We start from the raw sequence: 72089 nt of genomic DNA, 5'->3' as shown, positions 1-72089 counted from the left end.
ATATTAAGTTCCGTTTTTCTATTGTGTCAAATACTTATTTATTGCAATAAAATGCAAACTAATTATGTAAAAATCATACAATGTGAATTTCTGGATTATTTTTAGATTCTGTCTCTCACAGATGAAGTGTACCTATGATAAAAAATTACAGACCTCTCCATTCTTTGTAGGTGGGAAAATTTGCAAAATTGTCAGTGTATCAAATACAGTACTTATTTTCCCCACTGTAGCAAAATGACAAGCAAAAGCCCATGGTCAGGAAATAACCACTAGACATGGTCCAGCCAGCGGAGTTCATATGTTGATGCTGACATACCCATTGGACGTTGTCTAGATTCTCAAGGTTGTTGTTGCTCATGGTACCACAAGAGATAGGAGAGGCCGCATGTGTAGTGCCACATTGTGCGCTACCAATTGTAAATGGCTCATGGGGCGCAGGTCTGAACATGATATGCATCAATGATTAATTATAGGGCTGTTAGATCATATATATCATATAATGCATAGGCATATTTATAATGATTTTCACAGTAGTATATACATTATGTGTAATGCCCTGACAGTAACAGTATGATAAAGCTGGAATATAGTAATATGGTATATACAGATTATTTCTGAAACAAATAGGGCAAATTTGGCTAAGTGCTTGATGGAATTGTTCTGTAAGAAAAAAGTTATGAGCTAGACATAGGATAGGTGACAATCTGCTGATCAGTGGGGCTAAACCACAAGCATTTATTAATAAATCTTCATGTCAAGAGGTCTTATTATGTGCTTCAGACATTTTAGACTTTTTTTCACATGTCCGACAAAAGTGATATCACTTAATAGACTCCTGAACAGTGCGCAGGTCAGCAGAACCCAAGCACACAGTTCCCGCCTGTACCCAGCGTGGGGTACGGACTCAATACAAAGCATGGGGTATTAATATAATTACAGCCTTTGCACCACGAAAGCATCCATGCTACATTTAAATCATCCATACTGAAATAGAATGGAGACAAATCATCAAAGTATGTCCACCCAAAAAATGGCGGAAAACTATTTGAAAAGCAGCAAAACTTTTGGTGGTTTCATGTCAGTTTGAGGCAGCTTCAACAAAAAGAGCAGAGCATGGAAGGAGCTGGGGCAACATTACGCCCACGTGTCAAATTCTGCAAAAGCAACTCACGTCCGACGCCTACAGGAAGATGCGCCAAATTCATTAAGTAGTGTCACCTTTTAATGAATTCAACAAATCACACTCAAGCAAGCCCTTCAATAAGACTGAAGCGCACGTTAGTCAATGAATCAGCCCTTATGTTGACTGGTTAGGTGAACATCATTTTAACTCCTTTACCGCCCCAAGGCTGTTTGCACTTTCATGACCGAGCCAATTTTTACAATTCTGATCACTGTCACTTCATGTGGTAATAACTATGGAACGCTTCAATGGATCCCATTGGTTCTGAGAATGACTTTTCATGATGTAAGGAGGTTGACGACATCATGGGTAGCTGTGTGCCAGGTCCGGAACTAAAAGGGCTGCATCGTCTGTTCCCGGGGGGAAGCCTGAGTGAGGCGGACCTCCCTCTGTTGCCTGGGAGAACCTCTAGAGAGGAGGGGCTTCCTGCTGCCGAAGGGGGGGGGAAGAGGAGAAAAAGCGCGTGAAGAAAGACAGTCTGGCGCCAGGGCAGAGCAGCGCACAGTCAGGTGAGCGGTGTGCTCCGCTCCCCTTTCCGACACAGAGTACCTGTGCTGTGACAGGGCGGGCTGCAGTCGACTGCTGTGCTGAGGGAAGCAGTGTGCCCAGCAGTAGTACAGAGCAGAGCCGTGCGGAGCAGAACTGTGCAGAGTTGTGCACTCAGAGCGGAGCCAAGCCAGGTGTCGCAGCAGTCATAGAGAGGAGTGCTCTGGCCGGGAGTACCAGCGCCAAGCAGACCAGTGTCGCCCGCCGCCAACAACAGGGACCAGGGAGAGCGGGACGTGCGGTGTGTGTCCAGTGACAGCCAGAGAGTACCAGGTGCCGTACACGACATGAACATGAGTACCGCACACACGCTGCCCAAGAGAGTCCACATATAGGACTGACACTTGCACCCTGATGTGGACACAGAATAGTTGTCCTGACCCTTGTGACCGTACTACATCAGTTAAGACAGTTTAGGAGCCACGTTGGGCTCATACAGGTATGTGGCCCGCACCTTTAATAGCCACATCAGTATATGGACAAGGAGCAGTGGAAGGTACCAGAGACCGACCACTGTCACCAGAAGACGGAACCAGGAACTACAGTACCATCCAATAGGAGGCGCTGCGCCCGCCATTGCCAGCGCTATTGAGTTCACAGCAGGAGCTGCAGGGTTAGGACTTCCTGATCCGCTTGCTACCGAAGTGTCGTTATTTGTACCGTTGTACTTCACTTTGCCATTCATACTGTTCAACCCTTTACCTCCCTGCGTGGAGTATTCCCCTGGAAATTAACCTGTTAACCCTTGCTCGGTCTCCCGCATGTCACTGCATCCCACGTTCCTATGATTTCTACAGTGACATATTTTACTTCACATTAGTGGTAAAATATCTTCGATACAGCTTGCGTTTATTTGTGAAAAATGGAAATTTGGCAAAAATTTTGAAAATTTAGCAGTTTTCAAATTTTGTATTTTATGCTCTTAAATCAGTTATGTCACATAAAAAAGTTAATAAATAACATTTCCCACATGTCTACTTTACATCAGCACAATTTTTTAAACAGAATTTGTTAGGATGTTATAAGGGTTAAAAGTTGACCAGCAATGTCTTATTTTTTCAACAAAATTTCCCAAAAAACATTTTTTTTAGGGATCACATCACATTTGAAGTAAGTTTGAAGAGCCTATATGACAGAAAAGACCCAAAAGTGACACCATTCTAAAACAGCACCCCTCAAGCTGCTCAAAACCACATTCAAAAAGTTTATTAACCATTCAGGTGCTTCGCAGGAATTTTTAGAATGTAGAAGGAAAAAATGAACATTTAAAGGGAACATGTCACCAGGCATAACACTGTTAACCTGCAGATATGTAGTTGATATGCAGGTTAACAGCGTTATGATTCACACACCCGAATGCAGCGGGGAGAAAATGATCTTTATTCTCCCCGCCATCAATCAATTCCAGTCGTAGGGGAGTGTGCAGTGCCGATTCAGTCACAATCTGAGTATACAGAGCGCCTGCTGTAGCTACGCCGCCAGCCCTGACCGACAGCCGGCCGCAATGTAGAGCCAGTGTCTGTCAGTGCCAGGGGTACAGTTAATACGGCCACTCTATACACTCAGACGGTGACTGATCCAGCACCGCCTCCGCCCCTATGACTGAATACTGAATGCTCGCAGAGAGAATAAAGATAATTTTCTCCCAGCTGCATTCAGCTGAATGCAGTCACCGGACAGCATCATAACGCTGTTAACCTGCAGATTAACCCCATATCTGCAGATTAACAGCATTATTCCTGGTGACAGGTTCCCTTTAACTTTTTTCACAAAAATGTTAATTTCGACCCAATGTTTTTATTTTCACAAGGGTAACAGGAAAAAATGGACCTAAAAATTTTTTTGTGCAATTTCTCCTTAGCATGACGATATCCCATATGTGGGGGAAAACCACTTTTTGGTCGCATGGCAGGGCTCAGAATGGAAGGAGCGCCATTTGACTTTTTGAATCCAAAACTTGCTGGAATAATTAGCGGATGTCATGTCGCATTTGGAGAGCCCCTGATGTGCCTAAACAGTAGAAACCTCCCACAAGTGACACTTGACCCCTCAGGGAACTTATCTAGATGTATGGTGAGCACCTTGAACCCCCAGGTGCTCCACAGCAGTTTATAACATTGAGCTGTGAAAATTAAAAAAAATGTATTTTAGCCCCAGATTTAGCATTTTTACAAGGGTAAGAGGAGAAATTGCACCATAGAACATAGTGCAATTTCTCCTGAGTGTGCCAATGCCCCATATGTGGAGAAAAACTGTTTGGGCGCATGACTTTTTGAAAGCAAAGTTTTCTAGAATAATTAGCAGATGCCATGTCGCGTTTGGAGAGCCCCTGATGTGCCTAAGTGACACCATTTTGGAAACTAGACCCCTCAAGACATGTATCTAGATGTGTGGTAAGCACATTGAACCACCAAGGACTTCACAGTTTATAATGTTTATAATGTAAATGAAAATTGAATCTTTCCGACAAAAATGTTATTTTAGCCCAATTTTTTTTTCATTTTCACAAGGGTAACAGGAGAAATGGAACCAAAAATTTGTTGTGCAATTTCTCCTGAGTACGCAGATACCCCATATGTGGTTGAAAACTACTTTTGAGGCACAATGCAAAGCTCAGGAGGGAATAAGTGACATATTAGAGTTCAGATTTTGCGGGAGGGAGCCATGTCACATTGACAGAGCCCCTGAGGTGCCAGAATAGCAGAATCCCCCATAAGAGACACTATTTTACAAGTACTTTTCTCAATGAATTCATCTAGGGGTGCAGTGATCACATTAACAACACAGGTCGGTCACAGAATTTTATACCATTGGGCAGTGAAGAAAGAAATAAAAAAAAAAATTACCACCTAAATTTTATTTTAGCCCCAGATTTTAAAATTTTTACAGTGGGAAATGTGTAAAAATGGCACCAAAATTTGCCCCACAAATTCTGCTGTATTACTACTATTGGATTAATAATGGATAGGTATCTTATTGACATCTCTCCATTATTAACCAGGCTTAATGTCACCTTACAATAGCAAGGTGGCATTAACCCTTTATTACCCCATATCCCACTGCTACAGGGGAGTGGGAAGAGAGAGGCTAAGTGCCAGAATAGGTGCATCTTACAGATGTGCCTTTTCTGGGGTGGCTGGGGGCAGGTGTTTTTAGCCAGGGGGGGCAATAACCGTGGACCTTCTCCAGGCTATTAATATCTGCCCTCAGTCACTGGTTTTCCCACTCTGGCAGAGAAAATTGCGTGGGAGCCCACGCCAGTTTTTCCGCGATTTAACCCTTTATTTTAACAGCTAGAGCCCCCAAATTTTGCACACACACTACTAACATTAGTAGTGAGGAATATGCAAAAAAAAGGGATATGAAAAGGTTTACTGTATGTAAACCATGTCTCACATCCTGTCGGGTTTGGGAAGGAGATAGCAAAAGCCGGCAATTGAATTACCGGCTTTTCTGCTATCTAGCGCTGTATGAAATATAAATATATGTGTTAGGAGTCGAGTTTCCTCTGCCGCACTGGGGGAATCTCGATCCGTCTCTGCTGCGGTCTCCCATTCTTCTCCAGCCGCGGTGGAGTCTGCTCAGCAGGGACGTCGATCCCAGCGTCTCGCTCAGTCTGACTCTGTGCGAAGAGTTACTGCTGCTTTTCCTGCTTCTGCTATTGAAGCCAGTGCTGGGCAGTGGCGAGTGGATGTTTATGGATCTAAGTCCTGCTTTTCTCTGTCTGAGCATGCCCAGGGCAGGATCTCCCGTTGGAGATCGAGGGTCACATGCTCAGGTATTGCAGCACATCCCATTGGTCCTCGGCAGGTCCTGGAAGGGCAAAACTTCTGGAGCTGCTTCCTGTGCTGCTACTATATAAACTGCGCATGACCGCACGGCCATGCGCTAGTATTGTCTTGTAAATATGTGTGTGTGTTGTGAGTGAAAGTCGCTCTTTAAATAACCCTCCCTATTGAATGTCTGTTCGCGGAAGGTGTATGTTTGCTATCTAGCGCCCGACTTATCCAACAGCACGAAACACACATTACAGCTACCAGTTGCTGTGTCCGCCAGTACGGCGCCGTGCGCTTGCTCTGCGCTTTCCTGACCCAAGCCTGGGTGGTTAGTGGCATCCGTCAGTGCGGCACCGCACGCACTCTTGTGCCTTTATGTATTATTATTTATGTTCCTCTGACACACCCAGTTGTGGTGTTGTGCCAGCAAGTGTCTAATCGGACTTCAATCCTGTGTAGGGGTTGAGTCCGCTGACTTCTTGCTCGCGCTTTATGTGCGGTACTGCGGTCCTGTGACGCAACAGGATCGCTTCCTTCACGCAGGGTGAAGTTAACCCATGTGTGTATACTTAGTACCGCCATATAGTCCGTCTTACTAGCAGCAGGGTCTTTTACCTGCACGGTGGACCTCGGACTGCGAACGCACCTAGTTTCTTATTATCTATACTTGGTGCGTTCTGCCGGTCCTTAACAATATGTATATATATGTGTCTCACTGACATATTATATATATATATATATATATGTATATATATATATATATATATATATATATATAGACTGTATATATGTTTTCACGTATATTTGAGCCCATGGATCCATTTTATGTCCATTTTGCACAAGAAAATCTTGCTGTACGGATGCCATACGGATTACATACGGAGGATGACATGCATAAAATACGCTGCCACACCCTGCCTACGGATGACATACGGAACACTGTTTTGGGATAATTTCTGCGTATTACGCATGTAAATTACGGACAGTATTTCCCTACGCTGAGTGTGATGCCGGCCTAACTGTTTTACCATGGCCGATTAATGAGAAGATGAGTACGTACCGTAACTGAATTTTACTGTGGTGAATTGAAAGCTTTAAATGTGGGCCTTATTTACTAAAATGATCCTTCTTACCAATTACTACCATTTACAGAGCTGATTCCATTTTTCCAGAGCAGGTTTTATATCAGTTTTAAGACATGAGGACCGGTGCTTCCAGAATCCCATATATCCTTCTGAGAATAAACTGCTGATCATTTTGTGATGCTATATTAATACATTAAAATGTTATTCATTAATCCTAAAGAGTATGTGTCATTTTAGTTTCTCTTTCCTAAATCAATAGTACATATGAAAATAAGAAACTTTGTAATATATCTTATCAAAGAAAGATGCTTCTTTCATTTCTGGACTGATCTTTCACTCTCAATTCATAGGTAATATCGTATTCCGTGATAAAAGATTTTCACATACCTGAAACAGGAGGTGACAGTTGGTGCTTATAAGATTCTATTGAGTAGGGTCATATTTGGCATTCATGCTAACCTAGGCACTTTAAGTGGTCACGCCCCCTACTGATCAGTCAGACTAAGTGTATGTATACATCCGCTCTGTAACCAGTCTGAAAATTTGCTAAATATATGCTAAAAAGAAAGAACTCATATACTGCACTGTAAAGACAACTTGCTGTTCATATGTTCACTATTTTAAAGGGAATCTGTCACCTCCCGGGACATATATGACCTATTAATATGGGCATACAGGTGATAGCAATGTCACACTAGTCCTACCTGTATGCCTCATATTAGCGTTCTTGTTGTTGAGAAAAGTTATATTCTTTCTGTATGCTAATGATTTGTTCCAGGCTCTGGGGCGTGAGGTGCCTGTAAGAAAGCCCTTCCTCCTGTCCTCATTGTAATACTACCTCCCTCCCATCAGCATCAGTTATGGCCCTGGAATTCCGCATCTGCACCCTGCACTTCCTTTAGAAATTCATACTCCATCTTCCATTCTCTGAGCACTGCATTCAGGGATCTTCTGTGCTGGCGCCGGTGACTTCCGTTCCAGTGACCTCCGGCGTACATGCCAATAAGGTTCTCTCCCCACTTCCTCCTTGCACAGTCATCACTATCTACACTTGGTTCCTAGCGATGACTGGGCAAGGAGGAAGTGGGGAGAGCATCGGAGAATCCTCAGAGCAAGCAGTGCATGATGTGAGGATTCACAAGTCTGCAGTCATTTGGAGTGACTGCAGATTTGTAGTTTTAGATCCGACAACCCATTTACCTCTGCAGCTGATAAAGGGAACATGGTTATCAATCTATCCAAACAGGCTGTCAATAACCCGATGCATGAACAAAACATTTATTAGTTAGGTGAAATGAATTTTAAGCTTTCTGATAGGGAGTCTGTTACCCCAAAATGACAATTAGATTGCATAAAGATTTACACAAGGGATGTAGCCCCTACTAAAAGAATACCAGGCACATACAGTTTAGCATAACATTTGCTGAAAAAGCGATATTTATTTAATATGCACATGAAGACACTTCCGTGCACTCTTGGAGTGGCCTAAGCCTTGATGCACCGTTATCACCTAATTCTTGATAATTAATGGGAAGCCGTCACCAGGTTTTCCCCATATAAAGTACGGCCATCAGCTATATGCCCTCTGTTACAGTATTCTAGTATGCTGTGTATGTTCCCAATCCCCTATGCCAGGCACAAAAAAAGCTTTTATTATACCCATAGACTGGTCCAATGGACCTCTCCGGTCTTGATCAGGCATCTCCTCTCTTCTCACAATCATCATTTTATTTGTGGTTATAATAAAACCTATTTTTTGTGCCTTGCATAGGAGATTGGAGACATACAGACAGGGTACCAGAAAGCTATAACAGGGGCTTAAACAGTAGGTGCTGGCTGCACTTTATATGGGGAAAACCTGGTGATAGGTTCTCTTTAAGTCCAGTCCCTTATCTTGATAGTGATTCGTTGGTAAGAGCGAGAACAGTCCAACATTAGTTCACCTGTCTGCACACGCACACTGGAGGAGAAAAGCAGACACTCAGGTGTCTGTGCGGTGTGCACACTACGTGGCTATGGGTGCGGTCTGACGCCGGGATCCTGTCTGTCTGCAGCTGCCACTCTGTGCACCTGGAAGTAGTGAGCGGCTTCAGTGAGGAGGAAGACAAGATGCTGTGATGTGCTGTCTGCTCACTTCAACGCCATTCCTCCTCATTGAGTTCGAAGCCAAAAGCAGGCAGCAAGTAGGCATCAGAACGCGCCTGCAGTCACATTGTGTTCACACTGACACCCGGAGCGGTACTAAGCTCCTCTAGGGTCAGGGCACAAGTGCAGAAATGCAAAGTTATTCTAGACAGTCAATTATAACAATGGAATTACTTTAATATGCAAATAGGAGGGTGTAACGGTGCTCCAATGCGTAGGAAGCGCCCAGGGTGCACAGAAGCGCCCTCATTTGCATATAAAAAAAAAAAAATATTAAGTTAAAACTCTATATGCCTGGGCTATGTCCCCTATATAAATGTGTATGCAGAATAATTATTTATTTATATATCATCGTTCTCAGAAACACATCGTTCTATGTACACATGTGCTGCTGTGTACAATGCAATTCTATGTGCACAGGACGATCATGTTAACGATTCTTCTGTGCACATGAAAGCGACTGCTGATCGGCTTCATATAGCCCTTAAAGATAACAGTATCATTATAATGTTCTAGAATAAGAATAACCAACCACGCTGTGCCCTAAATAAGTCCTATGCTGTACCCCTGAATAAATAATTACCCTACACTGTGCTCCCTATGCAAAAAAATGCCCTCTCCACACAGAGCCCCCACCCATGTTCTCCACACCGAGCCCCCCACCCATGTTCTCCACACAGAGTCCCCTGCCCATGTTCTCCACACAAAGCCCCCGCCCAAGTTCTCTACCCAGAGCCCCCACCCATTTTCTCCACCCAGCGCCAACACCCATGTTCTCCACACAGAGCCACTGCCTATATTCTCCACAGAGCCCTGTGCCCATGTTCTCCACACAGAGCCCCCGCCCATCTTTTCCACAGAGCCCCCACCCATGTTCTCCACACAGAGCCCCACCCATGTTCTCCACACAGAGCCCCCACCCATGTTCTCCACACAGAGCCCCCACCCATGTTTTCCACACAGAGCCCCCACCAATGTTCTCCATACAGAGCCCCGCCCATGTTTTCCACACAGAGCCCCCACCCATGTTCTCCACACAGAGCCCCCACCCATGTTCTCCACACAGAGCCCCCGCCCATGCTTTTCACACAGAGCCCCCACCCATGTTCTCCACACAGAGCCCCCATCCATGTTCTCCACACAGAGCCCCCACCCATGTTTTCCACAGAGCCCCCACCCATGTTCTCCACACAGAGCCCCCACCCATGTTCTCCACACAGATCCCCCCGCCCATGTTTTCCACAGAGCCCCCACCCATGTTCTCTACACAGAGCCCTCACCCATGTTCTCCACACAGAGCCCCCCGCCCAGAAAAACTTTTTCTATGTACACAAAAGGAATTTTTCTCTCAAATATTCACAAATTCGTGTAAATCTGTGTTAGTGAGCACTTCTTCTTTGCCGATATAATCCATTCACCTCACAGTTGAGGCATATCAAGATGCTGATTAGACATATGATTATTGCACAGGTGCTTTAGGGTGGACACAATAAAAGGCAACTCTAAAATGTACAGTTTTACAGTGTTGGGGGATTCCAGTGGGGTCAGAAAACCAGTCAGTATCTGGTGTGACCACCATTTGCCTCATGCAGTACAACACATCTCCTTTGCATAGAGTTGATCAGGTTGTTGATTGTGATCTGTGGAATGGTGGTCCACTCCTCTTCAATGGATCTGCAAACTACTTGAACATGCTGTCGTATATGCCGAAGCAGAGCAACCCAAACATGCTCAACGGGTAACATGTCCGGTAAGTATGCTGGCCATGCAAGAACTGGGATGTTTTCAGCTTACAGAAATTGTGTACAGATCCTTGCAACATGGAGCCGTGCATTATCATGCTGCAACATGAAGTGATGGTCATGGATGAATGGTACAACAGCGTCCACCAGGATCTCGTCACAGTATCTCTGTGCATTCAAAATGGCATCAATAAAATGCACCTGTGTTCGTTGTCCTTAACATACGCCTGCCAATACCATAACCCCACTGCCAACATGGGCCTCTCGATTTACAATGACATCACAAAACCGCTCACCCACACTACGTCATACATGCAGTCTGCTCTGTACAGTGAAAACCGGGATTCATCCATGAAGAGAACACCTCTCCAACATGCCAGAAGCCATCGAATGTGAGAATTTGCCCACTCAAGTCAGTTACAACGACAAATTATACTCAGGTGGAGACCCAGATGAGGACAACAAGCATGCAGATGAGCTTCCCTGGAATGGTTTCTCACAGTTTGTTCAGAAATTCTTTGGTTATGCAAACCTATTGGTGCAGCAGCTGTTCAGGTGGCTGGTCTCAGACGATCTTGGGGGTGAACATGCTGGATGTTACACGTGGTCTGCGGTTGTGAGACCAGTTGAATGCACTGCCAAATTCTCTGATAAGCCTTTGGAGACGGGTTATGGTTGAAAAATGAACATTCAGTTCATGGGCAACCTGAGCTGGTGGACATCCTGCATGCCAATTGCACGCTCCCTCAAAACTTGCGACATCTGTGGCATTGTGTTGTGTGGTGCAACTGCACATTATAGAGTTGCCTTTTATTGTGGCCACCCTAAGGCCCCCCTGTACAATAATCAAGTGTTTAATCAGAATCATGATATGCCACACCTGTCAGGTGGATGGATGATCTCGTCAAAGGAGAAGTGCTCACTAACACAGATTTAGACCAACATTTGATAGAAAAAGGCCTTTTGTGTATACAGAAAAAGTCTTAAATCTCTGAGTTCAGCTCATGAAAAATGGCAGCAAGAAACAAAAGTGTTATGTTGATATTTTGGTTCAGTGTATTTAGTGTGTAGGTTATCTTGAGACGCCTTAGCTAGTTAGATAATAAGGTAATTACACTATAATATCCATTCCAGCTGTTCCCCTCTTTATCTCTGCACGAATACATCACACCAGGTAATCACAACTCAATGACTTATGAGTGACATTAGTACACAGTCCCATGAGTATTTCTTTATAATATCAAAAGGAAATGAGCAGTAATTGTAAAGAAATACTATAACTGACCAATATTACTTCAATCGCATTTTATAAAAAAACATACAAATAGTCAAAAACTGCCAAAATATGTTGTTTCTGAAAACTGTATTTTAATATAACAGCTTCTATAAAAAAGAATTTACCGTAAGTTAGAAAAACTTTCATATATATATATATATTTAAATACTTTAAAAGTGCTTTGGGTTCATTGCACTAACATTCAAAAACACTGTCCTCGGCTAAAGGAATGTTTGTGGTGGTCCTGACTCCTTACACAGAGGTTACTCTCATTACAACCTCACCAGACGTACTGTCCTCTATGGAGCCTTCAGGGGACGTTCTCATTCTGTTGAACAAATGTAGGAATACGTATCCACATTGTAGCCTGGGAGAGCTGAGGCGTGTCGGGTGAACCAAGGTCCTGGGTCGGAATGCCGTTAGTGGTAGCCACAATGTCCTACTGGTTGAAGGCACAGCACGGCTGCTTTCTTCTATGTCGGTCGCTTTGTCGTAATTTAACACATCCCAGTGCAAGTTCACGGCTCTCCATCTCCTGAACACCTTATAAACAGCTGCTCCTTCGTGGACAATTAAACCTAGAATCGCACAACATTTCCATATTAATAACGTCTGGAGATACATTTACATATCCGATGAATGAACAATTACAGCTGCTTATTAAAGGGGATCCTTTATTTCAGGGAATGTAGAAGTGCGGAGAATATGATGTGTGAAGAAGTGGATCAGCCATCACATCTTATACCTAATTGATCTTCCTATTATTTACTATTGATCCCAATTAATTTTTCTGATATTGACAAATCTCACCCACACACTGGATAGGTGACCGTTGGTTGATAATGAGGTCGAACCACTGAGACAAGTAGGGGTTTCACACCCTCTGTGAATGGAGCGTTGGTTGACCATGCACTTTATCACTCTGTATGGAGGCGCTATAGACAGTGAATTGAGAAGTAGTGCACATGCTCGACCACAGCTCCACTCATGGAAGGGTCACAAAACTCCATCTTCTGAAGATCATTGAAGGTCCCAGCAGTTGGACATCTGCAGCAATACACCACGTGGCCCATAGACATGGATGGATTATGGAATATTTGCTCCCCAAGCTGTTATCCTTGCAAAAGAAATAGTTGTCATTAATCAGAGATGTCCCCGTCACTTGCCCTGAGAGATGACATGTTTGATCAGTGGTAATCCAGCTGAGGGGCAACAGATTTTGTGTATTCTCCACATTTGTGTTACAAATACCTATAGTATTCTAGGTTTGTGCGGTGTTTAAAAAACAGATCCGTTAACGGAGGACATAACAGATGACCGTCCATTATGCACTTTGAGTCCAAAAAGGTTTATTGATGTTATGATCCATTTCCCATAGACTTCAATGTTAAAAAAAAAAACGGATCCACTTGCTAGCTGTATTTTAAGCCAGGCAAAAAAAATTGTGCATAATATATTTTTTGATCCCGCTATAAGCAAAGATTGCAGCTAGATTGCAATCAAACAGAATACAGTTAAGGACATTTCTGCCCCATTCAAATTAATGGATTGTGTACTGGATTTTTTATGTCCATTTTTGTCATGCCAAAATAGATCCAAAAATGAAAATAACAAAACAACCTCTATAAAAAAAATAATAAATCAGCAGTGAATGTTGTAAAGAAGAAAGAAAATCACTGGCCACTATTTTGTAAGTGTTTTTCATTTTATTTATTTACGGTAGGTTGGATAATCTTTTTATTGTTTTTATCTAAGAAAATGAAATAGAATGTGGGGACCATCTGGGACAGTGACTAATGTGAATGATGATATATCACTGTATAGCACCATTTAATATGATGGCACAGAGGTACCCACTGCCTTACTGTTTTCATACTATTTATGGCATGATAGTATCTAAATCACATACACAAAAAATCTAGATATCTAAAACAACTCTCCTAAGCCATCTATATGGGCATATAGGTCACAGAAAGTTTAATTAAGTGATGTCTTATCCCGATGTGATGTCTTTTTCTTGTACAATCATGGCCCAAACTGTTGACACCCTTGAAACTGTTGCAGAAAATGAAATATTTCTCCCAGAAATCATTGTAATTACACATGCTTTGTTATACACATGTTTATTTCCTTTGTTTGTATTTGAACAACACAAAACACAGAAGAAAAAAGCAAACAGGACATAATTTCACATAAAACCCCAAACATGGGCTGCATAAAATTGCTGGCACCCTTACAAAATTGTGGGTAAATGACTTTGTTTCAGGTATGTGATCCTCGTTCAAACTCACCTGTGGCAAGTAACAGGTGTGTGCCATGTGAAAATCAAACCTGAAACCTGAGACCTGGAGAAGTTTGCAAAAGAAGAGGGGTGCAAAAATCCAGTGGGAAGGTGTAAGAAGCTTGTTGATGGTTATAGGGAGTGATTTATTGTAGTTATTTATTCCAAAGGGTGTGCAACCAAATATTAAGTTGAGGGTGCCAAGAATTTTGTAAGGACCATTTTGGGGGTCTTGTGTGAAATTATGTCCTATTTGCCTTTTTTTCTGTTTTTTTTTTGTGTTGTTTCAATACACCCAAAGGAAATACACATATGTACAACAAAACATGTGTACTTGCAATAATTTTCTAAGCGAAACACTTCATTTTCTGGAACAATTTCAAGGGTGCCAACACATTTAGCCATGACTGTATCATGTAAATGTAAGATCTACAGATTGGACATAGATCTCCAGGAGAATCTGCGTCCAGAGCTTATTTTATATAAAGTGTGAGACATATAATGACTCACAGTCCTGATCTACCTGGTAACTCCTCCTTCCAATTAAAATAAGCTCTGGAGGCAGATTCTCAGGGAGATCGATGATGCTCATTTACATATAAGAAAAACGTGGATTTCTCTGGAATAAGACATCACATTGCAGATATCAAGGTATCATTTTATTCATCTTTTTAGTATTTACATGCCCATGCAGATGGCTTAGGAGGGTTGATCCTTCTAATAGACGCCATTTAATGAATTCATTTAAGAAAAAATATATTTTAAGAGAATAGAACATTGCCATCAGCCTGAAGCGACATACAGGGAGTATGTCAGCGTTTCCTCATTATTCCATTTATCCACAGCTTTATATTAACTTGCCGTACTAAATGACAAACAATACTTGAATGGCCTGCAGTAATCCATGCCCTTCTCATGATGCTTGTGGTCAGCTTGCCTTATAATTACTAACAATAATCGTTTAATGATGTATTCGCAGCCTGGAAATGTCAATAAATGTCACACATTGTCTTTCCGGTCCCTGTTCTAATTAATTTTATGCATCTACACAGTGGCGCCCATGGCACAGATATGTGCTGATGGTATCAGGGTTTCTAAGGATTACATGCCACGTAAGCCATAACTGTACTCATATCAAGCAGCATTCCGATTTCTGAAGACTTGGCCGGTAGAAATACGAATGTGATTACTGTCACATTAGAATACCAATAAGGGTATTCATGTCCAGTAGCTGAAGTATTGATGCTGTCATTTGTAGGAACATCAACTCATTTCTACAGTATAAAAGAAATGAATATGACACCTATATACGGTAATAATAATAGGAAACGTACCTATACACACTAGGTCCATAAAGCCGTACATGCCATAGCATATTTGAAAAAGGATGTCTCTCCTTTGCCACACCGCATACGGGCTGAACGCTGACCACAGAAGCCACGTCACACTCGATACTAGGAAGAGTGATCCAAGAATGACTGCGATCATTTGGACTTTTTCCACCAATGTCACTGTAATGCGCTGCCACTGAAACACAAGGAATAGTTAGCACTTACATAGCACAGGACTGATTCTGTAACCAAGAAATCAATCAGCGGTAGGACCTTGCACGTATACAAATGTTTATATAGGAATATGTCATTATACCACGACGTCCAATCAGAAATAAGCAGGAGGCCTAAAACCAGTCAACTCATTTGGGCTATACTGGAATCCAGTACACAGACTATGGAGAAAAGGAGTTACTGGAAATAAGCAGAACCTTTATTTCTCATTCGTGATTTTTTTTGTTCAATAAATTGTTGCAAAATCTATTTATTAGTGGTTTTCATGTTGATGAATTGTTTAAAGGGCTCGTTCAGTACTTTAATGGCCTATTCATTTGCTAGGCCATGGATAACAAATAAATATGCCATTAATGTTGAAGCACATTTACTAAAATCTTCAGTACAAGTATTTTTTATAGGGGCCAAGTCCCCTATATGAAGGTTTAAATAGCTCAATTTCAGTTTTCGGAGGGACAGACATTAGAAAACCCAAGGGAATGAATTATGGAAATGGTCTGCAATATATTTATTTGTCATATAATGGTTTACGTATATTGCTTGTTAATTAGTGATGTGTCCACATGTAATGGGTGGTTCATGATTTTAAATGTTTTTACCCTACAGTCCTCTGACAACTATGATCAAGAACACTGTGTGCGTTGGAAACAAGTCAATTATTATGAATGGGGAGGTGGCTCAGTGGTTAGCACCACTCCAAAGGCATACTGAAAGGGAATGTCGATTGTGGGCCCCAATGGGGACAGTGATGATATGCTGTGAAATTAATGATGCTATATGAGTGAGTGAGTAAAATAAATAAACAACATATGAAGACATCAAGGATTGATTTTATGATCAAGAAAAAGGAAGCTCCATTTCCATTTTTGTCTACTTTGTGGAGTTTTATCTGGCGATCATCAAGATGATTGGAACCTGCAAAATAATTAGTGGCCTGACATTAAATGGGTATTTTCTAGTTATTAAATTGCTTAAATTAGTTAGACAGCATGAAAATAAGCAGGTTTGCAATTGACTTGTTCTTTCTATTTGCAGTCATTCTCCTTCAATGAAAATGTTTATATTTCACAGTGTACAGCTGTTTTCCATGGAGCTTGACCACCTGTGGCAACCCCCAGACCCTGGCAGAGTGCTCACAGTAGTTACATTCCAGGAGAGGAGTTAACTCTTAACATACCAGTAAGCTCTGTCCAGCTCATTAAAGGGAACCTGTCACCCTCAAAATCAAAGATGAGCTAAGCCCACCAGCATCAGGGGCTTATCTACAGCATTCTGTAATGCTGTAGATAAGCCCCGATGTATCCTGAAAGATGAGAAAAAGAGGTTAGATTATACTCACCTGGGGGGCCGTCCGATCCGATGGGCGTCGCGGTCCGGGGCCTCCCATCTTCATAGGATGACGTCTTCTTCTTGTCTTCAAGTTGCGGCTCCGGCGCAGGCGTACTTTGTCTGCCCTGTTGAGGGCAGAGCAAAGTACTGCAGTGCGCAGGTGCTGGGCCTCTCTGACCTTTCCCGATGCCTGCGCACTGCAGTACTTTGCTCCGCCCTCAACAGGGCAGATAAAGTACACCTGAGCAGCCGCAGCATGAAGACAATAAGAGGACGTCATCTTAAGAAGATGGGAGGCCCCGGACCGCGACACCCATCGGACCGGACCGCAGCGGGACCGCCCCTGGGTGAGTATAATCTAACCGCTTTTTCTCATCTTTCAGGTTACATCGGGGGCTTATCTACAGCATTACAGAATGCTGTAGATAAGCCCCTGATTTCGGTGGGCTTAGCTCATCTGCGATTTTGGGGGTGACAGGTTCCCTTTAATTTCTATAATGCAGTTTGCTCCTCATAGCCCTCCGTCTTCCTCTCACAATCTCTCACTCACACCCCTCATTACCCAGGATAATGGCTTTGAGTTTTATGAGCTATGTGCTCTCTACATATGCAAATACAGTGATAGCAGTGCACACTCTAGGACAAACCACTGATAGCTGAATGTTAAACAGCAGAATGTGTGCTCAGGTTTACAGTCCTACCAATACTGCAATTCAACTATTCAGTAGAACTGTCACTCAAGAATGAGCGCCTGCCCTGCCATAAACCAGGGAGTAATGTGATTGGAGGGGTTGTGAACTACTGAAGATACAACTTGAGAAAAAAATTTTTAGGAGAAGTTTGAGGAGTTACAACTTATATATATATATATATATATATATATATATATATATTCATCTTACAATATACTGCTATACAACTGTGTTTAAAATATATACGGTAGCTAAAATGACGTTCGACTTTGAAGCTCAGCCACAGGCAAAGGTAGCAACTAAGGGGGCCTTCTGTAGGATCCCAACTGCCTGACAAATGATCAGTCCCCCATTGCGGAGGCCAATGGGTACCAATGCATGTGTGCACCGACAATGGCAATATTGACATTATACTGTAAGTGACTAACAGAGGCACTGAGATAAATAAACAGGAGTGACTGGAGCACCATCCAGCTGTTTTAGGCATATGTTGGCACTGTACCATATCCATCATCTCCCTGGCATTGCATGGGCAGATCCCGCTCTTTATATGAAGACCTGACCTGTGATGTGCTATTCTTAGGCTATGTGTGCACGTAGAGTATTTGCTTGCAGAAATTTCTGCAAGGTTTCTGCATCTCTTGGCAGCAAAAACGCTGCGACAAAAACTTGCATTTTGCTGCGATTTTTGGTTGTTTTTTGTATGCGTTTTTGTACAGCAATGAAAGCTTTTTTGAGCTAAATAAAGATATTAAGCAGCAAGGAAGAGCGCGCCCTCTACTGGAGGGGTGAAGAAACCACATCGTTACAGGCCGGGTACTGTCGCTCTTCGTGAGATCAGACGTTACCAGAAGTCCACGGAGTTGCTGATTCGCAAACTCCCGTTCCAGCGTCTGGTCCGTGAAATCGCTCAGGACTTTAAAACAGACTTGCGCTTCCAGAGCGCTGCTATCGGTGCTTTGCAGGAGGCTAGCAAGGCTTACCTGGTCGGCCTGTTTGAAGACACCAACTTGTGCGCCATCCACGCCAAACGCGTCACGATTATGCCAAAAGACATCCAGCTAGCACGCCGCATACGCGGAGAACGCGCTTAAAAAAAAAAAAAACATACCCCGAAAATTCCTATCTTGTTATCTACAAATCCGAAAACAAAAACAAAAAAAACAAAAAAAATAAATCTCTTCTTCCTTGTAAAAAAAAAAAAAAAAAAGTTTTGTGATGTAATTTCTTGGTTCAACACCACCTTTTCATTCTGATGCAGTAGCATCAGGGTAATGAGATAAGGGCTTGGAGTCTGCAGCTGTCATTGACACCAAGCTCTAGGCTTAGTAATGGAAAGGTGTTAGCACTACACCCTCATTATTAAATCGATAAGTAAACACAAACACACACACAAACAAACAAACACACATTGTCACCAGCTTATTTATGAGCGTTAACAGAATGAACCTATAACCATACAGCAAGTCTTAAAAAAAAATAAAACAAAAAAATAATTGTGTGGGTTCATACATAATTTTCATAACCAGCAGAGGGAAAGCCGATGGCTGAGGACTGATGTTAATATTCTGGGAAGGAACCAATAGCCATAAAGGTTCCCAGGCTATTAATATCAGCTCACAGCTGTTTGCTTAGCCTTTACTGGCTAGTTTACAGGGGAACCCCTAGAAAAAAAATTGACATTGGTTCCTCCTATAAAATCTAACCAGCAAAGGCTAGGCAGACAGCTGTGGACTGATATTAATAGCCTGGAAGAGGCCGTGGATATTGGTCCCCTCCCAGACTAAAAACATCAGCTCTCAGCTGTCCCACAAAAGGTGCATCTATAACAGGCACCCAATATGGCACTTAGCCTTGCTATTCCCACTTGCCCTGTAGCGTTGGCAAGTTGGGTAATGGTTGGGGGGGATTGATGTCACTTTTGTATTTGGTTTGTAGGTGAAATCAAGCCCACTGGTTAATAATGGAGAGGCGTCTATAAGATGCCCCCATTACTAACCCCATAGAGATATTATAAAAACACACACACAGAGTAAGTCATCTATTTCAAATAATGACACAGACTCCTTTATTGAATCTAAATTAAACTATACTCGCCTAATCCACTGAAGCCAACAAAAATAAAATAAACCACAATATTCCTCACCTGTCCACAGAGAAGATAATCCATAATGTCCTGAGATGATCTTGATCACTTTCAGTCACTGATGTGATTGCTCTCAAAGACAGCCGGCGATACACTGACAGGAGGTAATTGTTCCCACAGTGTATCACTGAGCTGCCGTGAGAGAAGTCACCTGAGTTCATCAGCTGATCAGCTCTGCTTATCTCCCTTACGGCACCACTGCTGTGTGAGAAAGTTCTCACGCAGCAGTGTTGCCATAAGTGAGAGCACCGAAGCTGATCAGCAGATGAACTTCGGTAAACTCTCTCACGGCAGCTCAGTGATACACTGTGGGAACAAATACCTCCTGTCAGTGCATCGCCGGCAGCCGGATCTCCTGATGTGACTGTTCTAAATGTGAGATCGCCATTGGACATTCTGGATTACGTGGACTACGGTGGGAGGTGAGTATATGGTGGTTTTTATTTTAGATTTTTATAGGGCACATGGGCATCGGCGTTGAGTTGAGTATATGTTATTTTTTTATTTTACATTTTTTCTAGGAGACAAGGCATCAGGGATTTTGTGTTAGGGGAGTATAATGTGTTTTTTATTTTTATTTGAATATGTATGTAATTATTTTACTACTTTTTTTAAGTGTAAGCACAGGCGCCGGCTGACGAGAGCCTACTTCTCCCATCAGCAGCTCCTGCCATCACTGTTATCAGTGACAGCAGACCTAGCCTGATGGGAGGAGTACTCCAATCAGCCCACGTCTGCTGACCTTAGGTAAGCTATTTACTGTGGGTCACAGCTGCGGGGTCACGCTGACATCTGACAGCATGACCCCACAGTGCACTAAGTGTTTTAATTGGCCCACTTTTTTAAGGGCTTTGCTTGCTGTCTATAAATAAAAACATTGTTGTTTACACTCTGAGAGTGAAGAACCATCCTGACCATGCGGTCCTAGTGTGCAGAAGATAATTTGTTAAAATCTAGGAGCTATAAGTGAACATTTTACTATTTACTGACAGCAAGCCAGTAAAGATCCACTTAGAAATGAAATGTCGGAGCATGAGAGAAAGCTCGCCTTTCGCAGTACTTTAGATTTTGCATGTCTGTGGCCTGCCATATTATTACAACACATAAAAGGAACCTGGTTTTTGCCACCCCATCTTAGTATTATTAATAAAATTACTATACCGTAATTAAAATAATACTAAATCCTGGTTAGTATTAATCTATGGTAATAAAATACCAAATATTAATGTGCTCTCTCTCGCTATACTCATTTGAATACATTATTTTATAGCATAAAGACCATTTTTACCAGTCATTTTATCCACCTTCAAATGATTGCTCTTATCTATAAACCATAATCTTGGTGACTACTCCCTGGACACTATAGAATTTTATCAACAGGCAAAAACACAACACCAAATAATAAAAAAATAGAAAATTATTTATATAAAAAAAACATGGATAATAAAGAGCACAAACAAATAGCTCAATTACAAATAGTCCATACGTGTATAAATGAGTAATGTAGGAAACACGAGGGAGGTATGGCCAGATGGACAAGGGCAAGGAGCACAACCCTGGGCTCCGGGCCTGACGTCTATGAATCCTACTAATCCTACTAATCAGCGTACACAGCAGATGTTCTCAAACAAAAAAGAAATGTGACTAATTTGAAACATTATATAGTTACTATAGATTGTAGAAATGGATTATTATAAGGGATTTATGAATTGTTAGAAACCTACGGGCATCATGAATTACAAAATTAATGGAATTTTCTGGTTTCGTAAATCCTCTGTCGCCTGGCTCACTCACCCTCCCCGGGTCCAGTCGCAAATCTCCGTCATATCATGCATATCTCATATTCGTCATTGCCATGCAGCAAGCTCCCTGTGCTCTGAAGCACATCGGCCTACCAGGGTAACTTGGCACACATCTCCGATTTCACATGCTAAATCTTTATAGACAGGCTCCGGCGCTCCTACACAGCTTGAGTTTTCAGTTAGCTTGGTGTCCACTACCACATCGGTGGGCTCTGCTTTTTCTTTCAAGTGTGCCTCCTGACATATCCAGCTCTAGTATAACTGATGGACTCTGCTACTGAGGTGCCTCCTAACCAACCCAACTCTGCTACAACCACTAGAAATTTCTACATTTTCACAAGCATGCCACCTGACAGACCCAGCCATGCTACATCAATGAGAACTTCTACAATAACACAAGTGTACCTCCCAATATTCCCAGCTCTGCCTGCCTTACGCTACAACCACTGGATTCTGCTACATCACCCCATGTCTGTCTCATAACAAACTCTGCTCTGTTACTGGGCTCTGCTATAAGATCGCTAGTGTGCTTCCAGACATAACCAGCCATACTGCTGTCTTGTGCTACATAACCACATGTGAGTCTACAGCCATATCCCGCTCAGCTGTTCCACAAGTCTACTACGTCGCTGAGTCTGTCCTGTGATCTACTTCAGTGTCCAAAGCTCCAGCTGCCATCCATTCTTTACAGCCTCCATTCTTCTGGTCCTCATTCAACCTTTGCAGCCTCCATTCTTCTGGTTCTCATTCATCCTTACAGCCTCCATTCTTCTGGTTCTCATTCATCCTCTGCAGCCTCTATTCTTCTGGTTCTCATCCATCCTTACAGCCTCCATTCTTCTGGTTCTCATTCATCCTCTGCAGCCTCCATTCTTCTGGTTCTCATTCATCCTTACAACCTCCATTCTTCTGGTTCTCATTCATCCTCTGCAGCCTCCATTCTTATGGTTCTCATCCATTCTTACAGCCTCCATTCTTATGGTTCTCATTCATCTTCTGCAGTCTCTATTCTTCTGGTTCTCATCCATCCGTACAGCCTCCATTCTTCTGGTTCTCATGCATCCTTACAGCCTCCATTCTTCTGGTTCTCATTCATCCTTACAACCTCCATTCTTCTGGTTCTCATTCATCCTTACAGCCTCCATTCTTCTGGTTCTCATTCATCCTCTGCAGCCTCCATTCTTCTGGTTCTCATCCATCCTTACAGCCTCCATTCTTCTGATTCTCATTCATCCTTACAGCCTCCATTCTTCTGGTTCTCATTCATCCTTACAGCCTCCATTCTTCTGGTTCTCATTCATCCTCTGCAGCCTCCATTTTTCTGGTTCTCATTCATCCTTACAGCCTCCATTCTTCTGGTTCTCATTAATCCTCTGCAGTCTCTATTCTTCTGGTTCTCATCAATCCTTACAGCCTGCATTCTTATGGTTCTCATTCATCCTCCGCAGTCTCTATTCTTCTGGTTCTCATCCATCCTTACAGCCTCCATTCTTCTGGTTCTCATCCATCCTTACAGCCTCAATTCTTATGGTTCTCATTCAACCTCTGCAGTCTCTATTCTTCTGGTTCTCATCTATCCTTACAGCTTCCATTCTTCTGGTTCTCATTCATCCTTACAGCCTCCATTCTTCTGGTTCTCATTCATCCTCTGCAGTCTCTATTCTTCTGGTTCTCATCAATCCTTACAGCCTGCATTCTTATGGTTCTCATTCATCCTCTGCAGTCTCTATTCTTCTGGTTCTCATCCATCCTTACAGCCTCCATTCTTCTGGTTCTCATCCATCCTTACAGCCTCCATTCTTATGGTTCTCATTCAACCTCTGCAGTCTCTATTCTTCTGGTTCTCATCCATCCTTACAGCTTCCATTCTTCTGGTTCTCATTCATCCTTACAGCCTCCATTCTTCTGGTTCTCATTCATCCTCTGCAGTCTCTATTCTTCTGGTTCTCATCAATCCTTACAGCCTGCATTCTTATGGTTCTCATTCATCCTCTGCAGTCTCTAATCTTCTGGTTCTCATCCATCCTTACAGCCTCCATTCTTCTGGTTCTCATCCATCCTTACAGCCTCCATTCTTCTGGTTTTCATCCATCCTTACAGCCTCCATTCTTCTGGTTCTCATCCATCCTTACAGCCTCCATTCTTCTGGTTTTCATCCATCCTTACAGCCTCCATTCTTCTGGTTCTCATCCATCCTTACAGCCTCCATTCTTGTGGTTCTCATCCATCCTTACAGCTTCCATTCTTCTGGTTCTCATTCATCCTTACAGCCTCTATTCTTCTGGTTCTCATTCATCCTTACAGCCTCCATTCTTCTGGTTCTCATTCATCCTTACAGCCTCCATTCTTCTGGTTCTCATTCATCCTCTGCAGCCTCTATTCTTCTGGTTTTCATCCATCCTTACAGCATCCATTCTTCTGGTTCTCATTCATCCTCTGCAGCCTCAGTTTCTCAGTCACAGCTTTATTCCATATGCTCATCTAGACCAGAACCTTGAAATATCCAGTTTGATCCACACTAGGTACTGTGTTCTGTACTGTAGAAGTAGTATAAATATGGAGGAGGACAAAAAAAAAATAGTAAAGCAGCCATACAGACACTGTGGCTGAGTAAGTGTTCGGCTACAGCCACCCCTGCTCCCCCTCCCTTCACAAAGACCTTTGCACACGCTCATTAGATGCTTCTATACAAAATATAGGGTCAGAGTCTGTCCATCGTGCCTAATGTGCATATACATACTACAGAACTAGAGGATGGCCAACAGTGCAGTAACGGTGCTCTATGAGTGTGGCAGCCTCATGTTACATAATACAGTTGATGATCCTAGTACACCTCTTTGGAGAAGTGGGGCGATAGGCAGATTAGTCAGGGACAGGATGGATCACTGGACGCAGACTGACCTGTTGATGGCAGGGGTAGCAGATGGGGTTGTCACGAGCTTAGGGAGTGTACTTATGACCTTTCCAGGCTCATTTCCTATGTGGATGAGAGAGCCCCCAACAGCATATCACATGTCAACACAGAGGGGATGAGGAAACCGTCATGTTTCTTGCTGCAGTGGTAACTGTCTACATATGAATTGTACAGATTGCAGATTCCCAACATATACATTTAATAGAGACTGATGACGGATGTCAATCAGTGGCTTTTGTCACCCACAGGCTACTAAAGGGAACTGGTATCATCCAGAAATACTATATACCTGCTGGTATAGTGATAATCTTCATGGAAATAGCATTGAAACCTTGCCTGTCGCCTTATGGAGCAGCAGCTTCAGGGACAAAATGAAGTTCTATCCTCCCTGCAGCCTCTCGCTTGCAGTCATCAGTGTGGTGCAGAGAGCTGTTATAGTCACCAATCACTACACTGTGAGTGCTGTAATCACTCTCCAGCCCAATGATTGACAGCCTGCGCTGAAGTGTGCGATGCATCGTGTATGCAGAGCAGACTATCAGGGTATGTGCACACGTAGATGGAACCTCTGCGGATTTTTCCGCACCTGTTTTGAGAAACTCGCAGGTAAAAAGCACTGCGCTTTACCTGTGGATTTACCACGGATCGTATGCGGTTTTTGTGCGGATTCCACCTGCGGTTTTACACCTGCAGATTCCTATTATGGAGCAGGTGTAAACCACTGCGGAATCCGCAAAAAGAATGAACATGCTGCAGAATAAACAACGCAGAGTTTCCGTGCGTTTCTTTCCACAGCATGTGCACTGTGGATTTGGTTTTTCCTTAGGTTTACATGGTACTGTAAACTCATGGAAAACAGCTTATATCTGCAGGTGAGTAGCACTTATTGACGTGATGGCTTTCCTTTAAGGCATCCTTTATCTTCTTTGTAGTGTTAACTGGATACCATTGCTTGGAATATTGCAGTCTACTACTACGCTATGCCATAACTTTTCACTTACAGGCCAGACGGAGACCTTTTTACCTGTACACAGAAGACTATGCCCACATTTAGCATGTAAGCCAGGAGATTTCTTGTAAGAACCCTTCTAAGCAGCCCATCAATACACACCAATTCCATTGTCTGGCAGGTACCGTACAGGAGCACATATACGCATGGTGGAGCGTTCCTACCTGGCACGGTCTCTTCATTTGAATTGCTATGACATGATATCTGTAGCAGCACAGCTCACAGGTCCACGATCCTCGCTCGCTAATCCATTTTAGTAAGCAGAGCTGATGGGTGTATCTCACGGATCCATCACAGCGACAAGGATTGAGTAACTCACCCTGGAATGAGAATCAGCAAGGAATCAATATGGCTGGCAGGTTAATATGTGAGCATGTATGAAAGAAGAAACGATGTTTCACGGAAGAAAAAAATGTCTGTGATTGAAATGCGATATTCTCTATACATGTGAAAGTGGCTTTGTATGGTTGTAGATCGGTTCCCCAAGATTGGTGAGGAGCAGGTGAAAGGATTGAGAGGTTGTCTCACATGACTCCATGCCCGTGACACTGGCCAGCAGGCAGAATGGCATCGGTGATGTTCCTACCCTCGACAGTTCGCTGGTATCATAGCAGGGGACCCACCACACCGTTCCCAGATTCACCAGTGTGAATGAAATTGGGGATAGGGACAGAAAAGGCCTGAGGTCTTCACCTTCTCCTCACAAGTACCACGAAGGTCACGTGGCAATGAGAAGTTGTAAATAGGGGGAACACCCCATAACTGTGGTTCCTCTCCTTGTTGAACCTACAGGGGTATTCTGGTAGGAATAAGTTATCGCCACTAAGAATATGGAACACATTAGTAAGTATAATCTTTACTCCTGGCGCACTATGCGAAAGGTGTGCCATTATTTGCAGTGGGTGCCAGCCAAGCTGCAGAGAAATCATAAATATGGAAGTTGGGAACACATTCCCCTAAGAAAATTATTCTACTGCTGGACCTTTTGACAGGCTTTTTCCTCTTTAAAAATCTGCAAAAAAAAACAAAAAATGTTTTTTCTATTTTACTCTGCACTTGTCACCGTGAAAAAGTGGTTGTATTCCTGGTGCGGATAGCTATGAAAATAAGGTTTAGGCCACATTTATACACTGGGAAATTATAATAATTAACAAATTCATTCCAGTTGGGAGGTGGAGAAAAAAGTGGAATATCAGCTCTAGACAGAAGTGCTATATCTAAAGATGCGCCAAATTTATCTAACATCAAATAGCGCAAAAAGCAGCAACGCAGCCACAAGTAAAATTCACTTTAAAAATTCCCAACATGAGAAATCTCCCCCACAGAGTCTGTAATATGGGCTTGGGATTCAGGACCATAAACTTATTGTGAATGGCAAAATCACCTGTACTAACAACTTAAAGGAATTTGCAAAGACTTTTTTTATTTTTTTTATTATGGACCTAAAAACTAACAGGCAGGTAACTGCCAACAGAGATGACTACCTGCTTGTTCTACAAGGAGTCGGCGACCGCTCCTGCAGGCAGTTCAGCTGCTCCGCTCCTGCAGGCAGTTCAGCTGCTCCGCTCCTGCAGGCAGTTCAGCTGCTCCGCTCCTGCAGGCAGTTCAGCTGCTCCGCTCCTGCAGGCAGTTCAGCTGCTCCGCTCCTGCAGGCAGTTCAGCTGCTTCGCTCCTGTAGGCAGTTCAGCTGCTCCGCTCCTGCAGGCAGTTCAGCTGCTCCGCTCCCGCAGGCAGTTCAGCTGCTCACTTCAGCGGAGGAGCTCTTCTTCCAGGCTGCTCTGGCTATGGGGCGTGAATTCCAACATCATGCTGATTGACAGCCAGGTCCCAGCAGTTATGCAGAAAACGTCAGCAGTCATGCCCAGATAGCAGAGCCGAAGAGACCCCGCCACTCTGTCGACATAACATCATGCTTCTACCCCTTCATCAGTATTATCATTTATGATACAATAGAGAACACTCAGTGATAATCATATTTACATATCCTTTTATATCTAAAGTTTCACTATTATAACCTCAGTCTCACGCTGCTACATTTTTACCAATGTTTACACTTTTTTTGTCTATCCTTATACTGTATGTCATCATATACGACAAATATACACTCTTATCTTTTTAGACTACTATTGATGTACAGTATAAATTATATCAATTTCTATTTTTGTTTCACACCTTCAAAAATTGGTTTTCTTGCGTATTGCTGGCTTCTGCCATCCTACTGTCTCTACTGCTATTTCTCCTTATAACCCCATATTTTACTTTCTGCGTCACTTATTTATTTTAAACCTGAGTACTCACAATACCTCGTTAGCTTGTTTCTTCTGATTCTTCAATCTCATTCTCTCCTATACGGCCCACATTTAGCGTTCCAAACCACAACTTCCTTCTTATCCCTTTCATTCCACACCACTATTTTCCTTATTTGTTTCACTTTCAACATTTTTATTCTTCTTCCTACCTACTACTTTCTCATTGGAGACGTCAAATGCAATGTTGCATCGAAGCTGGAATTGCCCATTTATGTGAGGATTCACAAATCTGCAGTCATATAGAGTGACTGCAGACTTGTATCCTAAGGCCACACAACCCCTTTACATACGGTAATCTTCTTTTTCATATTTTAACCTAAAGCTGATATCCGCAAGCACGCCTTAAGCCCTGGTGGTCAGAAATATGAAGAGACCATTATAAAACAGGGTTCCAAGGACAAAAAGCAATATCTAGTGAAATGTAAAAACCAAACCACAGGAGCATTACTACCGTATATCACCATAGCATACAAACTGCTTCCACTGGCCTCATGTCAACTCTTAACAGAAAGGAAATTGCTAGCTAAATGCTGTCACTTTCATGAATGCAGGGGTTAATTCTTAATTGACCCTATGTCAGATTTCTGTCAATAGACAAGTCACAAATAATGTTGCAAATTGTAGTGCAAATCTGATTGCCTGCATCAAGAAATGCGCCGATTCCTTACAAAACCTGCACCTCTTAATAAATTAGCCACCAAACATCGATCTTGATACATCCCCCCCACAATTTTATTATATGAATAAATGCTGATTCTCATATTATATAAAAAAGCAGCTTAATTGTGCCAAATGTTTAGTGTATTCACTCAACTCCATGTTTTTCCAGCGTTGCACCTTGACGATACATTTGGCACAAATTAAGCCAGTGCAATTCTTTGAGCATGACGGCACACTTCCCAAGAGCCTGAGATCCAAATGGAGCAAGGACATACAGCATTTTGGCGGACATTGTCACCTTTCATGCATGTGAATAATGGTTACAACATAAATCTATTTGTTCCACACTTTTTTAAGGCACATGACCCATCTAGAAAATTTGATTTTTTTTTTTTTTTGTAATTTTAATGTAGAAGTCCAAAATAACAAATAACTTCCATGCTTTACACCACAAGATTAACCACAACCCATGTCCTCATACTTTTTACATTTTTCGCATAGGAATATAACCAAAATTCCTGAAACAAATGTCATAAACCCCACGGCATTTATGGAATAGATGCACAGTGATAGGTCCGGGTAGACAGCAGGTACTCCAAATAAATGGGGCAGATTTAGACTGTTTCATTTTTAGGCAGAGGAACTTTAGAGGGGAAAGTCTTAAAATGCGCAAGAATAAGGGTATGTTCACACGTTCCTGATTTCCCTCCTTTTTTTTTCAGGACTGAAACCGCAGCTCTTTGCAGAAAACGCAGGTCCTTTTTTTGGTGCTTTTTTGGTGCGTTTTTTGGTGCGTTTTTTGATGCGTTTTTTAATGCGTTTTTTGATGCAGTTTTCTATGCAGAGTCTGTGTGTTTTCTAGGAAGTTTTTTAGGGTTAAAATGGCTGAAAATACCCTAACCCTACCCCTAACCCTACCCCTAACCCTACCCCTACCCCTAACCCTAACCCTATTCTAACCTTAGTGGAAAAAAAAAAATTCTTAATTTTTTTATTGTCCCTACCTATGGGGGTGACAAAGGGGGGGGTGTCATTTACTATTTTTTTTATTTTGATCACTGAGATATAACCTATCTCAGTGATCAAAATGCACTTTGGAACGAATCTGTCGGCCGGCAGATTCGGCGGGCGCACTGCGCATGCGCCCGCCATTTTGCAAGATGGCGGCGCCCAGGGAGAAGACGGCCGGACGGACACCGGGAGGCCGGGTAAGTATAAGGGGGGGAGATGAGGGCACGGGGGGGCATCGGAGCACGGGGTGGGGGCATCGGAGCACGGGGGAGCATCGGAGCACGGGGGGGCATCGGAGCACGGGGTGGGGGCATCGGAGCACGGGGGGCATCGGAGCACGGGGGGGGCATCGGAGCATGGGGGAGGGCATCGGAGCACGGGGGGGCATCGGAGCACGGGGGGGCATCGGAGCATGGGGGTGGGGCATCGGAGCATGGGGGGGTGGGATCGGGGCAGCCACACTCCGCCCACGCACTTCCGCCCGCTTCCCCGCACTTCCTGCTGCAGCGGTTCGGCACCACAAACCGCAATAAAACCCGCAGATATATTTTTGATCTGCGGGTTTTACTGCGGGTTTGACCTCACAATGGAGGTCTATGGGTGCAGAACCGCTGCGGCTCCGAAAAAAGAAGTGACATGGTACTTCTTTTTTACTGTGGCTATTCAGCGCGGCTTTTTTCCCGATTCCGGCATCATGTGCACAGTGGTTCCTGTTTTCCATAGGGTACATTGTACTGTACCCTGCATGGAAAACAGCTGCGGAACCGCATCGGCAAAAACGCTGAGGTTCCGCAGAAAAAAACGCACTGTGTGAACATGGCCTTAGAGTTCTTGCCACAGGATAAATTTGGGGCATCTTTACTATTACAGTCTAATTTTCAACCTTCTATTACATAGTGGAAAAATTGCTGTCAATAATTTTCATTTCTTATATTGTGACAGTTTGTTACCAGAGATGTAAGAAATTTGTTTTATCTATAGTCACTTTTAATTTCTAGGTCCTTTCTTTATTTTTTGGTAATACAATATAGATTGTAAGCTTACAGTGCTGTGAAAATTAATTGGGATAAAGCAAAAAAATAAAATGTTATAATGCATTGTTACATACTAATTCTGAAAAGTACCTTTTTCCACTGGCTAGTTGACCAAGATTTATTTATTATACATTAAAACTGGTTGGAATTACTGACTGGTAACCAACTTACGATTTTGTTTTGTCCCAATTAATTTGCACAGCACTGTATATGAGCAAGGCTTATTCCTACCTTCTTCTTACTACTTTTTGCTTTATTTGTCTGTACGGTACATTGATTTTCAATTCTTTCCATATGTTCCTGGAATACTATGTGATGTAAAGCGCCATGGATAGCTTAGGTATATAATAATAATGCCCTGATGTATGTATTAGTCATTATGATGCTGAAGGATTGGGAAATAACACAAATGTGAATTTTAATATATTGAAAAAATATAGTTAAATAGCCACAGGACAAAATCGTTTGCTTTTTTATCAAATATAGAAATGTTATGCAGTAAAAGTCTTACCTTTAACAACTCAACACATACAAAGCCTGTTTATAACCACTAATTAAAACAAATAGCCCAAACAGTGGATATGTTCTATACATAAGTGTATTTTCTCGCTCATTATGGCCCCAGGGAAATTACAAACACGTCCAGAGTACTCTAAAAGCCATTAACTGGTTGGTAAGGTACGTTCTCTGGCCATCTGCTCTTTAGCATGAAGGGAAAATGCTGCGATAGATAAAAGAAGCCAAGAGACAGCCATGTAAACACCAGTATGGAAAGATAATGGTAAATCCCCATTAACCAGATGTAGACATCCAGTGTATGAATTAGTAGGAGGAACGTCACAGGAAGCCGGCAGTACATTACGGTAAATCACACAGTACAACCACCTGGCTAACAAGGTGTACACCACTGGCCGAGAAATATAGGAGGACGGAACAGAAACATCAAAATTCATTCAAAATGAGAAATAAAATACCAATATCAAATGTTAATATATAGCTTTTGGAAGGGATCTGTGGAAGCACAACAATATTGTCCAAAAACAGCGCCACTCTTGTCTATGGCCTGAAATTGGTATTACATCTCAGCACATTCACTTCCATTACTCACAAGGAAATTAAAAAGCTCTCAGCACAGCTGTAGTATGAATGAAAATGTTGCTTTGTGTGAACAGGATTAGATAATGATTCAGTTACAAAACAAAAAAAAACAGGAAGGTTTTAGAGAGGGCCACATGGAATAAAATTATTTATTAATACTCTACTGTAATATACCTGTCAGCCTTATATTTTATATTTTTGACAATATTCATCACTCCTAAGTTATGAAAATTACTCTACTTTTTATTGCAAAATCTCTGTGCCCATCACTTGCTACGACATAACTTTCCGTATATTTATTATCTGTGTGCTATGACATCCCTGTGTCCATCACCTGCTGTGACATCACTTATATGTATTATCTGTGTGCTGTGACATCACTGTTTCCATCACCTGCTGTGACATCACTTATATGTATTATCTGTGTGCTGTGACATCACCGTGTCCATCACCTGCTGTGACATCACTTAAATTTATTAGCTGTGTGCTGTGACATCACTGTGTCCATCACCTGCTGTGACCTCACTTATATGTATTATCTGTGTGCTGTGACATCACTGTTTCCATCACCTGCTGTGACATCACTTATATGTATTATCTGTGTGCTGTGACATCACTGTGTCCATCACCTGCTGTGACATCACTTAAATTTATTAGCTGTGTGCTGTGACATCAGTGTCCATCACCTGCTGTGACCTCACTTATATGTATTATCTGTGTGCTGTGACATCACCGTGTCCATCACCTGCTGTGACATCACTTAAATTTATTATCTGTGTGCTGTGACATCACTGTGTCCATCACCTGCTGTGACCTCACTTATATGTATTATCTGTGTGCTGTGACATCACTGTGTCCATCACCTGCTGTGACCTCACTTATATTTATTAGCTGTGTGCTGTGACATCACTGTGTCCATCACCTGCTGTGACATCCCTTATATTTATTAGCTGTGTGCTGTGACATCAATGTGTCCATCACCTGCTGTGACCTCACTTATATTTATTAGCTGTGTGCTGTGACATCACTGTGTCCATCACCTGCTGTGACCTCACTTATATTTATTAGCTGTGTGCTGTGACATCACTGTGTCCATCACCTGCTGTGACATCACCTATATTTATTAGCTGTGTGCTGTGACATCACTGTGTCCATCACCTGCTGTGACATCACTTATATGTATTATCTGTGTGCTGTGACATCACTGTGTCTATCACCTGCTGTGACATCACCTATATTTATTAGCTGTGTGCTGTGACATCAGTGTCCATCACCTGCTGTGACATCACCTATATTTATTAGCTGTGTGCTGTGACATCACTGTGTCTATCACCTGCTGTGACATCACCTATATTTATTAGCTGTGTGCTGTGACATCAGTGTCCATCACCTGCTGTGACATCACCTATATTTATTAGCTGTGTGCTGTGACATCACTGTGTCTATCACCTGCTGTGACATCACCTATATTTATTAGCTGTGTGCTGTGACATCACTGTGTCCATCACCTGCTGTGACATCACCTATATTTATTAGCTGTGTGCTGTGACATCACTGTGTCCATCACCTGCTGTGACATCACTTATATTTATTAGCTGTGTGCTGTGACATCACTGTGTCTATCACCTGCTGTGACATCACCTATATTTATTAGCTGTGTGCTGTGACATCACTGTGTCCATCACCTGCTGTGACATCACCTATATTTATTAGCTGTGTGCTGTGACATCACTGTGTCTATCACCCGCTGTGACATCACCTATATTTATTAGCTGTGTGCTGTGACATCACTGTCTATCACCTGCTGTGACATCACCTATATTTATTAGCTGTGTGCTGTGACATCACTGTGTCTATCACCTGCTGTGACATCACCTATATTTATTAGCTGTGTGCTGTGACATCACTGTGTCCATCACCTGCTGTGACATCACCTATATTTATTAGCTGTGTGCTGTGACATCACTGTGTCCATCACCTGCTGTGACATCACCTATATTTATTAGCTGTGTGCTGTGACATCACTGTGTCTATCACCTGCTGTGACATCACCTATATTTATTAGCTGTGTGCTGTGACATCACTGTCTATCACCTGCTGTGACATCACCTATATTTATTAGCTGTGTGCTGTGACATCACTGTCTATCACCTGCTGTGACATCACCTATATTTATTAGCTGTGTGCTGTGACATCACTGTGTCCATCACCTGCTGTGACATCACCTATATTTATTAGCTGTGTGCTGTGACATCACTGTGTCCATCACCTGCTGTGACATCACTTATATTTATTAGCTGTGTGCTGTGACATCACTGTGTCTATCACCTGCTGTGACATCACCTATATTTATTAGCTGTGTGCTGTGACATCACTGTGTCCATCACCTGCTGTGACATCACCTATATTTATTAGCTGTGTGCTGTGACATCACTGTGTCTATCACCCGCTGTGACATCACCTATATTTATTAGCTGTGTGCTGTGACATCACTGTCTATCACCTGCTGTGACATCACCTATATTTATTAGCTGTGTGCTGTGACATCACTGTGTCTATCACCTGCTGTGACATCACCTATATTTATTAGCTGTGTGCTGTGACATCACTGTGTCCATCACCCGCTGTGACATCACCTATATTTATTAGCTGTGTGCTGTGACATCACTGTCTATCACCTGCTGTGACATCACTTATATTTATTAGCTGTGTGCTGTGACATCACTGTGTCTATCACCTGCTGTGACATCACCTATATTTATTAGCTGTGTGCTGTGACATCACTGTGTCCATCACCTGCTGTGACATCACCTATATTTATTAGCTGTGTGCTGTGACATCACTGTGTCTATCACCCGCTGTGACATCACCTATATTAATTAGCTGTGTGCTGTGACATCACTGTCTATCACCTGCTGTGACATCACCTATATTTATTAGCTGTGTGCTGTGACATCACTGTGTCTATCACCTGCTGTGACATCACCTATATTTATTAGCTGTGTGCTGTGACATCACTGTGTCCATCACCTGCTGTGACATCACCTATATTTATTAGCTGTGTGCTGTGACATCCCTATGTCCATCACCTGCTGTGACCTCACTTATATTTTTAGCTATGTGCTGTGACATCACTGTGTCCATCACCTGCTGTGACATCACCTATATTTATTATCTGTGTGCTGTGACATCACTGCATCCATCACCTGCTGTGACCTCACATATGTATTATCTGTGTGCTATGACATCCCTGTGTCCATCACCTGCTGTGACATCACTTATATTTATTAGCTGTGTGCTACGACATCACTGTGCCCATCACCTGCTGCATTTATTACCTCTGAGTTGTGACATCACTATGTGCAATATTCTTGTGTGTTATGGCACTGTGTTCATTATTCCGATGCTGTGACATCAGCGTCGAAGTTTTACTACAAAACTATGCCCCATGACCTCACTATATTTATCGTACTGTTTTCTTTTCCTGCGATGTTGCTTCACTTTACTACTACCTCCATACGGTGACCTCATTTGTGCTACTTAATACCTCTGGATTTCTTTAAATAGCTGGTTAGAGGGTGATATCTGATGACTATTATCAATGATACACTACTGTATAAAAGTTTCCTTTCCTACTTTTCAAGTTTCCAAAATGAATTATTCATCACAACGTTTCCAAGTGATGACTCCAAACTAAACCAGGTGAACAAAGCAGCTCTCTCTACTCATGTATAATAAAGGGAATCTGTCAGGAGATTTCTCCGTGCTCCGCCAATAGCGCCTTGTAGTACACTTAAAGACATGAACACTTTCTTGACGTCGATCATGTTTTGTTTGTTGAGAAAATATATGTTCAATCATCACGCAAGTTAGGTCAGGAGAGGCCAATGAGTGGTCTAAGGGCTCATCTCCACTTGTGAGGAAAACGGACGAGTGCAATCCGATAAAAAAAATCGGATTGCACTCGGACCAATGTTAATCAATATGTGACACTCCATTTGCGATTTTTTTTCCCAGCCGAAATCGGACTGAGAAAAATCTGTGTCGGCTGAGAAAAAAATCGCAGCATGCTGCGTATTGCTGAGATTCTCGGACGAGACTCGCCAATGCAAGTCAATGGGTGCGAGAAAAAAAACGCACAGCACTCGCACCATGCGAGTGCTGTCCGATTTTTACGCACCCGTGTCCTTAGAAAAGCCGGCAATTCAGCGCAGAGTACAGTAAAATCACAGTGACAGGTTAGATGAGAGTAGATATATACACATAGAATAGGTATATATACATATATATATGTCAGGGAGACACCTATATATATATATATTTATATTTAATGCAGCGCGAGATAGCTTTAAAGCTGGTAATTCAATTACCGGCTTTTGCTTTCTCCTTCACAAACCCGACATGATATGAGACCTGGTTTACATACAGTAAACCATCTCATATCACCATTTTTTTTGCATATTCCACACTACTAATGTTAGTAGTGTGTATATGCAAAATTTGGGCGTTCTAGCTATTATATTTAAGGGTTAAATGGCGGAAAAAATTGGCGTGGGCTCCCGCACAATTTTCTCCGCCAGAGTAGTAAAGCCAGTGACTGAGGGCAGATATTAATAGCCTGGAGAGGGTCCATGGTTATTGGCCCCCCCCCTGGCTAAAAACACCTGCCCCCAGCCACCCCAGAAAAGGCACATCTGTAAGATGCGCCTATTCTGGCACTTGGCCACTCTCTTCCCATTCCCGTGTAGCGGTGGGATATGGGGTAATGAAGGGTTAATGCCACCTTGCTATTGTAAGGTGACATTAAGCCTAATTAATAATGGAGAGGCGTCAATTATGACACCTATCCATTATTAATCCAATTGAAAGAAAGGGTTAAAAAAATACACACACACATTATTAAAAATTAATAATTAATTAATTAATTAATCTAGGAAAGTTCCCACGATCTATGAACAGCCAGCAGAGGGCGCCTCACCGCAAATGAAGCTAAATATAGCTCATTGATCTATATTTAGACTCATTCCCCGGGGTTTTGCAGCGAGGAGTAGCATTGCATTAGCAAAGCTCCTGGCTGCAAAATGTTTTAACCCCTTCAGATGGATTTACATCGTTGGACTTTACAGATCTGTGGAAGGTAAGTATATTGTTGGTTTATTATTATTTTTTTTGTCACAGAACGAGGGTCTTCACTGAGTGGATTGGGCGTTAAATAAAAAATTACAACAACCTTTGTTTTTATTTCATTAAAATAATTTTTAATAATGTGTGTGTGTATTTTTTTAACCCTTTCTTTCAATTGGATTAATAATGGATAGGTGTCATAATTGACGCCTCTCCATTATTAATTAGGCTTAATGTCAACTTACAATAGCAAGGTGGCATTAACCCTTCATTACCCCATATCCCACCGCTACACGGGAATGGGAAGAGAGTGGCCAAGTGCCAGAATAGGCGCATCTTACAGATGTGCCTTTTCTGGGGTGGCTGGGGGCAGGTGTTTTTAGCCAGGGGGGGGCCAATAACCATGGATCCTCTCCAGGCTATTAATATCTGCCCTCAGTCACTGGCTTTACTACTCTGGCGGAGAAAATTGTGCGGGAGCCAACGCCAATTTTTTCCGCCATTTAACCCTTAAATATAATAGCTAGAACGCCCAAATTTTGCATATACACACTACTAACATTAGTAGTGTGGAATATGCAAAAAAAATGGTGATATGAGATGGTTTACTGTATGTAAACCAGGTCTCATATCATGTCGGGTTTGTGAAGGAGAAAGCAAAAGCCGGTAATTGAATTACCAGCTTTAAAGCTATCTCGCGCTGCATTAAATATAAATATATATATATAGGTGTCTCCCTGACATATATATATGTATATATACCTATTCTATGTGTATACATCTACTCTCATCTAACCTGTCACTGTGATTTTACTGTACTCTGCGCTGAATTACCGGCTTTTCAAAGGAGACCCGTGCGTAAAAATCGGACAGCAATACGGATGTCATACGGATGTTGCGATAAAAAAAAAAAAATCGCATGACACTCGCATGACACTCACATGGCACTCGCAGACGTTACATCAGTTTTTTCGGTCCGTAAATCGGACCATTTTTTCTCACACAAGTGGAGATGAGCCCTAAGGTCCAGCCAAGTGTCGTCACTACACCCCTCCAATCCCTCTGCATTGTTATTAACTGGTGAGCAGGACACAATGACATTGCATAGTGCTAGGGCATCAAACAATGCCAAAGGGGAGGGGTTAGAGAGTTTAGTGACCATAGCCAGAGCACTGACAGAGTTTGGGAAGCCTCAGAATTTAATTAAGGATTAAAAGTTTATTTTGTCTGCAACAATTGGTCGTTTAGCACCAAAAAACTTTTCATGTCTTTAATTGTACTACCTCACAAGGACTGGTTTACAGGCTAGCAATCTGCTGAAATCAGGTTTAAGCATGTCCAAAAACTAAAAAAATAAAAAGTCTAACCACTTACAGCCAGAAAAGAGAAGGCATTAATAAGATTTTTGGGAGCCATTCTATGGGGACCCGTAACAACGTGGTGAGCTCCTCCATTCTCATACAATCATCCGTCTTATGAACCTATTGGGTTCCAGTGAGCTGGCTTATTTGATCAGACATCATTGATAGAATATTTCAAAAATGGTTTCCCTATATATAATCAAAGGGAGGTCATAAGCGAGAAGGGCTGGGCAATGACTACATTTGGTATTTATAACCTCACAAGACATTATGGCCCTGATACGTTAAGACGTTAAGGTGTTTTGCCCACCAGAGTTAACTGGAGTAAGATGCACCTGATTCATTAAGAGGCGCATGCCACTTAATGAACTAGGTCCATCTTACAAGAGTCATGCGCCTCTGGCACAAATATACTCCAGTAGGGGACTGTTCATTCATTATTTTTTGGCAGAGATGGCTGAGTTGTAAAAATGGCAAGTGTTACAACATTTTTGAGCAACTTACAAGTTGTGCAAAACTTTTGCGATATTTGAAAGTGTTTTCTACAAGAATAGTGGCATAGATACTTCCATGAATAGGGCCGTAGTGTACCTTTTATCCAAATGTCAAGGATCTTTGGTCGGTTACAAAATATGTGCTATAAAGAGCGCTCCTCAGAACTGCATCACCAACACAAGACAGAAACAAAAGGGAAAACCTTAGGAAGTTTTCAGGGATCGTGTTACCATCTAGGCCAGGGGTCTCAAATACCACCATACATGTATATGGAGCAGTGATGGCTCCAGCTCACAAGCAGAGCTAGCACCATCATCTGAGAGTATCAGATCTATGTCACAGCTGCCTCTATTCTGCAATAGCCACAATCGGTATCAGCATCAATCATGGCCACTAGAATCCTTACATAGTACTGTCAGTAGTGACAGCGGTAGCTAAAAGGTCATTTTAGGCCTTTGAGGCTTTATGCCTATCGGTACTCGGCCATTGCAACCAAGGCCAAGTAATGGTCTTTGAGTTAACCAGTTACAGTGGCCTGTAAGGCCCTGCAATAAATAGAGCCTAACAGGCAACGTGTCAGTGTAAAACTGACAAATCTAATAGCCTGCAGTACAAAAGCATTGTGGGATATTAGATCAGAGATCTAATACCCTTATAAGTCATCTTTACAGCCAAAGGTGAAAAAAAATTATACCTTGATATCTGCAACACATACGGTAAATTATCTGTTAAGATCTATGGCCTGGACACAGATCTCCTTGAGAATCTGCCTCTAGATCTTACTTTATATGAAAGGAGGCAACCAGTGTGAGACATGTAGATCAAGAGAGCAGACTTTCAGTCATGACATGTTTCACACTGATAACATACCTGTGAAGATGTGAGGTTGTGGGTTGTAATAATCACCTAGGCAGGTTAACATTGCAACTATTTTTTATTCCTTAAGTCTATGGTTGTACAACAAATCCAGGTAGATGGTCAAAATACAATGTCCGCAGTCCACAAGTTCCCAACCTGGCATCGGTAGTTCCACTGCCCCTGTACCAGGCGATACCCACTGTCTCCCAACTTTTGGCTGGCCCACAGCTTTTGGTGTCTAGTCACAGCCTATGTTCCTCCAGACGATGGATATCAGGACAGTAGCTCATGCATACCCCTCCAGACAACAACCGTTGTCCAAACTCCATAGGCCATCCATCCATGTACTCCAGGATGTCATGCTCGATCCGTTCTCTTCGAAGTCACTCTCCCAACTACCTGACTAAACATGTGGCTTCTTTTCCTCCCTCCCCCTTAAACATTTGCTTTTAGATCAAACAATGAAGCATATTCCATAAGCCCATCACCTGGGACTGCATGTGAGACCCCATGTGAAGGCTCCATTGGGTCTACAATCCCCATCCACACAATGGGACTAGTGGCTGTAAGAAAAATGTATTGATAGAGTTCCTTGATTACTACTCTTGGCTTGGTCTTATGTATGCATAACATCTAGCCTGCATGTCTTCCTCTGTTAAACTGACGGACAAGCAAATTACTAATAAATCACAGCAAGCAAATCTCTAATAAAATACAATAATATCTACGCAATTGGTGCTCCGTACTGGAAAAAGTCGGCAACCTGTAGAGCTGTGGACTCCACTCTACATCCATTTGTCCTATAGTCTTTAGTAAGTGGCCAGCTCCTCACAATACCCTTTAATATAAAATAAGCTCTGGAGGCAGATCCTCACGTAGATCTATGTCCGGCCACTAGATATTAACAACTAATTTACATATTAAGAAATCATGGATTTCTCTGGAATAAGACATCGGATCGCAGATACCAAGGTATTAATTTTATTCAACTTTCTATGACCTGCCTGCAAATATAGACCTAGGATTGTTGATCCTGGTGACAGATTACCTTTAAGTTTTTCAGGCAGCATGTACCTAATTCAAACTTTTGGGTTATCTCGCTCTTAATAGCACAAATAGCTGATTTTTCTGATGTAAACCACAACCAGACAATTATTTTCCCTGCCATGGCCACTGCAGGAGAAATGTAGCATTATATTGCGGGCATTCAGATGAAGGGTATTAATTAGCAAAATAGACACTAGATAATGAGAAGGGGGAGTCAACCCCAAAAGATACTGTCCAAAATTCCCACAATACTCACTGAATCAAAATATTTAGCAGTGTTGTGAGTAACAATTTTAAAACATTTAAAACCATATAACCAACATACATATATTTTAAAAGACACCATAAAGTTTCCTATGTATAGTTTTTGCTCTATCTATAGCACAGCGGTGGAAAAAGCAAGAAACAAATAAGAATCATGGTCACAAACCCGAATGGCTATTCTGACAGTGATCCTCAACTTATAGGTATTTCAAAATCTCAATAGTCATAACTACCAGAATGCCTTTGCACATAGTTGTCGGATGGAAATATAGTAAATAGATAAAGTTGGAACGGTCTCACCATTTCTTGTCCTTCGATCGGATATCCAACCAGCAGCCTGCCTTCTGGTACGAGTAGGAAGGAGGAGTGGTCCGGGTCTGGACCTACTGTGACCAATTCAGCGCTATTTAACCCTAGGCTTCCGTCCTTTCAAGAGCAGTCCATAGCTTCCCCTAGTGTAAAAATACCCTAAAAAGCCTCCCGATGCGTTTTTCCTTCTTTGGGTCTTCAGGGGAGAACATATGCACGCTATATAGAAATGTATGGGCTTAATTTCCCTGTCTATCACTGACTGTGCACCAAATGCTAATGGCAATCACCCTTGTTTGATGTCCAAATTCTCTAAAAGGGCATATGGATGATGACTGATTTTTCTGAGTCAATTCCATCATTCACGTCTTCAAGAGGTTGTCTGGCTTTGGGGTCTACAGTCACTCTATGAATGCCCACTTGAGAATTAGTTAGGGTACCGTCACACAGTGGCATTTTGATCGCTACGACGGCACGATTTGTGACGTTCCAGCGATATATCCGTGACGTTCCAGCGATCTCGCTGTGTCTGACACGCTCCTGCGATCAGGGACCCCGCTGAGAATCGTAGGTCGTAGCAGATCGTTTGAAACTTTCTTTCGTCGTCTAGTGTCCCGCTGTGGCGGCATGATCGCATGGTGTAACAAAGGTGTGCACGATATTGTATACGATGTGCGCATAGTAACCAACGGCTTCTACATCGCACATACGTCATGAAATTATCGCTCCAGCGTCGTGCATTGCAAAGTGTGACAGCAGTCTACGACGCTGGAGCGATATTGTTACGATGCTGGAGCGTCACGGATCGTGCCGTCGTAGCGATCAAAATGCCACTGTGTGACGGTACCCTTAGACTGCCTTGTATGTAGCTGATTAGAAGTCGTTTTAAGGCAATGTGCACTGAATGATCTATACTAGAATGCTACCTGTGCATAGGATGCGATGGTTCTCTGCAGAACAAGTCCTGTTTACATAGGATGTGGAACCGGCGTGAGCATTTTGCTCATTCAACAATTCATCAGCATCCAATTTACACAGCACATAATTGTGAAACAAGTATTTTTAACAATGCTCATTCACAATGACCTTCCAATGTAAATGCCCCTTTAGAATAACGGTTACTACCATGACTGCACTTGTGCATTGTAATTGTATTCGCAGTAGATGCCTTGTGCAGAAATAAGTCTTACATAGAAAGGCTGAGATCCTTATTTTATCTATTATCATGCCCACATGACAGACAGCTCAACCGAATGCAAGAAGCAAAAAATGCCCAGTCATTCTGATTGACTTCACCGAAGACGTTGGGAATCACTCCAGAGTACAAATCTAATTTCTAAGGAATAAATCTTAGCAGACTGCAAACTGCATTACGCTAATGCCTAATCATTACCAGTGTTTGAGTCTACGACTCTACTGCGCTTTATTAGGGAGCCAAGAAGCTGTTTGGTCTCTGCTTCTAAAGCAAACGTTACCTGTGAAGGAGCCAGTGATGAAACAACTTGAGGCGAGAAGTCAGGAAACGCACTGTAAGGAGTGGTCCCCTTTGAGAAAAGTTATTCCTATAAGCTCCATTAGTAGTATACACACAAACCATGCCGTATTCACCCTCCCCAGGTCCACTGCTGAATCTCCACTGCTGCCCCCAGTGTGTGTTACTGTCTGCGGCGCTAATATCTTGTCGATAGTACTACAGCAGATAACTGAGCTCAGCGGCTATGCTCATGTAGGCTAGTTTACAGGCCACCTTTTATGACAACTTATAAGTAGATGAAACCCCTGCCCATGATGCCAGTGCTTGGATCACCAAAGCTTCACGTCTTCCTTCCACTGTAAAAAGGAGTAATATTTCTGAATAGTTCTGAGACTATGTGGAGCAAATTCTACAAGCCCTTCTGCCGCACTTTTCACTAAACATAGGAGGAATAGAGCCTCTCTACAGTTCGTGCAGCCACTCTAAGCTGTGGAGCACCAGGACCTTCAAGCCAATAGTTTTTTATTGGAAGTGATAAGTAAAGTAATAATATAAATTTGTATTACCTTCATCTGAGAAATGCGATTTTATATCAGATAAATAGGTTTATAGTATTTTCATTTCCTCTGAAGCTCGGGGAATGTGAATTCATCAAAGCATGAAAGCAATAATAGATCACAGTGAAGAATATTCTCTGTCATATCAAAGTAAGATGATTCTTCATTTATAGCACAAGTACATTACTTTTGTTGATGATGTAGATAAGTTGATCGGCACATCCAAAAAAAAATTGATAAAATCTTCAAATTGTATTCCATAAGTATCAGTTATAATCCACATGCTGGTGATAGAAAAAACACTCTCTATGACTAAAGCGCACAAGGCGCCAAAATACGTCAGAGTGTTTTTTCTATCACAGCATATTTGATACTTATGGAATAAAATGTGAATATAATATTTTTTAACTTTAATTTTCTTGGACTAATTTCCTGACGGTCAGACACTGAATATAAAGAACAGACTTGGTCATTTATTGCAGGGTGAACGGTTTATCTATTCCTTTTTTAAGTATCTATGGTATCTTCTATCTATCATCTGTCTCATTGAACCTATCTATGTACATATTATCTAGATCTTTACCTATCTACATTGGTTTGCATAAGTATTCACCCCCATTGGCATTTGTCGTGTTTTGCTACTCCACAATCAGTTCATATAAAGAACATGATTAACACTGTGAACATTTGGTTTTCTTTTTATTGTGAAGCAAACAACAAAACAGGACAAAATAATTGAAAACTTCAGTGTGCATAACTGTTCACCCCCTTAAAGTCAGTATTTGTAGAGCCACCTTTTGTGGAAGTTACAGCTATAAGTCGCTTTGGATAAGTCTCTATGAGCTTTCCACATCTTGCCACTGGGATTTTTGCCCATTCCTCAAGGCAAAACTGCTCCAGCTCCTTCAAGTTAGATGGTTTCCTCAGAACAGTAATCTAAAAGTCTGACCACATATTCTCAATTAGATTAAGGTCTGGGCTTTGACTAGGCCACTCCAAAACATTTACACGTTTCCCCTTAAACCACTTGAGTGTTACTTTAGAAGTAAGCTTTGGGTCATTGTCTTGTTGGAAGGAGAACCTCCGGCCCAGTCCCACATAACTGACAGACTGAAACAGGTTTTGCTCAAGAATATCCCTGTATTTCACATCATCCATCTTCCCCTCGTCTCGGACTATTTTCCCTGTGGCTGCTGCCGAAAAACATCCCCACGGCATGATGCTGCTACCACGTTTCACTGTGGACATGGTGTTCTTGGGGTGATGAGCTGTGTTGGTTTGGCACCAGACATAACGTTTACTTTTGTGGCCAAACAGTTCAATGTTGGTCTCATCTGACTGCAGCACCTTTCTCCATCCATTTGGGAAGCCTACAACATGTCTTTTGTCAAACTCAAAATGAGCCTACAATTTTTGTGCATAAGTAAAGGCTTTTTCCTGTCCATTCTTCCATAAAGGCCACCTCCTATGGGGTATCTGGCTTATTGGGTTCGTACGGATAGACACTCTGAAGCTCCTTTGGTCTCTGTGCTGTCTCACTGATTAATGCCCTCCTTGTCCAGGCTGAGAGTTTTGGAGGGTGACCTTGTCTTGGCAGGTTTGTTGTAGTACCATGTTCTTTCCTTTTGATAATGGATTTCATGGTGCTCCGGGGGGATAATCAAAGATTGAGATATTTTTTTAGAATCCAACCCTGACTTGTACTTCTCAACAACTTTGTCCCTGACTTGTCTGAAGATCTCCTCGGTCTTCATGATGTTTTTGCTTAGTGGAGCCTCCTGCTTAATGGTGTTCCAGACTCTGTGGCCTGTCAGACAAGTTGTGTGTATACCGACAGACCATGTGACACTTAGATTGCACACAGGAGGACGTCCTCTCACTAAGCATGTGATTTACGAAAGTACCGTAATTGCTTGCAGCAGAAATGTTTAGGGGCTTCATCACTAAAGGGGTGAATACATATGCACATGTCAGTTTTTTGTTATTTGAGCCCATAAATTGGATTTATACCAATATTTTTCTCACTTCACCACATTAGAATTTTTAGTGCTGATACACCACACACAAATCGGATTGCAAAAATATTTAAACAAAGGTTGTAATGTAACAAAATAGGTAAAAAGCCAAGGGGGTGAATACTATTACAAGCCACTGTAAGTATCTGTATATCTGTACCTATCTATGTATCAATATATTTACATAATATCTATCTAGCTTTATTTATGTAGCCATCTATTTATCTATCAATGTACATATTATATCTGTCTACAGAAAAGAAATGGAAAAATATGGCAGTAGGGAAGGGGTGGATGAATGGGGTCTTTCAGAGATTCTGATATATCACTGTGACAATAAGTATTTCCCTGGAAGCCTCAGGAGACCCAGGGGCATGTTGGTTTGGTGAGCTGTCCCTGGTGCTGATTCTCCTCCCAGACATTTCACATAACCACAGATACACCCTGATCAGACAACTGCAGGCGTACAAGTCCTACAGCAAATACTGCTTAGAATCAAAGGATTGTTTTCTTAGAGAAATCATGACACGGTCATGGTCTAAACAACGGAGGATTATAGCAAAGACAACCATGACTGACACATATGCACAAGTGAGGCCTGGGCATACAGGGACATGCATGTGGCATGTGCAAATAATGGTGTGGATGCGAGGGATGGAACTGCAAGGATAGACCAAAGAAAGCTATTCATGGAAAGCTATCACGCAGAACAGGCGCTGGGGCATGAGAGTGTCTGCTAATCCCGGATCAATCGGAGAGACCAGGGTAGATGTTCCTGTCTGTTGTGATTGCCTATTCAATCATGATTGTGAGCATTGAAGAAAAATACAAAACATAAAAACGTAACTAAACAGAGCAATAAACAATGTGACAGTAATTAACAAAGGGAATCAATACACGTACATGGAGCTGCAGAACAGCTAAGCTTGGCAATGATGCCTCTTATTTGTTTTACTAGATGGTGGCCCGATTCTAACGCATCGGGTATTCTAGAATATGTATGTACAGTGGGGCAAAAAAGTATTTAGTCAGTCAGCAATAGTGCAAGTTCCACCACTTAAAAAGATGAGAGGCGTCTGTAATTTACATCATAGGTAGACCTCAACTATGGGAGACAAACTGAGAAAAAAAAATCCAGAAAATCACATTGTCTGTTTTTTTAACATTTTATTTGCATATTATGGTGGAAAATAAGTATTTGGTCAGAAACAAACAATCAAGATTTCTGGCTCTCACAGACCTGTAACTTCTTCTTTAAGAGTCTCCTCTTTCCTCCACTCATTACCTGTAGTAATGGCACCTGTTTAAACTTGTTATCAGTATAAAAAGACACCTGTGCACACCCTCAAACAGTCTGACTCCAAACTCCACTATGGTGAAGACCAAAGATCTGTCAAAGGACACCAGAAACAAAATTGTAGCCCTGCACCAGGCTGGGAAGACTGAATCTGCAATAGCCAACCAGATTGGAGTGAAGAAATCAACAGTGGGAGCAATAATTAGAAAATGGAAGACATACAAGACCACTGATAATCTCCCTCGATCTGGGGCTCCACGCAAAATCCCACCCCGTGGGATCAGAATGATCACAAGATCGGTGAGCAAAAATCCCAGAACCACGCGGGGGGACCTAGTGAATGAACTGCAGAGAGCTGGGACCAATGTAACAAGGCCTACCATAAGTAACACACTACGCCACCATGGACTCAGATCCTGCAGTGCCAGACGTGTCCCACTGCTTAAGCCAGTACATGTCCGGGCCCGTCTGAAGTTTGCTAGAGAGCATTTGGATGATCCAGAGGAGTTTTGGGAGAATGTCCTATGGTCTGATGAAACCAAACTGGAAATGTTTGGTAGAAACACAACTTGTCGTGTTTGGAGGAAAAAGAATACTGAGTTGCATCCATCAAACACCATACCTACTGTAAAGCATGGTGGTGGAAACATCATGCTTTGGGGCTGTTTCTCTGCAAAGGGGCCAGGACGACTGATACGGGTACATGAAAGAATGAATGGGGCCATGTATCGTGAGATTTTGAGTGCAAACCTCCTTCCATCAGCAAGGGCATTGAAGATGAAATGTGGCTGGGTCTTTCAACATGACAATGATCCAAAGCACACCGCCAGGGCAACGAAGGAGTGGCTTCGTAAGAAGCATTTCAACGTCCTGGAGTGGCCTAGCCAGTCTCCAGATCTCAACCCTATAGAAAACCTTTGGAGGGAGTTGAAAGTCCGTGTTGCCAAGCGAAAAGCCAAAAACATCACTGCTCTAGAGGAGATCTGCATGGAGGAATGGGCCAACATACCAACAACAGTGTGTGGCAACCTTGTGAAGACTTACAGAAAATGTTTGACCTCTGTCATTGCCAACAAAGGATATATTACAAAGTATTGAGATGAAATTTTGTTTCTGACCAAATACTTATTTTTCACCATAATATGCAAATAAATTGTTAAAAAAACAGACAATGTGATTTTCGGGATTTTTTTTTCTCAGTTTGTCTCCCATAGTTGAGGTCTACCTATGATGTAAATTACAGACGCCTCTCATCTTTTTAAGTGGTGGAACTTGCACTATTGCTGACTGACTAAATACTTTTTTGCCCCACTGTATGTATATAGCCGCCACACAGTATATAGCACAGGCCACATAGTATATAGGAGTACTACGTGGCCTGTGGTATATATCATGTGGCTGCTATATACATACATATTGTAGAATACCCGATGCGTTAATATAGGCCACGCACTAAATAACACAGCCCACATAGTATATAACACAGCTCACACACTACATAGCAGTCACGCAGTATATAACATAGCCCATGTAGTATGTAACACTTGCCACGTAATATATAACACAGCCCACGTAATATATAGCACAGCCCACATAGTATCTAACAGTGGCCACGTAGTATATAGCACGCAGTATAGAACACAGCCACGTAGTATATAACACTGTCCACGTAGTATATAGCAGCCATGTAGTATATAACGTAGCCCACGCAGTATATAACACTGGCCACGTAATATATAGCATAGCCCACGCAGTATAGAACACAGCCCACATAGTATCTAACACTGGCCATGTAGTATATAGCAGCCACGCGGTATCTAACACAGCCCACGTAGTATTTAGCAGAGGGGGCACCATATCCCTGTTAAAAAAAATTATTAAAATAAAAAAAACAGTTATAGTAATAGTTATCCCCGGCGGGATCCAGCGTAGATCCAGCGAACCTCTGGCGATGCACGCGGTTGCCGCCATCTCGCATTCCCAGGATGCATTGTGAAATTACCCAGATCACTTAGCGGTCTCGCGAGACAGCTAAGTCTTCTGGGTAATTTTGCAATGCCTCTCTGGGAACGGAAGATGGCGGCCGGCGCCAGCGCATCGTCGGACTACCGAAGGTGAGAATAGCAGGTTTTTAGTTTTTTTATTATTTTTAACATTAGATCTTTTTACTATTGATGCTGCATAGGCAGCATCAATAGTAAAAACTTGGTCACACATGGTTAATAGCGGCGGTAACGGAGTGAGTTACCCGTGGCATAACGCGGTCCGTTACCGCTGGCATTAACCCTGTGTGAGCAGTGACCGGAGGGGAGTATGGAGCGAGCACTGACTGCGGGGAGTATGGAGCGGGCACCGGGCACTGACTGCAGGGAGTATGGAGCGGGCGCCGGGCATTGACTGCGGGGAGTATGGAGCGGGCGCCGGGCACTGACTGCGGGGAGTATGGAGCGGGCGGCGGGCACTGACTGCGGGGAGTATGGAGCGGGCGCCGGGCACTGACTGCGGGGAGTATGGAGCGGGCGGCGGGCACTGACTGCGGGGAGTATGGAGCGGGCGCCGGGTACTGACTGAAGGAGAGTAGGAAGGGACTAATCGGACTGTGGCCATCGCACATTGGTCGCGGCAGCCATGACAGGCATCTGGCAAGACCAATCAGCGACTTGGATTTCCATCACAGACAGAGGCCGCTACCAATGAATATCCTGAACAGACAGACAGACGGAAGTGACCCGTAGACAATTATATAGTAGATGATGTGATGATGATTTTCAGGGGACTACAGGTGAAACCACTACTATTACCGTAGAAAAGTTATTGGATGTCATTAGAGCATATGGACATAATTGACAGGATCCTGACTATGAGCCAGAGCAAGGAGATCATTGAAAAAGGGAAAAATTGATATTCACCACCCGTCTAAGCTTACTTACCCCACTGATGACGTCACGTACACCCACATTAAATGAAGCCAATCATAGGCCTCAGCAGTCTTGTGCAATGAATATGTCACTGATTGACTGCAGCAGCCCTGTGGATATATGTGATGTCAAAGCTGCAATGCCCGGATCACCAGAGCAACAGGGCTTGAAGAGGTTGCTCCCTTTCACAAAATTTTACTTGATAAGGAAAAAAAACAAAATCAGTTCTTTACTTAACTTCCTGGGTCCATCACAGCATCTCCACTGGACTCTATTTCTTGGCCGCACAGCTGAAGTCATATAGAGTGGGGAAAACAAGTATTTAGTCAGCCACCAATTGTGCAAGTTCTCCCACTTAAAAAGATGAGAGAGGCCTGTAATTGACATCATTGATAGACCACAACTATGAGAGTCAAAATGAGAAAACAAATCCAGAAAATCACCTTGTCTGATTTGGCAAGATTTATTTAGCAAAATAAGTACCGTATTTGGTCACCTAAAAACATGCAAGATTTCTGGCTCTCACAGAAGTGTAACTTCTTTAAGAGGCTCCTCTGTCCTACACTCATTACCTGTAGTAATGGCACCTGTTTGAACTTGTTATCAGTATAAAAGACATATGTCCACAACCTCAAACAGTCACACGCCAAACTCCACTATGGTGAAGACGAAAGACCTGTCGAAGGACACCAGAAACAAAATTGTAGCCATGCACCAGGCGGGGAAGACTGAATCTGCAATAGGAAAGCACCTTGGTGTGATGAAACTGTGGGAGCAATTATAAGAAAATGGAAGACATGCAAAACCACTGATAATCTCCCTCGATCTGGGGCTCCACGCAAGATCTCACCCCGTGGGGTCAAAATGATCACAAGAACGGTGAGCAAACATCCCAGAACCGCAAGGGGGACCTAGTGAATGACCTGCATAGAGCTGGGACCACCGTAACAAAGGCCATCAGTAACACACTACGATGCCTGGGACTCAGATCCTGCAGTGCCAGACATGTCCCCCTGCTTAAGCCAGTATATGTCCGGGCCCATCTGAAGTTTGCTAGAGAGCATTTGGATTATCAAGAAGAGTACTGGGAGAATGTAATATGGTCTAATGAAACCAAAATAGAACTGTTTGGTAGAAGCAAAATTCGTTGTGCTTGGAGGAGACAGGATGCTGAGTTGCATCCAATAAACACTATACTTACTGTAAAGCATGGGGGTGGCAACATCATGCTTTGGGGCTGTTCTCTGCAAAGGGACCAGGATGACTGATCCGTGAACATGAAAGAATGAATAGGGCCATATACCGTGAGATTTTGAGTGCAAACCTCCTTCTGTCAGCAAGGGCATTAAAGATGAAACATGGATGGGACTTTGAGTATGATAATGATCCCAAGCACACTGGCAGGGCAATGAAGGAGTGGCTTCGTAAGAAGCATATGAAGGTCTTGGAGTGGCCTAGCCAGTCTCCAGATCTGAACCCTATAGAAAACCTTTGGAGGCAGTTGAAAGTCCGTGTTGCCCAGTGACAGGCCCAAAACATCACACATCACTGCTCTAGAGGAGATCTGCATGGAGGAATAAGCCAACATACCACCAACAGTGTGTGCCAACCTTGTGAAGACTTAAAGAAAACTTTTGACTCCTGTCATTGCCATCAAAGGATATATAACAAAATATTGTTATATAATAACACTTAATACTTATTTTCCACCATAATTTGCAAAATAAATCTTTCCAAATCAGACAAGGTGATTTTCTGGATTTGTTTTCTAATTTTGACTCTCATAGTTGTGGTCTACCTATGAAGTCAATTACAGGCCTCATCTTTTTAAGTGGGAGAACTTGCACAATTGGCTGACTAAATACTTTTTTTCCTCATGCCCTGCCAGTTATCCGATACCCTGCTGGCATAGAGTGCTGGCCAAAAGAGATGGAAGCTGCAGATGTGAAGACACGAATGCTCCTCACAATGCACGGAGGTCTCCACTCCAAGCCCAACACCCAAAGATTGTATACCAACAGAAAGGAGGGTGGTCGAGGCTTGATAAGCTTCCAAGCCACCATCACGGATGAAACAAGGAGTATCCAGGGATACATCAGAAAAATGGCACCAAAATATGAGATGCTGAGAGAAAGCCTAAGGCAGCAACAACAACAGATCTGGAAGGAAGAACAGGAACATGAAGCGCCGTGGCAAGACAAGCTGCTACATGGGATGTACCATTGACAGATAATGGATGTGGCTGACACGGAGAAATCCTACCAATGGCTGGAGAAAGCTGGACTCTGAGACAGCACAGAGGCACTAATCATAGAGGGACAAAAGCAAGCACTAAGTACAAGATCCATAGAAGCCGGAATCTACTACACAAGACAAACCCAAGGTGCAGACTATGCAAAGAAACCTCAGAAATCGTGCAACACATAGTGGCAGGGTGCAAAATGCAAGCAGGAACAGCGTATATCCCGAATGCCACAACCAAGTAGCGAGAATTGTATACGGTAACATCTGCACAGCATATGGCCTAAGTCGCCCTAAGTCTAGGTGGGAGACCCCAGAGAAAGTGGTGGAGAATGAAAGGGCTAAAATCCTGTGGGACTTCAAGATCCAGACGGATAAGCAGGTGTTGGCTAACTAGACATTGTTATTGTAGACAAGGATTGTGATTGTAGACAAGGCTCAGAAGACAGCAATGATAATAGATGTGGCAGTGCCCAGTGACAGCACCATCAGAAACAAGGAATATGAGAAGCTGGAGAAATACCAGGGCCTCAAAGAGAACTGGAGAAGATGTGGAAGGTGAAGGTAACCGTGATTCCAGTGGTGATAGGAGCACTTGGAGCAGTGGCCCCTAAGTTGGAAGAATGGCTACAACAGATCCCAGGAGCATCATCTGAGCTCTCCGTCCAGAAAAGCGTAATGCTGGGAACAGCTAAGATCCTGCGCAGAACCCTCAAACTCCCAGGCCTCTGGCAGAGTACCCGAGAATGAGAGCGGATATAAAAGACCACCCCCATTGGGGGGGGGGTTTGAAGGAAGTTTTATTTATAGATACAGTTGTGTGCAAAAGTTTACATACCCCTGCAGAATTTTTGCTTTCTTGGCCTTATTTCAGAGAATATGAATAATTACACCAAAACTTTTTCTCCACTCATGGTTAGTGGTTGGGTGAAGCCATTTATTGTCAAACTACTGTGTTTTCTCTTTTTAAGTCATAATGACAACCAAAACATCCAAATGACCTTGATCAAAAGTTCACAGACCCCATTTCTTAATACTGTGTATTGCCCCCTCTAAAATCAATGATAGCTTGAAGTCTTTTGTGGTAGTTGTGGATGAGGTTCTTTATTTTCTCAGATAGTAAAGCTGCCCACTCTTTTTGTCAAAAAACCTCCAGTTCCTGTAAATTCCTGTGCTGTCTAGCGTGAACTGCGCGCTTGAGGTCTCCCCAGCGTGGCTCGATGCTATTGAGGTCAGGACACTGAGATGGCCACTCCAGAACCTTCACTTTGTTCTGCAGTAGCCAATGACAGGTCGACTTGGCCTTGTGTTTTGGATTGTTGTCATGTTGGAACATCCAAGTACATCCAATGCGCAGCTTCCAGGCTGATGAGTGCAAATTTGCCTCCAGTATTTGCTGATAACGTGCTGTATTATTCTTTCCTTCAACTTTGATTACATTTCCTGTGCCATTGTAGCTCACACATCTCCAAAACATCAGCGATTTACCCCAATGCTTTACAGTAGGAATAGTGTTGCTTTCATCATAGGCCTTGTTGACCTCTCTCCAAATGTAACGTTTATGGTTGTGGTCAAAAAGTTTCATTTTAGTCTCATCACTCCAAATTACCTTGTTCCAGAAGTTTTGAAGCTTGTCTCTGTGCTGTTTTGTGTATTGTAGGCGAGATACTTTGTGGCATTTGCACAGTAATGGCTTTCTTCTGGCGACTCGACCATACAGTCCATTTTTCTTCAAGTGCCTCCTTACTGTGCATCTTGAAACAGCCTCACTAGTTTTCAGAGAGTCCTGTATTTCAGCTGATGTTATTTGTGGGCTTTTCTTTGCATCCCGAACAATTTTCCTTGCAGTTGTGGACAACATTTTTGTTGGTCTACGTGACCGTGGTTTTGCTTTTACAAAGCCCCTGATTTTCCATTTTGTTAATCACAGTTTGAACGCTGCTGACTGGCATTATCAATTCCTTGGATATCTTTTTGTATCCTTTTCCTGTTTTATACAGTTCAACTACCGTTTTCCCTATGTGACGGGGTGTGCGACAGAGCAGGAAGAGACACCAGGCCGATAAACAATCCAACAAGATTTATTGGAAAAGGGAACTGAGACAACTCAAATGAAAGTAATTCTGCAGCGTCCGTAAGTAGTCCACAATGAGTTCCCACAATGAGTCCACACAAAGAGGGGAACAGTTCCGGTGGCGCCACCAGGTAATCCGACACCAGGGAAAAGACAGAAATAATCCTGGGATAAGTTCAATGGACCCAACTGATGAGGGACATAGCACCATTCCACTTGGCAGCTTTTAATCCTCCACACACGGGCACCACTATCTCGCCTCAGCAATAAATCGTAGCCCCTGGCATGTCAACACCCAACTGCTTAGGCCAAACCATGTGACTAATGGTCTGTGTCCTGGGATCCACCCCTCCATGGGGAAGGGCTCCCACCTACTTTTGACTATGTGGCTAACTTAAGAAGTTTCCTGAAGCTACAAGCTTGGGTTGGATAAGTCCTATGCTGAGGAGAACAAAGACAGACTCCCCCCACTGGTTGTTGACTCAAGCCTGATTACATTGCAGTCTAGGGTCACAGGCCGGGGGAGGGACACACTGTTACACCTTACATCTGTTGACCATTCTTTTGCTTTCCACATGACTCACAATCCAGAAATGTCAGTGGCTGGATGAAAGATGCAATAGTCTGTATGGATTCCAGAAACTCACTCAGCTTTTATGCACATACACTGATTACATGCAAACAGGTCACAGGTGAGGATGTTACCTTTAGTAGCCATTCAAACTCATTTGTGTCAACTTCTGTGCATGTTATCAGGACAAAATCACCAGGGTATGTGAATTATTGATCAAGGTCATTTGGATGTTTTGGCTTGTCATTATGATTTAGAAAGAGAAAACACAGTAGTCTGACAATAAATGGCTTCACCCAACCACCACTAACCATGAGTGGAGAAAAAAGTTTTGGTGTTATCATTCATATTCTCTGAAAAAAGGCCAAGAACACAAAAATTCTGTATATTAGTACATTGTCTTCTCAATGTTTATACATGATATGCTGAATATTATCCTCAGGATTTGTATAAGTGATCCTCAGGATGTATATATTAGCACTAGATGGTGGCCCGATTCTAACGCATCGGGTATTCTAGAATATGCATGTCCACGTAGTATATTGCCCAGCCACGTAGTATATTGCCCAACCACGTAATATATTGCCCAGCCACGTAGTATATTGCCCAACCACGTAGTATATTGCCCAGTCACGTAGTATATTGCCCAGTCACATAGTATATTGCACAGCCACGTAGTATATTACCCAGTCACGTAGTATATTGCCCAGTCACATAGTATATTGCCCAGTCACATAGTATATTGCCCAGTCACATAGTATATTGCCCAGTCACATAGTATATTGCCCAGTCACATAGTATATTGCCCAGTCACGTAGTATATTGCCCAGCCATATAGTATATTGCCCAGCGACGTAGAATTCAGCACAAAGCCACGTAGTATATTGCCCAGCGATGTAGTACTCAGCACAGAGCCACGTAGTATATTGCCCAGTCACGTAGTATATTGCCCAGTCACGTAGTATATTGCCCAGTCACGTAGTATATTGCCCAGTCACGTAGTATATTGCCCAGCCACGTAGTATACTGCCCAGCCACGTAGTATATTGCCCAGTCACGTAGTATATTGCCCAGCCACGTAGTATATTTCTCAGCCACGTAGTATATTGCCCAGTCACATAGTATATTGCCCAGTCACATAGTATATTGCCCAGTCACGTAGTATATTGCCCAGCCATATAGTATATTGCCCAGCGACGTAGAATTCAGCACAAAGCCACGTAGTATATTGCCCAGCGATGTAGTACTCAGCACAGAGCCACGTAGTATATTGCCCAGTCACGTAGTATATTGCCCAGTCACGTAGTATATTGCCCAGCCACGTAGTATACTGCCCAGCCACGTAGTATATTGCCCAGTCACGTAGTATATTGCCCAGCCACGTAGTATATTTCTCAGCCACGTAGTATATTGCCCAGTCACGTAGTAATTGCCCAGTCACGTAGTATATTGCCCAGTCACGTAGTATATTGCCCAGCCATATAGTATATTGCACAGCGACGTAGAATTCAGCACAAAGCCATGTAGTATATTGCCCAGTGATGTAGTACTCAGCACAGAGCCACGTAGTATATTGCCCAGTCACGTAGTATATTGCCCAGTCACGTAGTATATTGCCCAGTCACGTAGTATATTGCCCAGTCACGTAGTATATTGCCCAGTCACGTAGTATATTGCCCAGTCACATAGTATATTGCCCAGTCACGTAGTATACTGCCCAGCCACGTAGTATACTGCCCAGCCACGTAGTATATTGCCCAGTCACGTAGTATATTGCCCAGCCACGTAGTATATTTCTCAGCCACGTAGTATATTGCCCAGTCACGTAGTAATTGCCCAGTCACGTAGTATATTGCCCAGTCACGTAGTATATTGCCCAGTCACGTAGTATATTGCCCAGCCACGTAGTATATTGCCCAGTCACATAGTATATTGCCCAGTCACGTAGTATATTGCCCAGTCACGTAGTATATTGCCCAGCCACGTAGTATATTGCCCAGTCATGTAGTATATTGCCCAGTCACGTAATATATTGCCCAGTCACATAGTATATTGCCCAGCAACGTAGTATATTGCCCAGTCACGTAGTATACAGCACAGCGACGTAGTATACAGTACAGAACCACTTAGTATATTGCCCAACCACGTAGTATATTGCACAGCGATGTAGTATATTGCCCAGTTACGTAGTATATTGCCCAGCCACATAGTATATTGCCCAGCCACGTAGTATATTGCCCAGCCACGTAGTATTCAGCACAAAGCCACGTAGTATATTGCCCAGAGATGTAGTATATTGCCCAGCGATGTAGTATTCAGCACAGAGCCACATAGTATATTGCCCAGCCACGTAGTATATTGCACAGCCACATAGTATATTGCTCAGTCACGTAGTATATTGCCCAGTCACGTAGTATATTGCCCAGTCACGTAGTATATTGCCCATCGACGTAGTATATTGCCCAGCGACGCAGTATATTGCCCAGTCACGTAGTACGGTATATTGCCCAGTCACGTAGTATATTGGCCAGTCACATAGTATATTGCCCAGCGACGTAGTATATTGCCCATCGACGTAGCATATTGCCCAGCTACGTAGCATATTGCCCAGCGACGTAGCATATTGCCCAGCGACGTAGCATATTGCCCAGCGACGTAGTATATTGCCCATCGACGTAGCATATTGCCCAGCTACGTAACATATTGCCCAGCGACGTAGCATATTGCCCAGCGACGTAGCATATTGCCCAGCGACGTAGCATATTGCCCAGTCACGTAGTATATTGCCCAGCGACGTAGCATATTGCCCAGCGACGTAGCATATTGCCCAGACACGTAGTATATTGCCCAGACACGTAGTATATTGCCCAGACACGTAGTATATTGCCCAGACACGCAGTATATTGCCCAGACACGCAGTATATTGCCCAGACACGCAGTATATTGCCCAGACACGTAGGTATATAACACTGCCCACGCAGTATTTAGCAGTGTGTGCACCATATCCCTGTTAAAAAAAAATAATTAAAATAAAAAATAGTTATATACTCACCCCTGGGATCCAGCAAAGCTGTGCGATGCGGCCGCCACTTCCGTTCCCAGGATGCATTGCAAAATTACCCAGATGACTTAGCGGTCTTGCGAGACTGCTAAGTCTTCTGGGTAAGTTTGCAATGCATCTCAGGGAACGGAAGATGGCGGCAGGCACGAGCGCATCGTCAGAGTACCGAAGGTGAGAATAGCAGGTTTTTTGTTTTTTTTTATTATTTTTAACATTACAACTTTTTACTATTGATGCTGCATAGGCAGCACCAATAGTAAAAACTTGGTCACACAAGGTTAATAGCAGCGGTTACGGAGTGCGTTACCCACGGCATAACGCGGTCCGTTACCGCTGGCATTAACCCTGTGTGAGCAGTGACCAGGGGGGAGTATGGAGCGGGTGCTGACTGCGGTGAGTATGGAGCGGGGAGTATGGAGCGGCGCCGGGGACACTGACTGCAGGGAGTATGGAGCGGGGAGTATGAAGCGGCACCGGGGACACTGACTGCGCCGCGGGGAGTATGGAGCGGGCGCCAGGGACACTGCGCCGCGGGGAGTATGGAGCGGGGAGTATGGAGCGGCGCCGGGGACCCTGACTGCGGGGAGTATGGAGCGGCCATTTTCTTCCGGTCTGTGCCCGTCGCTGATTGGTCGTGGCTGTTTTGCCGCAACCAATCAGTGACTTGGATTTCCAGGACAGACAGAGGCCGCGACCAATGAATATCCGTGACAGACAGACAGAAGGACAGATGGAAGTGACCCTTAGACAATTATATAGTAGATATGATGTATATTAATTCTCAGGCTAAATATGTATATGTGTAGTACATTAACCTCAGATTATGTATGTATATACAGCTCTGGCAAAAATTAAGAGACCACCACATCAAGACCTTGTCATGGGCAGCCCAATCTCCAGACCTGAACCCCATTGAAAACCTCTGGAATGTAACCAAGAGGATGATGCATAGTAACAAGCCATCAAACAAAGAAGAACTGCTTAAACTTTGCGCCAGAAGCAGTGTTAAAGACTAGTGGAAAGCATGGCAAGACACATGAAAGCTGTGGTTAAAAATTATGGTTATTCCACAAAATATTGATTTCTGATCACTTCCTGAGTTAAAGCATTAGTATAGTTGTTTCTAAATGATTATGAACTTGTTTTCTTTGCATTATTTGAGGCCTGAAAGCACTGGGTTTATTTAAAAAAATTTGACCATTTTTCTTTGCCAGAAAAAAAAAATACAAAATTTATTACTTGGAAATTCGGAAACATTTTGCAGTGGTCTCTTAATTCTTGCCAGAGCTATATGTAGTATTTTATTATCAGAATATGATTAAGAACTGAAGGACTAAAGTTGGAAACATGTAATATTCCTACTCATGTGCTCTTTGTATTTTTTTTTTACCATATATACTCAAGTATAAGCCGAGTTTTTCTGCACATCTTTTTTGTGCTGAAAATGCCCCCCTTGGCTTATACTCGAGTCCTTGTCCCAGAGGACGGTGGGGGAGCGGGAGCGGTGGAGCAGCGGGTGACAGGAGGCATAAGCGGTTGCTGCAGCTAAAACCTAGCTCTGCTAAAGAGAAATGAATATTCACCTCTCTCCACTACCATCGGCGTGGAGTGAATATTCATTACCTTAATGAGAGGGGCACACGTGATCGCCTGGCCGCTGGAGCTGTGGGCACCGCAAAAAGATGCTGCGAGTATGTGCAGGGAAGGTAAGTAGGATGTGTTTTGTTTGTTATTTTTAATGCTTTTCTCATGGGGGCCATACATACAAGGATGAGGAGCCGTGCAGACAAGGATGTGGATGAGGATCCGTGCATACCAGGATGGAGATGAGGAACCATGCATATCAGGATAGGGATGAGGGGACAATGCATACCTGGCTTATACTCGACTCATTAAGTTTTCCCAGTTTTTCATGGCAAAATTAGGTGTCTCGGCTTATACTCGGGTCGGCTTATACACGAGTATATACAATATGTTGTTTTTTTATTTCTCCAACTAAACTATGGTTTTTAACTTATTTTTGGACGAGTGCTGACCAACTATCATTTTGCTTATCCTCAGGATGTGCATATAAAACGTCTACACATTTGTTAGAATGCCAGATTTTTGTCATCTAAAAAAATCGTACCAAGAAGAATAATTTGAGAACTTTTTCCACCCATATAATCTGTACAAATCCACTGAGAAACAAATCAAAATCATTTTGAAGGGAAAAAAAAATATAAAACTAAAATACTGTGGTTGCAGTAGTGTGAACATTTGTTATAATTGGGCATGTGGTTGTGTTCAGAAATAGCCAATCACATTTAACCTTGGGTTAAAATAGTTGTCAGTATACAGCTGCTCTCATTTAAAGGGATTCTGATTATCCGCTTATAAAATGTAGCTGTTCTACTAGGATTTTCCTGACATTTTCTTAGTTGAATGTTACAACAAAAGGCGTGGTCTGTAAACAGCTTACAACACAGCAAAGGGAGCTCATTGTTTAACGATATCAGTCAAGAGAAGGGTACAAACGAATTTCCAAGTCATTAGATATACCACAAAATATTGTGAGGACGGCCATCAAGAAGTGGCTTACATTTGTCACAACAGTGACATTAGCAAGAACAGGACGGCCCTCAAAAATTGATGAAGACAAGAAGAAAATTGGTTTGGCAGGCAGCCAAGAGGCCTACAGAAACATTTTAAGAACCGCATACATTTCTGGCAAGTACTGGTTGTGTACTGCGTGTGACAACAATTTCCTGTACTGTTCATGTCTAGCCTACAAGCTAGGGTGGCAAGACAAAAGCGTTTTCTTACAAAGAAAAACATCCGACACCAGCCATGATCTGTCATGGTCTGGTGAGACCAAGGATTAACTTTTTGGCCATAGTTACAAAAGATATGTTTGGAGCAAAGCCAAGATTGGGCATCACCAAAAGAATGTCATACCCACAGTGAAGCGTGGTGGCACCGTTATGTCAATTTTGCAACAAAACCTTCAGGACTCTGTGAAGATGAATTTCACTGTTCAGCACAACAACTACCATAATTATACCTCCTAATCAACAAAAGAATAGCTTTGCCAGAAGAAAATAAACAAGTGCAGGGTATCTGTGTGTTGGGCTAGTCAGGTACAGGTGGAGGGTACCTATATATTGGGCTGGTCATGTACAGGAGCAGGGCACTGCTGTATAGTCAGTTGCTCAGCCACATGTAGAGGGTACTGGTGTATTGGGCTGGTCAGGCACAGGGCACTGATGTATATTCTGTTGGTTAGTCACATGTGGACAGTACCTGTGTAGGTTAGGGAACTGCTGTGTATTGGGGAGGTCAGCCACAGGTCCAGGGCACAGCTGTGCATTGGGCTGGTCAGTTACAGGTGCAGGGCCCAGCTGTGTATTGGGCTGGTCGGGTACAGGTGCAGGGCACAGCTGTGTATTGGGGTAGTCAGGCACAGGTGCATGGCACAGCTGTGTATTGGCCTGGTCAAGCACAGGGCACTGCTGTATATTCTGTTGGTTAGTCACATGTGGACAGTACCTGTGTAGGTTAGGGCACTGCTGTGTATTGGGAAGGTCAGGCACAGGTCCAGGGCACAGCTGTGCATTGGGATGGTCAGTTACAGGTGCAGGGCCCAGCTGTGTATTGGGCTGGTCAGGTACAGGTGCAGGGCCAGCTGTGTATTGGGGTAGTCAGGCACAGGTGCATGGCACAGCTGTGTATTGGGTTGGTCAGGTACAGAGCACCTGTACATTGGGTTGGTCAGGCACAGGGCACTACTGTGTATTGGGGTAGTCAGACTCAGGGCACTGCTGTATATTGGGCTGGTAAGGCACAGGGCACTGTTGTATATTGGGCTGGTCAGGGACAGGGCACTGCTGTATATTGGGCTGGTCAGGCACGGGTGCAGTGTACCAGTGTATTGCGCTGGTCAGGCACAGGGTACCAGTGTATCGGGCTGGTCAGGCACAGGGTACCAGTGTATTGGGCTGGTCAGGCACAGGGTACCAGTGTATTGGGCTGGTCAGGCATAGTGTACATGTCCTGGTCTGGTGTACAGGGCACTGTTGTATAGTTGGTTGGTCAGACACAGGGCACTGCTGTGTATTGGGCTGGTCAGGCACAGCTGTAAGGTACCAGTCTATTGTACTGGTCAGGCACAGGTGGTGCAGGGTTCCTGTGCATTGGGCTGGACAGGCACAGGGCACTGCTGTATATTGGGATAGTCAGGCAAAGGGCATTGCTGTATATAGGGCTGGTCAGGCACAGGGCACTGCTATATATTGGGCTGGTAGGCACAGGGCATTGCTACTTATTGGGCTGTTCAGACACAGGGCACTGCTGTATATTGGACTGGTCAGGCACAGGGCACTGCTGTATATTGAGCTGGTCAGGCACAGGGCACTGCTGTGTATTGAGCTGGTCAGGCACAGGGCACTGCTGTATATTGGGCTGGTCAGGCACAGGGCACGGCTGTATATTGGGCTGATCAGACACATTGTACTGCTGTATATAGGGCTGGTCAGGCACAGGGCACTGCTGTGTATAGGGCTGGTCAAGCATAGGGCACTGCTGTGTATTGGGCTGGTCAGACACAAGGCACTGCTGTGTATTGGGGTCATCAGGCACAGGGCACTGCTGTGTATTGGGGTCATCAGGCACAGGGCACTGCTGTGTATTGGGGTCGTCAGGCACACAGCACTGCTGTGTATTGGGCTGGTCAGGCACAAGGCACTGCTGTGTAATGGGGTCGTCAGGCACAGGGCACTGCTGTGTATTGGGCTGGTCAGGCACAGAGTACCAGTGTATTGGGCTGGTCAGGCACAGGTGGTGCAGGGTACCTGTGCATTGGGCTGGTCAGGCAAGGGTACTGCTGTGTATTGAGGTTGTCAAGCACAGAGCACTGCTGTATATTGGTGTGGTCAGGCAAAGGGCACTGCTGTATATTGGGCTGGTCAGGCACAGGTCACTGCTGTGTATTAGGCTGGTCAGACACAGGGCACTGCTGTGTATTGGGGTCATCAGACACAGGGCACTGCTGTGTATTGTGCTGGTCAGTCACAGAGTACCAGTGGGCTGGTCAGGCACAGGGTACTGCTGTATATAGGGCTGGTCAGGTACAGGGCACTGCTGTGTATTGGGCTGGTCAGGCATAGGGCACTCCTGTGTATTGGGCTGGTCAGACACAGGGCACTGCTGTGTATTGGGCTGGTCAGACACAGGGCACTGCTGTGTATTGGGTCATCAGGCACTGGGCACTGCTGTGTATTGGGTCATCAGGCACTGGGCACTGCTGTGTATTGAGGTCGTCAGGCACAGGACACTGCTGTGTATTGGGGTCGTCAGGCACAGGGCACTGCTGTAAATTGGGGTCGTCAGGCACAGGGCACTGCTGTATATTAAGGGGTCCTCAGGCACAGGGCACTGCTGTATATTGGGGTCGTCAGGCACAGGGCACAGCTTTATAATGGGGTCTTCAGGCACAGGGCACAGCTGTATATTGGGGTCCTCAGGCACTGCTGTATATTGGGGTCCTTAGGCACAGGGCACTGCTGTAAATTGGGGTCGTCAGGCACAGGGCACTGCTGTATGTTGGGGTCGTCGGGCACAGGGCAGAGCTGTATGTTGGGCTCGTCGGGCACAGGGCACAGCTGTATGTTGGGGTCGTCAGGCACAGGGCACTGCTGTATGTTGGGGTCGTCAGGCACAGGGCACAGCTGTATATTGGGGTCGTCAGGCACAGGGCACAGCTGTATATTGGGGTCGTCAGGCACAGGGCACAGCTGTATGTTGGGGTCGTCAGGCACAGGGCAGAGCTGTATGTTGGGGTCGTCAGGCACAGGGCAGAGCTGTATGTTGGGGTCGTCAGGCACAGGGCAGAGCTGTATGTTGGGGTCGTCAGGCACAGGGCACTGCTGTATGTTGGGGTCGTCAGGCACAGGGCACTGCTGTATGTTGGGGTCGTCAGGCACAGGGCACTGCTGTATGTTGGGGTCGTCAGGCACAGGGCACTGCTGTATGTTGGGGTCGTCAGGCACAGGGCACTGCTGTATGTTGGGGTCGTCAGGCACGGGGCACTGCTGTATGTTGGGGTCGTCAGGCACGGGGCACAGCTGTATGTTGGGGTCGTCAGGCACGGGGCACAGCTGTATGTTGGGGTCGTCGGGCACAGGGCACAGCTGTATGTTGGGGTCGTCAGGCACAGGGCACTGCTGTATGTTGGGGTCGTCAGGCACAGGGCACTGCTGTATGTTGGGGTCGTCAGGCACAGGGCACAGCTGTATGTTGGGGTCGTCAGGCACGGGGCACAGCTGTATGTTGGGGTCGTCAGGCACAGGGCACAGCTGTATGTTGGGGTCGTCGGGCACAGGGCACAGCTGTATATTTGGGTCGTCGGGCACAGGGCAGAGCTGTATATTGGGGTCGTCAGGCACAGGGCACAGCAGTATGTTGGGGTCGTCAGGCACAGGGGCACAGCTGTATGTTGGGGTCGTCAGGCACAGGGCACAGCTGTATATTGGGGTCGTCAGGCACAGGGCACTGCTGTATATTGGGGTCGTCAGGCACAGGGCACAGCTGTATATTGGGGTCGTCAGGCACAGGGCACAGCTGTGTGTTGGGGTCGTCAGGCACAGGGCACAGCTGTATGTTGGGGTCGTCAGGCACGGGGCACTGCTGTATGTTGGGGTCGTCAGGCACAGGGCACAGCTGTATGTTGGGGTCGTCAGGCACAGGGCACAGCTGTATGTTGGGGTCGTCAGGCACGGGGCACTGCTGTATGTTGGGGTCGTCAGGCACAGGGCACTGCTGTATATTGAGGTCGTCAGGCACAGGGCACAGCTGTATGTTGGGGTCGTCAGGCACTGGGCACAGCTGTATGTTGGGGGTCGTCAGGCACAGGGCAGAGCTGTATATTGGGGTCGTCAGGCACAGGGCACAGCTGTATGTTGGGGTCGTCAGGCACAGGGCAGAGCTGTATATTGGGGTCGTCAGGCACAGGGCACAGCTGTGTGTTGGGGTCGTCGGGCACAGGGCACAGCTGTGTGTTGGGGTCGTCAGGCACAGGGCACAGCTGTATATTGGGGTCGTCAGGCACAGGGCAGAGCTGTATATTGGGGTCGTCAGGCACAGGGCACAGCTGTGTGTTGGGGTCGTCAGGCACAGGGCACAGCTGTATATTGGGGTCGTCAGGCACAGGGCACAGCTGTATATTGGGGTCGTCAGACACAGGGCACAGCTGTATATTGGGGTCGTCAGGCACAGGGCACAGCTGTATATTGGGGTCGTCAGACACAGGGCACAGCTGTATATTGGGGTCGTCAGGCACAGGGCACAGCTGTATATTGGGGTCGTCAGGCACAGGGCACAGCAGTATGTTGGGGTCGTCAGGCACAGGGCACAGCTGTATGTTGGGGTCCTCAGGCACAGGGCACAGCTGTATGTTGGGGTCCTCAGGCACAGGGCACAGCTGAATTTTGGGATCGTCAGGCACAGGGCACAGCTGCATATTGGGGTCGTCAGACACAGGGTACAGCTGTATATTGGGGTCCTCAGGCACAGGGCACAGCAGTATATTGGGGTCGTCAGGCACAGGGCACAGCTGTATGTTGGGGTCGTCAGGCACAGGGCACTGCTGTATATTGGGGTCGTCAGGCACAGGGCACAGCTGTATATTGGGGTCGTCAGGCACAGGGCACAGCTGTATGTTGGGGTCGTCAGGCACAGGGCACAGCTGTATGTTGGGGTCGTCAGGCACAGGGCACAGCTGTATATTGGGGTCGTCAGGCACAGGGCACAGCAGTATATTGGGGTCGTCAGGCACAGGGCACAGCTGTATGTTGGGGTCGTCAGGCACAGGGCACTGCTGTATATTGGGGTCGTCAGGCACAGGGCACTGCTGTATATTGGGGTCGTCAGGCACAGGGCCCAGCAGTATTTTGGGGTCGTCAGGCACAGGGCAGAGCTGTATGTTGGGGTCGTCAGGCACAGGGCACAGCTGTATATTGGGGTCGTCAGGCACAGGGCACTGCTGTATATTGGGGTCGTCAGGCACAGGGCACAGCTGTATATTGGGGTCGTCAGGCACAGGGCACAGCTGTATGTTGGGGTCGTCAGGCACAGGGCACAGCTGTATATTGGGGTCGTCAGGCACAGGGCACAGCTGTATGTTGGGGTCGTCAGGCACAGGGCACAGCTGTATATTGGGGTCGTCAGGCACAGGGCACAGCTGTATATTGGGGTCGTCAGGCACAGGGCACAGCTGTATGTTGGGGTCGTCAGGCACAGGGCACAGCTGTATATTGGGGTCGTCAGGCACAGGGCACAGCAGTATGTTGGGGTCGTCAGGCACAGGGCACAGCTGTATATTGGGGTCGTCAGGCACAGGGCACAGCAGTATATTGGGGTCGTCAGGCACAGGGCACAGCTGTATGTTGGGGTCGTCAGGCACAGGGCACTGCTGTATGTTGGGGTCGTCAGGCACAGGGCACAGCTGTATATTGGGGTCGTCAGGCACAGGGCACTGCTGTATGTTGGGGTCGTCAGGCATAGGGCACAGCTGTATATTGGGGTCGTCAGGCACAGGGCACTGCTGTATGTTGGGGTCGTCAGGCACAGGGCAGAGCTGTATGTTGGGGTCGTCAGGCACAGGGCACTGCTGTATGTTGGGGTCGTCAGGCACAGGGCACAGCTGTATATTGGGGTCGTCAGGCACAGGGCACTGCTGTATGTTGGGGTCGTCAGGCACAGGGCAGAGCTGTATATTGGGGTCGTCAGGCACAGGGCACAGCTGTATATTGGGGTCGTCAGGCACAGGGCACTGCTGTATGTTGGGGTCGTCAGGCACAGGGCACAGCTGTATATTGGGGTCGTCAGGCACAGGGCACTGCTGTATGTTGGGGTCGTCAGGCACAGGGCAGAGCTGTATGTTGGGGTCGTCAGGCACAGGGCACTGCTGTATATTGGGGTCGTCAGGCACAGGGCACTGCTGTATATTGGGGTCGTCAGGCACAGGGCACAGCTGTATATTGGGGTCGTCAGGCACAGGGCACAGCTGTATATTGGGGTCGTCAGGCACAGGGCACAGCTGTATATTGGGGTCGTCAGGCACAGGGCACAGCTGTATATTGGGGTCGTCAGGCACAGGGCACAGCTGTATATTGGGGTCGTCAGGCACAGGGCACTGCTGTATGTTGGGGTCGTCAGGCACAGGGCAGAGCTGTATATTGGGGTCGTCAGGCACAGGGCACAGCTGTATATTGGGGTCGTCAGGCACAGGGCACTGCTGTATATTGGGGTCGTCAGGCACAGGGCAGAGCTGTATGTTGGGGTCGTCAGGCACAGGGCACTGCTGTATATTGGGGTCGTCAGGCACAGGGCACTGCTGTATATTGGGGTCGTCAGGCACAGGGCACAGCTGTATATTGGGGTCGTCAGGCACAGGGCACAGCTGTATATTGGGGTCGTCAGGCACAGGGCACAGCTGTATATTGGGGTCGTCAGGCACAGGGCACAGCTGTATATTGGGGTCGTCAGGCACAGGGCAGAGCTGTATATTGGGGTCGTCAGACACAGGGCACAGCTGTATATTGGGGTCGTCAGACACAGGGCACAGCTGTATGTTGGGGTCGTCAGGCACAGGGCACAGCTGTATATTGGGGTCGTCAGGCACAGGGCACAGCTGTATGTTGGGGTCGTCAGGCACAGGGCACAGCTGTATATTGGGGTCGTCAGGCACAGGGCACAGCTGTATATTGGGGTCGTCAGGCACAGGGCACAGCTGTATGTTGGGGTCGTCAGGCACAGGGCACAGCTGTATGTTGGGGTCGTCAGGCACAGGGCACAGCTGTATATTGGGGTCGTCAGGCACAGGGCACAGCTGTATGTTGGGGTCGTCAGGCACAGGGCACAGCTGTATATTGGGGTCGTCAGGCACAGGGCACAGCTGTATATTGGGGTCGTCAGGCACAGGGCAGAGCTGTATATTGGGGTCGTCAGACACAGGGCACAGCTGTATATTGGGGTCGTCAGACACAGGGCACAGCTGTATGTTGGGGTCGTCAGGCACAGGGCACAGCTGTATATTGGGGTCGTCAGGCACAGGGCACAGCTGTATGTTGGGGTCGTCAGGCACAGGGCACAGCTGTATATTGGGGTCGTCAGGCACAGGGCACAGCTGTATATTGGGGTCGTCAGGCACAGGGCACAGCTGTATATTGGGGTCGTCAGGCACAGGGCACAGCTGTATATTGGGGTCGTCAGGCACAGGGCAGAGCTGTATATTGGGGTCGTCAGACACAGGGCACAGCTGTATATTGGGGTCGTCAGACACAGGGCACAGCTGTATGTTGGGGTCGTCAGGCACAGGGCACAGCTGTATATTGGGGTCGTCAGGCACAGGGCACAGCTGTATGTTGGGGTCGTCAGGCACAGGGCACAGCTGTATATTGGGGTCGTCAGGCACAGGGCACAGCTGTATATTGGGGTCGTCAGGCACAGGGCACAGCTGTATATTGGGGTCGTCAGACACAGGGCACAGCTGTATATTGGGGTCGTCAGGCACAGGGCACAGCTGTATATTGGGGTCGTCAGGCACAGGGCACAGCTGTATATTGGGGTCGTCAGGCACAGGGCACAGCTGTATATTGGGGTCGTCAGGCACAGGGCACAGCTGTATATTGGGGTCGTCAGGCACAGGGCACAGCTGTATATTGGGGTCGTCAGGCACAGGGCACAGCTGTATATTGGGGTCGTCAGGCACAGGGCACAGCTGTATATTGGGGTCGTCAGGCACAGGGCACAGCTGTGTGTCCACCCACCACCATAGTGGGCTGTTATCGGATGGGGCAGCTCTGCCAGTCACCACGAGCATGGTTCTCGCCATTACCTGCTCAGGCCCCTGGAAGCAGATCTTGCAGGTCGGCGGGCTCGGGGTGTCACTGCTCTCCACACTGTCCGAGTCGGTCCTGGTGTCCGGGACAGCAGCCGTTCCGGTATCTTCCTCCTCGGGCTCTTGTTTACCATCCCCCGGCTCGTCCTCCGGCTGCTCAGCCCCCCGCACGTCTGACATCCCGGCGGCAGAGGGCTGATGCCCGGTGCGGGTGTGTGCGGCAGATGTGTGCGGGCACCGGGTCACTGTGTGTCCGGCTCCATCACTGGCGGAGGCTGCACCTCATCTGCCGGAGACATGAGGAGGAGGAGACTGACACTCGCTGCCGCTGTGCTCACACCCGCTCGCTGTACGTGGTGCTGTGTGTACGGCCGCGGTGTGCCCGAGGTGCCCGGCTCTGCCCCGATGAGTGGCCGGGCCACACGCGTCACTCCCGGTCCCGGACTGCGACTCCTCTGTCCTGGGGCAACAGCGTCACAACCTCTAAATACCTGAAGAGCGGCGGAGTCCTCCGCGGGGGCGTGTCTGGCGTCAACTGCCACACCCACCAACTGCCCACTGGCCAATCACCAGCAGGTCCATAGGAGACAGACAGCTGACAGATAAAACATTAATATTAGTGGGATAGAAGTAGCTTCAGCCACACAGAGGGCCACTATATAAAATGTCAGGAAGGCAGGCAGCACAACACAAATAATAGGATTACATTATTCATCTATCACAAATGCTTTCAATCCTGTGCTGCATTAGTGGCTGCTGCATACACTGTGCCAGGATTCACTTGGCGGCTGCAGCCAATCTCGGGTTTCAGCGCTTACATGACAGTTACATGATGCGAGTGATTGACTGCAGTGGTCATGTGGATAAGGTACAGTAAGTGGTTGCTAAACAGAGTTTTAAAGTTAACCCAGTCCCTGCTTTTAGCCAGATTTTCAGGAATCCCCTTGAAAACGCCAATTAAAAGGAAATCTGTCAGTAGAGTCAACCCCCAAACCACTTACCCCATATGGACATGCAGGTCTTTGAAAGGTAAATCCATTGACACCTTTACAGTTTCTGTCTGTTGCTGCATTTCTAAGTAATTAGCTTTTTAATTTATGTGAATATAAGTCATTAAGTGCTAGGGGCATGATCGAGCACTTAAAGAGGACCTTTCCCAAACTTTTGCCTATTGAACAGGACACAGAGTGAATTAAACCCAAGTGGGTATTATGAGATCATTTTAATTGGGGGGGGTCTGCACTGGCCCCTCGCACCACACTGACTCATGCAGCTGGTTGGGGCGGGACGTCCGAGCTGTGTCCTACCAGCTACACAGACCTGCTTTAGGGAAAGTTCACACAGGGCGTTTTTATGCTAATTTTCAGCTGCTTTCTACAGTACCAGCAAAGCCTATGAGATGTCAGAAATCTCATACACGCACATTTTTTTTGTCATCAGGATTTTGTGCTTTGCTGCGTTTTTTGGACATAGAACATGTCGCTTCTTTCAGTATTTTTGAAACGTTTTTCAACCATTGACTTGAATGGATGGTGAAAAAACGCTGCAAATACACAGGTTGACTTTTTTTTTGCAGTGTATGTGCTGCAGAAAAGTCAAGGACAGCCAGATGTGACCTCACACTCGGCTCTGCTACATCTAGATGGCAGGCTGCATGATGCGTCCATACAGCCTGTCATCCAGCAGAGCGGACCTGATCTCCATTCACTTGAATGGGAGGCCCGACAATACAGTGTTTTTTACATATGCATGACAGCGCAGCAAACATCGCTTCTGATCGTCGGGGAAACCATCCTTCGCCGGTCAGACAGCCGCGGTTCCCACACTGTCAAAAGACCAGGTTAGCCCGCAGCTGTGATCGGAGGTATACACTTTACCTCCAGCCACTGGTGTCACACCTGCTGCCGCTAATAACAGTGAGAGCAGGAGCAGATGGTGGGAGTATTCATGAGCCGCCCCTGAGCTGTAAATAATTTTTTTAAAAACCTGCGTGGGTTCCCCCCTATTTTTGATAACCAGGCAGGCAAAACTCACAGCTGGGGGCTGCAACCCTCTGCTGTCAGCATTTGCAAGGTTGGTTATCAAGAACAGAGGGGTCCCCACGCTGCTTTTTTAATTAAATCATTTTAAAAAACAGTATGGGGTCCCCCATTTTTGACAACCAGCCTTGCTAAAGCCTATAGCTGGGGACTGGTATTCTCAGGCTGGTAAGGGGCCATTGATTTTGGCCCCCAGCCTAAAAATGGCAGTCTGCAGCCGCCCAGAAAAGGCACGCCTATTAGATGCACCAATTCTGGTGCTTTGCCCGGCTCTTTTCACTTGCACTATAGCGGTGGCAAATGGGGTTGATATTTGCAGGGTTGATGTGACCTTTGTATTGTCAGGTGACATCAAGCTCACGGCTTAGTATTGGAGAAGCGTCTATAAAACACCTATCCATTACTAATCCTATAGTTACATGGTAAATAAAGACACAGCCAGAATAAAGTCTTTTATTAGAAATAAGACTAAACACATTTTTCCATTTTTATTTAAAATTAACAAACACAATTATACTCACTTAATGCTTATTCCACCGAAGCTCTCATCTCCTGTAATAAACTAAAAATAAAAAACAACCATATCCCTCACCTGTCAGTTGTTCTGTCCCATGCCATAATCCATGTCTGGGGGATAAATAGTTTTCAACCTGGACAGTGTCAAGCAGTGACAGTCCAGGCTGAGAACCACTGGGGAATGAGCTGCTGCGAGCGCAGCCTCAGTGACCGGCGGTGACGTAATTGAAGTTACTTCCGGTCACTGAGGCTGCGCTCCCAGCCGGGCTGAATTGCCGCGACCTCTGTGAGATCCCCTCTAGCACTGTGAGAAAGTTGCATGATGCCATGGTGCTAGCGGGGATCTCACCGAGGTCACCGTCATTCTGCCCGGCTGGGAGCGCAGCCTCAGTGACTGGAGGAAACCTCGATGACATCACCGCCGGTCACTGAGGCTGCACTCGCAGCAGCTCATTCACCAGTGGTTCTCAGCCTGGACAGTCACATCTTAGCACCGTCCAGGTTGAAAACTATTTATCCCCCTGACATTGATTACAGCGTGGGACAGAACAACGGAGAGGTGAGGGATATTGTTGTTTTTTTTTGTTCATTAGCATGCACAAAGAGACACAAGTTACACCCAAAACCGCAAGCAAAAACACAACAAAACATGCTTTTGGCGCAGCTTCTTTCCTGCCAAGAAATCAGGTTTTGCTGCAGAAAAAAAAACGCAGCAAATCTGCCCAGTGTGAACTTACCCTTAACCCCTTCACTCCCGGAGCTTTTTCCGGTTTTTCATTTTCGTTTTTCGCTCCCCTCCTTCCCAGAGCCATAATTTTTTCGTCAATATGGCCATGTGAGGGCTTATTTTTTGCGGGACGAGATGTACTTTTGAAGAACATCATTAGTTTTACCATGCCGTGTAACAGAAAATGGAAAAAAAATTCCAAGTGTGATGAAATTGCAAAAAAAGTGCAATATCACACTTGTTTTTTGGCTTTTTTGCTAGGTTCACCAAATGCTAAAACAGACCTGCGATTATGATTCTCCAGGTCATTACAAGTTCATAGACACCTAACATGTCTAGGTTATTTTTTATCTACCGTATATACTCGAGTATAAGCCGAGATTTTCAGCCCAAATTTTTGGGCTGAAAGTGCCCCTCTTGGCTTATATTCGAGTCAAGGTGGGTGGCAGGGTCGGCGGGTGAGGGCGCTGAGGCATACTTACCTGCTTCCAGCGATCCTGACGCTCCCCCTGCCCGTCCCACGGTCTTCGGTGCTGCAGCTCTTCCCCTGTTCAGCGGTCACGTGGGACCGCTCATTAGAGAAATGAATAAGCGGCTCCACCTCCCATAGGGGTGGAGCCGCCTATTCATTTCTCTAATCAGCGGTGCCGGTGACCGCTGAT

At 44.7% G+C, this 72089-nt stretch overlaps 1 protein-coding gene across 1 annotated transcript; it reads right to left on the bottom strand.

Moving 5' to 3' along the window:
- Positions 1-11831: 11831 nt before the first annotated feature.
- On the bottom strand, positions 11832-68687 carry MARCHF11 (membrane associated ring-CH-type finger 11). The gene is made up of 4 exons (XM_069728918.1): positions 68143-68687; positions 25656-25811; positions 15369-15561; positions 11832-12331 (listed from the first exon to the last, which is right to left on the bottom strand). Exons 1-4 carry the CDS (start codon positions 68323-68325, stop codon positions 12006-12008), a joined length of 858 nt encoding a protein of 285 aa, XP_069585019.1. The 5' UTR covers positions 68326-68687; the 3' UTR covers positions 11832-12005.
- Between the last annotated feature and the right edge of the window lie 3402 nt (positions 68688-72089).

This window comes from Ranitomeya imitator, chromosome 6 (genome assembly GCF_032444005.1).
Source record: "Ranitomeya imitator isolate aRanImi1 chromosome 6, aRanImi1.pri, whole genome shotgun sequence".
In the NCBI taxonomy this organism is placed as follows: domain Eukaryota; kingdom Metazoa; phylum Chordata; class Amphibia; order Anura; family Dendrobatidae; genus Ranitomeya; species Ranitomeya imitator.
The sequence above is the reverse complement of the archived record's forward strand: the minus strand, read 5'-3'. Positions and strand labels throughout refer to the sequence as shown.

Bases quoted from the DNA above. Each gene is read 5' to 3' on its own strand.
- MARCHF11 (XM_069728918.1), bottom strand. From the start codon at position 68,325: ATGTCAGACGTGCGGGGGGCTGAGCAGCCGGAGGACGAGCCGGGGGAT. The intron at 15,562-25,655 runs GTAGGAACGCTC...CTTGTGTTTCAG, and splicing joins AAATGAAGAGACCGTGCCAG to TGGCAGCGCATTACAGTGAC. The intron at 12,332-15,368 runs GTACGTTTCCTA...GTGCGATTCTAG, and splicing joins TATGGACCTAGTGTGTATAG to GTTTAATTGTCCACGAAGGA.